We start from the raw sequence: 72,089 nt of genomic DNA, 5'->3' as shown, positions 1-72,089 counted from the left end.
TGCAGAACCATGGTTTATTTTGTCTAACTGGTTCATTTTCTATGTCTGTGCCAGCAAACAACCCTTGGTTTATTCCAGGCATTCAAGCCATGATCAGAACCTAGGATTTGAAGTTGGTTGGTTTGCTCTCTAACCATTGTTTCGTGTGAGGTTTGAACCAACAATCCTGGTTTAAACTTGGTTTGTTCCAGGAGTTCTGACCTCACAGGGTTCACATGACTATTAAGGAGGCTTGTTCATGCCATTAGTGCTAGGTAGGGTGATGCCATCAGAGCTTGTGCCTGCCTCCCACACAATCACTTTCACTTCCTCCGACCTAGCTTTTAACTCCTACACAATCAAAAACCGGGAGCCTGCAGAACTCCCGAAGGTGGATAGGCAGGGAGTGCGATCTTCTGCTAAGTGTGAGCTGAGTGGGACAGTTTTTCCTTCAACTTTGTCCAACAGCTGGGGACAGGATCTTGGTAGGGTTTGCTCATCCTAGCTAGCTGAGGCTTAGCGGACAGGGCTGTTACCCCGAATCTCCTCCGGAAGAGAATGTGTACATTCACACACCAGCAATACTTACCCTGAAGTCCATTCGAGATCCTTGGAAGCACTCCACACACAAATTGGGCTTTGGCCTCCGAATTCTAGCTTATCTTGAGGTATTTTCAGATTTTTAAAATGCTGGTTTTAAGCTACTTTTTCTGAAAACGCCAGAGCAAATCGGGAGAGGCACTGACGTAGAAACATTAACATGATGAGGGGATACACTCTTTTAGGAATGCAGATATAGGTTTTATAACTCTCTCTCCTTCCACATTAAATTTAAAATTAAGTTTAAACCAGGATTGTTGGTTCAGACATCACATGAAACAATGCTTAGAACAAACAAACAAGAATACTTTTAAAATCCCTAAAATTCCCAAAGCTGCATAGGATGCTTATCCCAAGATCAAATCCCCATTCAGCCATGAAAGTCGCTGAGTGATTCTGGGCCAGTCATGTATCTCTCAGCTTAACCTACCTCACAGGGTTGTTGTGAGGATAAACATAACCATGTACACCAAGCTGGGCTCTTTGGCGAGAGAGTGGAATATAAATGTGATAGATAGATAGATAGATAGATAGATAGATAGATAGATAGATAGATAGATAGATAGATAGATGCGTGCAAGTGTAGACAAGCCTATTATTAGCAGCTGGATGTACAAACTCTTCTGCAAGGCACCCAGAGTCACATATTGGAATGTGCATCACCTTGAATGAAAATAAGGGCACCCCCAAACCACCTAATGGTGCAGTGGGAAAATGACTTGATTAGCAAGCCAGAGGTTGCCAGTTCGAATACCCGCTGATATGTTTCCCATATTGCGCAGCAGCGATTTAGGAAAGATGCTGAAAGGCATCATCTCACACTGCACGGGAGGAGGTAATGGTCAACCCCTCCTGTATTCTGCCAAAGCCAACCACAGGGCTCTGTGGACGCCACGAGTTGACACCGACTCGACGGCACACTTTACCTTTACCATTTTGGTGCACATTCCGGTGCACGTCCATTTTGTGCACGCAGATCTTAAAAGCAAGATTGTCTGTGATGCTCTGCAGAGTTTCTGTGAAGAGCTGAGGCTGTGGGATGGAGAAACAAAGAACCCTGCAGAAATGAAGAGAGAAGTTTGCCACATCTCTGAAGCAGCAAGGGAGATGGAAAGAGAGATTTGGGAGAGGAATGGAAAAAGAAGCCCAGAGATTGGTCTGAGAGCACATGACACAGTTTTATAGCTGAAGCTACACAGACCCTGAAAGCTGCCAGATGACAGACTGCTTAAGGGCCATATGGAAGCCACTTTGAGCTTCCCTGGGCAAAATTAGGATATCATCGTTAAAAAAGCGCAGAAGGATGCCATAAGCAATTAGGTCACCGCTCATCAGGGATGCAGAATTAGGTGTGCAAAGGTGAACAAGGACATTTATGATATGAAAAATGGTCTGAGCAATGGGGCAGGTGCCCAAGGCGAAAGCCCACCACCGATTATTTGGACAATGGCATAGACGTCAATTAGGATAAGGGAAATGGTTCATCAATGCAAGGGGCTTAAGGACCCCGCCCCAGCTTTATATCCCTTCAGGCCCTGCTTTCTAACCCATCTTCTCATCCTTCACAAATTTGGTCCTCCATAGGAACATAGGAAGCTGCCTTATACTGAGTCAGACCATTGGTCTAACTAGCTCAGTATTGTCTACCCAGACTGGCAGCGGCTTCTCCGAGGCTGCAGGCGGGAGTCTCTCTCAGCCCTGTCTTGGAGAGGCTGCCAGGGAGGGAACATGGAACCTAGATGATCTTCCCAGAGCGGCTCCATCCCCTGAGGGGAATATCTTGCAGTGCTCACACTTCTACTCTCCCATTCAAATGCAACCAGGGCAGACCCTGTTTAGCTAAGGGAACAAGTCATGCTTGCTACTACAAGACCAGGTCTCCTCTGTTGCTGTTGCTCCTATCATCCCCGACTATTGGCCACTGTGGCTGGGGATGATGGGAGTTATAGTCCAACAGCGGTTCTGGTCCCCGTATCACAAAAAGGACATTATAGAACTGGGACAGGTACAGAAGAAGGCAACCCAGATGATCAGGGGCCTGGAGCACCTATTTTCTTTATTATTTCCCTCACTCCTCCGCTGGAGAGAGAGTTGAACACGGGCCCCCCACTCCCCTAGCTCCCTGGTGATGGCCACTAGCTTGAATGGATTTAAAGGGGGCTTAGGGGAATTCATGGAGGAGAGGTCTATCATTGGCTACTAATCGAAGGGCTCTAAGCTACCTCCAGACTCAGAGGCAGGATGTCTCTGAATACCAGCTGCAGGGGAGCAATATCAGGAGAGAGGACATGCCTTCATCTCTTGCCATGGGCTTCCCAGAAGCATCTGATGGGCCAAATTGTGGGAACAGAATGCCGTGGGTCTTATCCAGCAGGGCTGTCCTTAAGTGGCAGCAGTGTGTGTGTGTGTGTGTGTGTGTAGTGCAGTCCTGCTCTAACCACTAGGTACCACTTCTCCTTAGAGTCAGAAATAGATCCCAGGAATCCTGACTCCCCCTTTGATACCCCAGGCCAGATTTATTCTTGGCTGCTGGCGGAAAATCCCAGCCGGCTTGCTTTGCTGTCTCATATGCACACGCACCCCCCCTCTCCAACACACCCTCTGCAATATTGGTTAACGAGCTGTAAATCTTTAATGGATTCTCTGAGAAGAGCCAGCCGCCTCGACCTTATCAACTCTAAAATCATCTTGGGTGACACATGATAATAGAGCTATTCTCATCTGCCGTTTGGCGGCGGGTCGCTGTGGGCTGAGCATGAAGAAGAAAGGACTCCGAAACCCACAGCGGGTTTTGTTAGCAGCCGAGGAGGCGCTGTGACGGGACCGAGCCCTCGAGTGGGCCACCGAAATGGCCCCTGTGGTTCAGGCTTTGGTATTCTACCAGCAAGCGCTGGCAGCATGGGATCAAAAGCTGGACCTGGGCAGCCGGGCTGTCTCCCCCTCTTAAGCAAAGGGGATCAGTCGTTCCTTGTCAGCTGCGCTGTGGTGAGCCACACCAGACCACGGCGTGTTTTCTTTTCATGAACTGTTGATTTTATTTAGCCCATGAAAATCTACCTTAAAAGCAACATAGGGCGGGTGGGGGAAGTATCAATTAATCCCATACACTGGACTGAAGAAACTGCAAAAGCACGGTGGTAAATAGGAACAGAAGCAGCTGCCTTCTACGGAGTCAGACTACTGGTCCATCTTGCTCAGTAGGGCCTGCACGGACCGGCAGCAGTCCTCCAAGGCAGGAGTCTCTCCCAGCCTGATCTGGAGATGCTGCCGGGGGGGTGGAGCCTGGGATTGTTTGCCTGCAAAGCAGATGCTCTATTGCTGAGCAATGGCCTCATCCTTTAAGGCAGGGGTCCCCAACTTTTAATAAACAAGTGTATCCCTTCTGTCACAAACCTTCAACTCAGAGACAGAAGTTTTGGGCGGTATTAAATATGTAAAATAAATAAATAAATACCACAGAGAGATTGTGAGGTCATTCACACAGTCAAAAACGGTGCACTACCCGGGTTTGTGAGGAACATAGGAACATAGGCAGCTGCCATATACTGAGTCAGACCATAGGTCCATCTAGCTCAGTATTGTCTACCCAGACTGGCAGCAGCTTCTCCAAGGTTGCAGGAAGGAATCTCTCTCAGCCCTATCTTGGGAGTTGTGTGTGCTCCCAATTTTTGCTTGTGTGGAAGCAAAGTAATAGAAGTGATTGAGTCCTTTCTCGTGACCAGTGAGAAAGGGCTACCCGAATTGCGGGGAGAAAGCCCAAAAGTGCTTACTTCCCTGTGCACAAGCAGGCTGCCTTCCTTGGACGGGTGGATTGCCCGCCTAGATGAACTCCTGCCGGGAGCTCTGAGGTTTGGGGTGCCAGGACCCACCCATTGGATCTCCAACAATGCATCATGCGAATGCGCAGTGCATTATGGAGATCTCCTTTCCCTCCCCGAATCTGTCAGCCATGGCTGCAAGCAAATAAATAAATCATCTGGGCGGGCGATCCGCCCACCTAGGGAAGATGGCATGACCATCTGCGGGGAGGCCAGCTCTTTAGGGTTTCCTCTCCACAATCCCTGCTCGTGAGAAAAGGCTCTGTGTGTCTATACTTAGATGTTACAAGACTGGCTCGCATTCGCATTACGTTACTCATAAGCAGTCATTAGACAGCCAACCAATTCCCAGGCTCCCTCTTTACCTTCAGTGCAGAACTGAAACGAGGGCATGGATGAATCCATGTGCTAATATTCTACTTTCAAGGAGGTTTAAATAAAAAGGCAGTTTGGAACAGTCCAAACTATGATTTCCCCACCTGCCTGCTGAAATGGTACACCCCACCCTACTGCCCCAGGATCCCACCAACCTATTCCCACCTCATTCTGCTGTATCCACAGATCCATCCCAGGCCTCTCAACACTGTCAAATCACGACAGCCGTTGGGTATTGTGATAGAAATGAAAGAGGCATTGGCTGAAGCTGTGTTTTCTAATTAAAGGGTAATGGACACTTAATAATTGTCCCTTGCAGCCTCTCCACAGAAGCTCCTATTCTCCCATGCCTATATAAACCCTGTCTTAGGAAAAGCCTTTCTTCGGGATGTTGGTTTCCTTGTTCAGCATCACCAGCAACGATGCATTTTACATCTTCCCATCATGAGGTGGCGCTCAAGAGCAGATCCCACAAGGTCCCCTTTGGATTCTTTCGACACCTGTGAAAATGTTTCCTAAGCTGGAGACAGATTTTTTTTTGGGGGGGGGGAGAAAATAGAAAGAGGTATATGGCAGAGTCAATATTTCCTCGAACAGGGATTGCCAGATGTTGTTCACTACAACTCCCAGTATCCCCAGGTGCAATGGCCTTTGTCTGGGGATTATGGGAGTTGTATTCCACAACATCTGGGAATTCCTGTAAGAGGGAAAACAGGACAGACAGATTCCCCCTCCTCCCATAGTATTTCCATCCATCCATCCATCCATCCTTCCTTCCTTCCTTCCTCCCTTCCTTCCCTCCCAGCTTTCAATTCCCCAAATTCATTTTATAAAATAAATATATTCCTGTTTCATTATCATCTGGAATGGTACCATTTAAAACATCCCAAAAGATCTCTAAACAACACCAATCAATCTGCATTCTATTTATTTTTAGTTATTTTTTACATTCTTATACCACCCCGTCTAGTAACCCTGGGCAGTTTACAACTCTGAGTAGACTATTAAACATAACTCTATGTTTTCTATCTTTATTCCACCCTGAATAAAGTAGCCCAGCATGGCATATGTGGTTATCCTTCTGTTATCCTCATACTCGCAAACCTGAAGCTGCCATCTACTGAGTCAGACCATTGGTTCAGCTAGCTTAGTATCATCTACTCTGACTGGCAGCACCTCTCCAAGGTTTCAGGCAGAGGTATTTTCCCAGCTCTGCTTCCCAAAAGCCTTTTAAGTGGAGATGTGGGGGGCTTCTGCTTGCTAGCAGGCATGCTAGCAATGAGTTATAGCTCTTTCCCAAGAGAGGTGCCATCTCGAATCAGAATGCAGGAATTCAATATGTGTACATTCATTCTTCTCAAATTTGTAAGGCAAGCTGGTTGTCCTGAATATTTGGTTGCTTTCTTTTAAGTTTAGTGCCAGTTATATTGGCTAGTTTTGGAAGTGCAGTACAAGCACCTTCATAAAGGAACATGGTCCAGGAGGCCTCTATATTGGGATGGTAGAAAGCCAGTCTTGTGGTAGCAAACTGTCCCCTTTGCTAAGCAGGGCCTGCCTTGGTTTTCATGTGAAACGGTGAATACGGAAATGAATACGACAAATATTTAAATATGTATATACCGCTTTTCAACAAAAGTTCCCAAAGCAGTTTACATAGATATAATATTTATTTATTTATTTATTTATCTAACACATTCCGACACCGCCCAAACCTCATGTCTCTAGGCAGTTTACAACAAATAAAATAAATAAATAAACCAAAAAAAAAAAAAAAGCCTCCCTGTCCCCAAAGGGCTCACAGTCTAAAAAAAAACATAAGATAGATACCAGCAACAGCCACTGGAGGGATGCTGTGCTGGGGATGGATAGGGCCAGTGGCTCTCCTCCTGCTAAATAAAAAGAATCCGCACTTTTAAAAGGTGCCTCTTTGCCTGCTGCAAGAGATTCCCCTTAGGGGATGGGCTGTCGCCCAATGGCCGAGCCTCTGTTTGCATGCAGAAGGTCCCAGGTTCAACCTCTGGCAGCCTCTCCAGGTAGGGCTGGGAGAGACTCCTGCCTGAAACTTTGGAGAGCCACTCAGAGTAAGTGTGGACAATACTGAGCAAGATGGACCAATGGTCTGACTCTGTTTAAGGCAGCTTCCTATGGATTGATGGTTCCTCAAACAATTTCAGTACTGTTGCTGCAGATCTAACAGCAGGGCAAAAAAGACCATGGCATGCAGGTGGGGGGGAAGAAGTGATCCCCCCCCTTCTATCATCTCCAAATGCAATCAATACTTTAAACTGTGAAGAGCCTCCAATCCATGAAGATTTGCTTCTGTCTGGTTTTAAAAGCTAGTAATATGCTCGTTGGGACATCAATAAAACCATGCAGATGCTTTGCTACCAGACTGGTCAGGAAGAAGTATCACAGGAGACTCCTGCTAACTGAGCCAAGAGGCACCTTTCGAAGTGGCGATTCTCTTGTCTTTAGCAGGGGGAGAGCAACTGGCCCTATCCATCCCCAGCACAGCATCCCTCCACTGGCTGGTGTCTACCTTATGTTTCTTTTGGATCTCTTTGAGGACAGGGAGACACAGTAATCTATCTATCTATCTATCTATCTATCTATCTATCTATCTATCTATCTATCTAAACTGCTTTGAGAACTTTTATTGAAAAGGGTATATAGGCTTTTTATTCCAACGCCCTCATCTGAAATTTGCTTTGCCTTCCAGTTTTCTGGCCAAAGAGTTTAAGGGTACACAGACAATAGACAAGCCCTAGTTACTTAGTTATCAATTTTTGTAATAATAAAATGACATTTTATTTTATTAATATATAATCTGATTAAATGCCTTGGAATAGATCTGGTCTGTAATTAGATTCTGGACGTTCTGCATTGACTCACTTCTTTAGTCCTGCTCATCACACAAATTCTGGCTACAGGCCTGCTGATAAACCCCAAATTGTGACCCGCAATCGCAAAGGCTAGAGAAAAGGCAGAGGATTTGGTAGAAAATACTCTTGGCAGCTTTTTGAGTCATGAAATCTGGGTGGGGTCTCAATTGAATCCAGTCTATGCCTGTGGCCATAAATCCAGCTCCTTCTAATTTTGTTCTACTGAAGAGTTTTCCAAAACTACATGGAAACATTTGACACTTAAAAAATAGAGAACGGGCTGAAAGCTGTTTGGAAATGTGGTCAGTATTGATAGTGTGTTTAGAGATATTTATATTTCTTTTCTCTCCCTAGGAATTCTTGCAATCATCTGAGTGCTTTAAATAAGCCCATCCTTCTTGGAATTTGAGGCCGCGTACAGATGGTAAGTTTTAAGGAACAAATACCAGTTCCTTTTGCAGCCCTGTAGCTCAGGAGTTGATCCTGCACCTAGAGCACCCGGGCATTTTTAAAGGGATATTCAGAACCTCTCAATGTTATGTGAGCTGCTACAACAATAGCTACAACAAACAAATAGCTTCTTCCTTTTAGGATCAACCGTCAACAGTAAAGGATCCAGCAGTTAAGAAATACACCGCAGACTAGCACTTGGGAGGGTTGCAATGAAGACCTTGGAAAGGATATTTAGATGCCGTGACGTGTCTATACCTACAAAGATTAGAATCATTCAGACCATGGTTTTCCCCATGACACTCTATGGATGTGAGAGCTGGACTTTGAAGAAGCAAGATAGAAAAGGTTTTGAATTTTGGTGCTGAGAAGACATTTGAGGATATCATGGACAGCCAGGAAAACAAACGAATGGATTGTAGAATGAATCAATCCAGGATTTTCACTCAAGGCACAAACGACCAGACTCAAACTATCATACTTCGGACACATTATGCGAAGACCCAGCTCCCTTGAGAAGTCCATAATACTGGGGAAAGTGGAAAGAAAGAGAAGCAGAGGACGACCAGCAGCAAGGTGGATGGACTCAATTATGACAGCAATGAATGCACCACTGAGAGGGACTTAAAAGGCCAAGTTGAAGACAGATCATCCTGGAGAGGATCTATCTATGTGGTCGCTAAGAGTCGACACCCACTTGACGGCACTTAATCAATCAATCAACCAATCACATTAACAGAACATTAACAGAACATAGGAACCTGCCTTACAGTCAGACTATTACAGCAAACCATGCTCAAAGTCACCCATCCAAATGGGAATCAGGGTGAACCCTGCCTAACAAAGGGGACCATTCATGCTTGCTACCACAAGATCAATTCTTCTTCATGTTCCATGATATTTAGAAGCCGACATAGAGTGGGAGAAAGTTCTCAGAACTGGGAATTTGATGGAAATATTGGAGAAGAGTCTTATATTCCTTGGTGTGGACTCTGTTGGGAGCTGTGGAGTCTGTGGGAAGCAACTGGAAGAGAGCTGGTCTAGTTGGAAGAGAGCTGGTCTTGTGGTAGCAAGCATGACTTGTCTCCTTAGCTAAGCAGGGTCTGCCCTGTTTGCATATGAAAGGGAGACTAGAAGTGTGAGCTACTTCAGGCTTGCTTGCACCCAAATGCGGGTCACAGAAAAATTGCCCAAGATGTAGTGTCTAAAAATGTGGGGCAGGGGACATGGCCACTGGAGTACCTTCTACCCTCCACTCAGCTGACAGCCCACCCACCCCTAGCCCCAAGTTCTCGGGTGCCATTTTGCATGTACCCCCCAACCCCGACCCCATTGCCATCTCGAAGTGCCTCTTGCCATTCTGGGGTGTCAATAATTCTGCTTGTGCATGACCGTGTGGCCAAGGCAGTGGTGCAGGTGGTGTGAGGAAGGGATTAAAATGTCTTTGCCCTGCTGAAGGTGGCTGTCAGGGCAGAAGAGGCCTGATCGCACTGGGCATGCCAGCCCAAAGATTTACTTGTGTCATGATGACCTGCCCACAGTCTGGCGATGTAAGTGGCCCAAAGCTGGCTGGGATTTGGCCTTGGCAGACCAGGAAGAGGGAGGGGTAGTTGGTGGATCATCTGCGGGGCAATTCCCAGCTTTGGAAATTAACCTCCAGTTTGTCATTGAAATAGCTCGGCCATGTCCAAAGGCAGCCAGAGTCTCTCCTGTGTTTGTGAGCCTTGGGGGTCAGACACTCATTTTTTCATTCAATTGCTCTTTTTCCTTTTTATATCTAAGCTTTTATTGTATGAGCCCAAAAGCCATGACAAAAAGAAAAAAAATGAAAAAAGTTGCAGAACAAAACCAACAGCCAAGCGTATGAAGATTTAAAGATAATACCAATGTATTAAATTTATCCCCAAAGTACCAACAAATTTAGCTCTAGTTTTCCTTGCTATTAAAGCAAACATATATACATCATCCCCCCAGTGTGACCCAACAGCGAGAAACTAACTGCTTCAGCATTGGATCCAGATTTATACATTCCCAGAAGTTCTGCCGAACATTTATCTCTGACGGTGCTGAAAAAGGGTGTCTTATGAGATAACACTCTAACTCCCCGACATGTTGCAGACATTTGGACATATCTGTTGCTATGCAAATTGATTTAAGAGCTGTTTTGTTAAACAGCAGAATAACAATGACAACAATGGAATGTCTGCTGAAGAGCACATTAAGAACCTAAGAAAAAGCCCTGCTGGATCAGGCCAAAGGTGCACCCAGTCCAGCATCTTGCTACATGCAGTGGTCAGTAGGGGTGTTCCCTTAAGGGTGGGGGAAGGTGCACTTACCCCACCCGCCGCATTTCCCCTGCTGGCACTCAGTTGTAGCAAAGCCCCTCGGCGCAGCTGTGTACCTCCCTGCCAACCCATTACCCTCATTGGCTGGAAGTGGCCAGAAGTACTGGGCACGCATGCGCCCGTCGCATGCACACGCGTGCCCATCTGCCCCCATATCTGGGTATCTTCATTTGCATATTGTACAGATTATTATATACAGCATTATGCAAACTGTGTGTTGTGATCGCTGTTATACAACTCAAGCATGTTAATTGTGCATTTCTGCCATTTCTTTTGTTTGCTACTAGCAGGCTTAAAAAATAATCAAAAGCAGTGGAATACACTGCTTTTTTATTATTATTGGTGGTGGTGGTGGTGGTGGTGAATTTATATACCACTTTTCATTATAAACTCAAAGCTGTTTACAGTATAATGTCAACTGATGTACCCTTGCCAGGAAAGAGCAAGGGTTGTTGCAGTGTTTGCATCTCCCCCTACCTCAGCTATGTTACTGATGCACAAATGTGCATTGATAAAACTCAGAGAAAAAGCAAATTGGGAACCCCGTGCAGATCATAAGGACAGAGCCTCCATGTGTACACTTACCTGCATGCCACTTAACAAACAGAGGTCAGGATGCAGCCAGTAGGCATATTCCCCCCTCCCCTCCACTCATTTAGTGAACTGGGAAAAGAAGGTGAGGCTAGGGCTACAGAGAGACAGAAAATCAACAAAAGGAGGTGGAGAGGGGAATTGGCCTGAGAAACGGACTGTTAAACTCAGTTGTTTGCCAATCAACACTGCTGGAGCAACGTCCCCTTTTCTTGCAGTGCCAGCCTTGCGATCAACTGTAACCTAGGTCCTCACCTGTTGCCGTGGGAGCTGTCCAAGGTCCTAGCATCATCTTCTTGGAGGAGCTTCCCTCCTAGAGATGAGGTGGTGGTGAGTGTGAGTGGGAGATTAACTACTTCTCTCTATCTACTCCCCACACTTCTGCTGTTGGCTGACCAGCAAGGTCTCTACTCAGTGTTCCTTCTAACAGAGATTCCCAGAAGTTGTTGACTACAACTCCCATCAGCCCCAGCCAAAGGCCATTGCAGCTAGGGATGCTGGGAGCTGTAGTCAAAAACATCTGGGAACCCCCATTGTAGGGGTTTGCTGTGCCCCACTGCACAGTCACTCTGCTCTAGATATCATCTCGATTTCACTTTTGACCCTAATCAATATACCACCTGTGCTAACTGAGCAAAGAGGCACATTTTAAAGTAGCGATTCTCTTATACTTAGCAAGGGGAGAGCAACTGGCCCTATCCAACCCCAGCACAGCATCCCACCAGTGGCTGTTGCTGGTATCTGCCTTATGTTTCTTTTTGGATTGTGAGTCCTTTGGGGTCAGGGGACCATCTTATTTATGTATTATTTTTCTATATAAGCCACTTTGAGAACTTTGGTTGAAGAGCGGTATATAAATAGTTATAGAACTAAGGGGCATCTTTGTGTAGGAAAGCTGTCCTAGACATTAATATTTTTATTTCAGTTTTGGGTAATGTGAGGTTTTACTGACAGGGGGGGGAAATCTTAGAAAAAACCATGCCATATTCAGCTCCAGTTGTGATTGTTAAATCTGAAAATCTGTTCCTGATTTCATCACTGCTGTCCTCCTTAGTTTCAGTTGGGTTCATCACCTGCCCCACAGGAGCATGTGGCCCCATCCCTGCCCCCAAACGTTCGGCATCCATGTGCTCTGCCTAATAACGGACAGCCCCGGATATCTGCACACTCTTTCTTTCTCTCTCTATCTGCTGTGCACCGAGGTTTTCTGTCTCGCAAGTGTGCCTAAATAAGAAGAGAGTTGTTGTTTCTCAGTGGTGCATGGAGCAGTTATTTATAGGCCTAAAAACAACAAACCCCAGATTGTTATTTATTGCACAAAGACAGTGGAAAATTCTTTCGCTGGGGTGATACCGCAAAAGGTTTTTAAAATTAGCCTCCTTGGGTTTTCTTCATCAAACACTTAATTTTAATTTATGTTAAAAATAAGAGGGGAGAGGGCAGTTTTTCCTCTCCCTCCTCCCGGTGCAATTCCACTGGCACCTCCTCTCCTTAAAGATTGATTTTTAATCAATTAGGGTTGTAGCTTTGGATGCAACGAGCCTTCGGCTGCAGACTCCAGTTGACGTTAAATCAAAGGCAGGAGCTGTTGTGTGTTTGTGGGTGGGTTAATTACAGAGTGGCATGAATATTGTATGATGGAAAGAAGTGGTATTTCCATTTAATTGAACAGCCACTCTGCACGGTACCTTCCCAGCCACAGAATCTCACACGAGAGAAGATTGATGTGGTCACTGGATGCTTGTTTGTTAAATATGAGTGTGTGTGTGTGTGTGTGTGTGTGTGTGTGTGTGTGTGAGAGAGAGAGAGAGAGAGAGAGAGAGAGAGAGAGAGAGAGAGAGAGAGAGAGAGAGATGATGTCCTCCAGATCATTCACTTGCAGGGGTGTCATTAGGGCATGGACCCCAGTGAATGGCTCAGAGCCCCAAATCTCATCAGCCCCCCCCCTTACATTACCTCCTCCAGGTGCAGCAATGGAGACACCTGCACAAAGTCTGGGAGGGAACTCCTAGCTTCACGTACCTCTTTGCTGCTTCCATCATCATAATCAATGCTGTATTATAATATTAGAGACTTTAAAAAACATACATAATTATTCTTGGGGGAGTTTAATTGACTTTAATGATGAAAAGCAGGGCTGTGGACCTGGGCCTCTGATCTTTTAAGTGCAATGCCCCTGTTCATTTGAATCTGAAGGGGTGGTTTGCTTTTCTTTAATGCTCAGGTGGGTCATTTGGAGTTGAAAGCCTATGCACATTTAAAGGTAAAGTGTGCCGTCGAATCCGTGTCGGCTCCTAGCAACCACAGAGCCCTGTGGTTTTCTTTTTGGTAGAACACAGGAGTGGTTTACCATTGCCTCCTCCCATGCAGTATGAGATGATGCCTTTCAGCACCTTCCTCTATCGCTGCTGCCCGATATAGGTGTTTCCCATAGTCTGGAAAACATACCAGCGGGGATTCGAACCGGCAACCTCATGCTTGCTAGGCAAGTCATTTCCATTAGGTGGCTCTTATGCACATTCACAGGAGGTTACGTCCCATTGAACACAGTGGGACATGCCTTTGAGTAAAGAAGGACAGGATTGGGTCACACACCTTTCTCCTGGAAATTGTGACTTCATGCATCAAGGTTCTGCTGGCCTTGGAGGGGTTAACTGGCTCAGCGCCACCTACTCCCAGAGGATAGTTAAGGGCGGGGCGGGGAAGTATAAGGGTATGTTTTAAGCACAATAGGCAACAACATTACAGATGAGATTTTGTACCAAAGAATTAGAAGGTAGCCAATATGGTTTCTAATGAAGGCCTGTCGCTTCTGAGATTCCATCAGCGTTACCTTTCATAGGTAAATTGCTGGAAAGCATTATTAAAGCTAGGATCAGGAGTGTAGCTATAATTGAGCAGATGGGTTCAAAGAACTCAGGCCGCCAGCTCCTGAGGGCCCCCCAGCTCCACCCCTCCCTATTTCCTTCATTATCTCCAAGGGGCTGCCAAGAAGAAGGGTGAACACGGGCTCCTTCTCCCCAAGCTATGCCCCTGGCTAGAATGCTTATGCAAAGACAATTTGTGCCTTTAGAGTGTCAGTGCCAACACACCTGTCGATGGGGTGATTTGGGGTGATTTGAGGATGTTAAGGGTATTCACACGTCTGACCTACTGGACAGGTGAGCAGGTGGGCGGGGAAGGCAGGATTTCACCTATTCCCCCCTCCCAGACAATTAAACAAAGGTTGCCTGGAGCTCAAGACGGCTCTCCCAGATGATCCGTGCTGTGCCAAGCAGGGCGGATCTCTGGAGGGTGGGATGATGCATCTCAGACTCCAGATATCCCACAATGCACTGTGCAGTGAGTGTGGTGCTTTGTGGGAGGGGGAAATCCTCCTGGAGAGAGGCACTCTAGACGCCTGTCTCTGTCTGCACTCAGGCCAAGCTTGCACATAATCCTGGCAGCTGGGTTAAGGGCATACTAAAGGCCAGGCTTAGGAGTTGGGTTCAGCTGGGTGGGAGTGCTGGGACCCATGGGCTATTTTAAGTATACTGGAACTACAGAATTTACAAGACAACTGTACATAGTCTCAAAGGCCGGGCTAGGCTGCTTATGAGAACAGTCTTATTATCTCCTTCAACTTCAAAAATATTTCGAAGTCACTTGTCCAAAGCTCCTAAGAAAACGTGGTCGCCCTGGGATAGAAGGACAGGTTCACTTATGAACGTGTGAAACTGGTTAAAAAACAGAAAGGAGAGCACAGAAAATAAACGGACCATTTTCACAATGGCTGGGAGGAAGAAGCGTTTTGCAAGAAGAATGAGTGCTGTACAAATTGTGAATAGCAGCAGAGCTAGGATATGGAGCTTTACGGTGGTTGTGATGTGGTTGTTTACTTGGGCATTTTAATGGGATGCAGTTTAACTTTGATGTTCATGTTTTAAAGCTGAAGTTGTTTTACTTTATCACCGTGAGCTGCTATGGAGAGATATAATCTCTCTGCTATAGAGAGATTTGGGATAAGACAGGATAAAAATCAAAGGTATGAAACTGAGCAAGAAGGTAAGTGTGCTTTGCAGCATTGTGGAGACTTTTTAACAACCAACCAACCAATCAATCATTGGGTTAGCAGTATCCTCATTATCCTTGCTTCCTTGTCATTTTAACCCCTTGGTTCTGGTCCAGCCCTCAGGAGAAGCATAAAAGGAGCCCACCCCTTCCACATAACAACCCCTCAGACAACCACATCTCCCCTTAGTTTTCTCTTCTCCATGTAAACATATGCAACCCTAATCCTGTCCTCCATATATTCCAGAAAGCTGTAGTGATAAAGCCTACTCTTGTGCAAGGTGTGTGTGTGTGTGTGTGTTTGTTTGTTTTTCTTTATTTCTGTGTGATAGAGACCTCTTCAAAAGACAAGATCACAGTTGTGCATAGGTAGGCTTTCTTCCATCTTAAATGTGTGGAAGTGGAGAGGGCGGAGCAGTGGGCGTGGCCCATTTCCTCCCTCCATGCATATGGTGAGTGATGATATGCCATCCATAAAGGGTCTTCGTCAGTGATTTAGGAACATAGGAAATTGCTTCTACCGAGTCAGCCATTGGTCCATCTCGCTCAGTATTGTCTACCCAGACTGGCAGTGGCTTCTCCAGAGCTGCAGGCAGGAGTCTCTCTCAGCCCTATCTGGAGATGTCAGCCAGGGAGTTTGGAACCTGCATGCAGATACCGTGAGAGGAGCAGACCTGGTGCTCTGTTCCCGTCTTGCTGAGGAGGAGGGGGGAATGTAGAGTCATGTAAGGCATGACAAGAGGGGTGGAGAGGGAATCAGAGCAGGACACACTCTGCACACCCCAAGTGTTGGCTCACAACTAAGAGCAAGAGCACACACAGCTCCCAACGATGGGCAGGATAATTGCCCTACCCAATTAACAAAAGTAAATCTTCAGAGGAGTAGGAGGAGGCAGGGGAGGGAAAGTAGGAACATAGGAACATAAGAAACTGCCATATATTGATTTGGACCATTGGTCCATCTAGCTCAGTACTGTCTACCCAGACTGGCAGCGGCTTCGCCAAGGTTGCAGGCAGGAGTCTCTCTCAGCCCTCTCTTGGAGATGCCACAGAGGGAACTTGGAACCTTGTGCAGACAGATGCTCTTCCCAGAGTGGTCCCACCCTCTGAGGGGAATTTCTTCCAGTGCTTATATATGTAGTCTCCCTTTGAAATGCAAACCAGGGTGGACCCTGCTTAGCAAAGGGGCCAATTCATGCTTGCTACCACAAGACCAGCTCTCCTTATGGGCCACTTGCCAGGGACGTAGCTAGATGCCCCAAAGCTCCAGAGCCCAGGCCCTAGTTCCCAGGCCCCACTTTTGATAATTCAACTCAACCATGTGCTCCCCAAGAATAATGACATCTGACTCATCTCCAAAGGGAAACTGGAGGAGACAAGTGCTGTATTGGAGACTAAAGAGTCTGTTTTATCACCTCTAGGAGATAGAGAGGAGAAGTGACCATTGCTTCTGGAGCAGCAGCAGCAGCAGAGGTGGCTGCCTGCCCACCCCCATTTGAGAAGGAAGTGGCTGATGAGATTTAGGGCTCTGAGCCATTCATTGGGGCCCAGGCCTCATAGGCCATCCCTTAACAATGCCCTGGCCATGTGCTGTGGTGACAGTGAAGATGTGTCTATCTCCAGGCCTGCTCAACTCTGGCCCTCCTGCAGATAATGGCCGACAACTCCCATAATTCCTCGCTATTGGCCATTGTGGCTGGGGATTATGGGAGTTGTAGTCCAAAAACAGATGGGGGGGCCTAAGTTGAGCAGGCTTGATCTAGCCGCTACCAATGAGAAATAAAGGGTTCCCAAGAAGGCTGGGTGTTGGAGAGGGGCATCTGCACATCCCAAAATCACGCCTTCTGGGTTCTATGACAGCCTCTAAGTGAGGGAATGTGGCCAAACCATCTCAAATGTTGGCATGATGACTAAACAGTAGTCATCAGTGGCTTGGGAGGCTCACGGACAAGGGGCCGGAGTTTTCTCAAGACTTGGCCCATAATTAGCTAGCGTGTTATGATTAAGTCTTTCCCCTTCCTGACATTGAAATGAAAAGCCAGAAGGTTGCACATTTGATTTCATTTCTGGGTCCCCTGGGCTTGGTTTCATATTTGTCTCCTGTTTCCTTTCACGGCAGGCCTGAAGAGGAGGGAGAGGCTCTCCATGGAGAATTCAATTCGGCACAATTACGTCCATTTCAAAGCTCTCTCCCACGCACTAACTGCATTGCCGGTAGCTTCCAGCCCAATCTCTGTGCAGCCCTAGTTTTGTGTTGGCTTCGATAAGCAGCCCTGTGTAATCAGCAAAACCGCCGCTCGCCAGCTCCGATGCTGTATTATTTCCCCTTGTGGCTTCTTCAATCCTGGCTATAATTAAAGTAAGGCTCCTTGCTATGCCAAGGGCTATAGAGGGAGAAAAGGAAGTTAATAAGTAATAAGGGGATGGCCAGCTTCCAAGATCTCACTGCTTCTTCTGGTTCTTGTAACCTGGCTAATGTATGGTGGTGGATTTTAGTATCAAGCCTTGGAGACTGGATCAGCCTGGGTGGATTTTAGCAGTTTGGGGAAGAAACTTGCAAAAGATACAGTGAGCTCCAGACCTCTCTGCCAAAGAGAGGTCTCCTCATGTTCCCCTCCTCATTTACACCATCTTCCCCCTCTTTCCTTTTTTAAAAAAGTGTGTGTGTTGGCGGGGCAGGGCGGGGAGATATCCTGCTACCTTGGTGGCATCTCAACAGGGGTGGATCTATAACTTAGTGGCTGTGTTCCAAGAACATGGGCTGCCCCAGACCCCATGGGATGGAAGCCACCACAGACCCCACCATTTGCTGCTGCTGCAGTGGGACCCCACCACCCACCCCAAAATTTGCAGCCTGCCTGTTGTGTCAGGTCTGTCAGACCTTTTCGCCTCCCTCCCACTCACCTGCCTGCCTTCCACCCACCTGTTGGTCACTGGCCCCCATGGGCCCACCCATCGTGGTCATGGCAGCACTTTATGATTTGCTGATGGCTACAGACATTGAAACACTGGTAACATGCCCGATTCCGTTACCCTTGGAATTGCCCTCTGTAGACTCCAAGGGAAAGAGTTGTGGTATGCAAGGGCAAGGCAGTGGAGTGGAATCAGGAATATGAATGGAATAGATAGTGAGGTCCTTCACGCACTCAAAAACTGTGTCCTTCCAAGGTTTGGGAGCTGTGTGTGCTCCCAATATTTGGTTGTGTGGAAGCAAGGTAGGAGGAAAACCTGGGTAGAAGAGATTGGGGCTATTCTCATGATTAGCAAAAATCGGGCTAGGAAAGCCTAGCCAGATTTTTGCTGATTGTGAGAACCACTGAGCTCAGCTGCGAGCCCAGTAGTTCTAGAACAGGTAACCCGCTCAAGTACCCCTCCCCCTAGCCCGGGTTTGCAGAGCGAGCGCTCTGCAAACCCAGGCTTTCTGATTGTGAGTAGCTGTGGCACGGCTCTGCAGCATGGCTACTCGTGAGTAGACACCTGGAGAGGAGGCGAAAAGCCACCTCCCGGCTCCAGGGGTCTCCCCAGTATGCCCTGCGCACTTGTGCAGGGCATACTGGAGCTTCCGGGGACCACGTGGCCCCCAAGCTCCCCAGCCCCCACTGGCTCCATCACGGAGCCGGCAATTGTGTGGGCGGCCAATCTGGTCACCCAGGGCTCCCTCCCCGCACATTCTCAAGAACCTGGTCTCACTGATCGTGAGACCCGGCTCATCGTGTGGAAGCAAGGTAGGAGGAAAACCTGGGTAACCTCCACTCAATCATTTCTGCCCAGGTTTTCCTCTTACCTTGCTTCCACACAAACAAAACTGGAAAGCACACATTGCTCCCAAACCTGGGTAGAACACAGTTTTTGATTGTATGAATTGCCTCAGTATATACAGAGAGGCAAGTACAGATTACTTTTCCATGCTCTTGCTGCTGGCTGTTTGTTAGCCCCGCCTCTACTCCAGGACCAGTCTACAAGTAACTAAAGCCCCTTTCAAAAGCTGGCCTGGCTCAAGAAAGGGATTAACAAAAAACACCACAGCTTCGTGTGGGCTCAGTTCACAGGTTCAAGGCATGTTGGCTGTCAGCTACAATCCTGCTTCTCCTTCATGCATTCACTTTGACATGGATGCACACACACACATGGACATGCTGTATCCCATAAGCCCTGCCACACTTCCTAGCCTGACCCTTGGATTTGGTATAGTACATTTAGAACCAAAGACTAGCCTCACCTGTCTTGGATAAGGTTACAACTCAATGGGTTCTGAATTTCAGGGAATTTCAGTGGAGTGCAAGATGAAAGGTTAATATATGAGCCAGCTGGGGTGGTTGGTACTCTCTGCAGGGACAAATGCTCATAGTGATTTTGGACAAGGTCTCTACCCCTAGAGATGGAAAACTGGTGATAGCATTGCAATGCTTTCAGCTTGCAGCCACTGTTCCCTCTAACAGGGATTCCCTGTTCGTTCATTTGTTAGTTGTTGTTCACTACAACTCCCAGCATCCCTAGTTGCAACGGCCTTTGGCTGGAGATTATGGGAGTTGTAGTCAACAACATCTGGGAATCCCTGTTAGAGGGAACACTGCTGGCAGCCTGTTCTCATGCTTTGATTGTCCTGACCATCGGGTCTGCAGTGGCCACATTTGCAATGATGTTTCAAAAGCTTTGAAAAGTTTTAACAAGATGAGAACGACTATACAGTTTCATTGATGTTGTCAGAGGAATGGAAAGGCGAATTGGCAGTCCTCCAAAGATTACACTATGGAAAGAGTGTAAATTGTTGATTGTTACCCTAACCCTGTCTCTAGCCCTTACAGTAACTTTTTTTTGCAAAAATGACTGTACTTTTACCCTAATCATTTAGGGGTAGGAATAAAGAAGAGGTGATCACACACAGCAAGCTGAAAGAGCAACAATACTATCACCTATTCTTCTTCTCTTGGGGAGTAGAGTAGATGTTGCCAAAAATCACTATGAGCATTCATCCCCTGAAATTGTATTGATGGCCAAAATCTGTGGGCCTGGCTCAGGAACCATATTGAAGAGACAGCTACTAGCTGCCCAACAGATGAGGCCCCAATTCTTCCCAGTCCTTTCCCTAATGGTTAATCCAGCATAGTTTAGCCAGGTGGCTAGTTAGAAGCAGCTGGAATGGCAATGTATCCATTTTGATTGTTTATGTGTGTCCTGGGAATTTTTTATGTAGTGTCCACATTCCTTTAAGTGCCGGTGTCAAAATAGTAACTGATTTCAATGAGAAAACAACACTTTATCGAGAATTATATCAGTGTTTTCTATGATTTACAGGGTATCATGTATCATCCCTTATAGGCAGGAGTGACTGTAAAAACTGAAACCAATTGCTTTTATTTATTGAGCAATGTCCCATTGATTTCCAGATTCTCCCCAGACAGCTCATAAACAAGGCCTCCAGTGCAAAATCTATCTATCTATCTATCTATCTATCTATCTATCTATTATATTTATATACCACCTGATATGTGCACCTCAGGTGGTGGACACAATTTAAGACACAACAAATATAAAACAAAACAATTCCAGGGAATAAGAAGTTAAAACAATTTCATGGGGTAAAAAAGAATTAAGTTTACAATTAATTTCAATTAAAAGCCTGAGAAAACATGTGTATCTTGAGGGTCTTCCTAAAAACAAAGAAGGAGATGCTCTTATTTTGACAGGAAGCATATTCCAAAGCCCCAGGGCAGCCACAGAGAAGGCCTGGTCCTGAGTCGCTACCAAACGAGTCAGTGGCAACTGTAATCGGACCTCTCCAAATGATCTCAATAGGCAACAGGATTCATGATTCTCTCTTGGGTCTCCCTGGACCCAAGCCATTGAGGGTTTTTATAGATACTAACCAGCACTTTGTATTTCACTTGGAAACATATCGGCAGCCAGTGCAGTTCTCTAAAAACTGGTATTATATGATCCCTTCGGGTTGTTACAGAGACCTGTCTGGCTGCTGCATTCTGTATCAATTGTAGTTTCTGGACTACACACAAGGCAGACCCATGTAGAGTACATTACATTAGTCAAGCATGGAGATTACCAGCATATGCACCACAGTTTTAAAATAATTTACCTCCAGAAATGGGCGTAGCTGACATATCAGCTGAAGGTGATAAAAAGCACTCCTGACCACTGCCTAAACCTGAGGAACCAGAGAGAGTTTTGGATCTACGTAGTTTAGAGCTATGTACCTGCTCATTCCTGGGGAGTGTGTAACCCCATCCAGAACAGGCAGATCTAAACCAACCATTGGGTACCTCTGTCTTATTAGGTTTCAATTTCAGTTTGTTATCCTTCATCCAGCCGATTACCACCTCCAGGCAGGCATTTAGGGAAGTTATACCATTTTCTGTTGAGGTCAATATGGAGAAATCAATCTGGATGCCATCAGCATATTGATATTACCCTGTACCAGACCTCCTGATGATCTCTTCCAGTGGTTTCATGTTGATGTTGAAGAGCACTGGAGACAGTATGGAGCCTTGTGGAACTCCATCCTTTAATTCTTGCTTTGCAGAGCAGCAGTCCAAGTTACACCATCTGGAATCTACCAGAGAGGTAGGAATGGAAACAGTGCCACCCAATTCCACCTGCCTCAGGTGACCGAGAAGGATACTATAGTCGATGATCCGAGAGGTCCAAAAGGATCAGCAGAGTCACACTCCCTCTGTTGATAGCCAATTGGAGATCATCCGTCAGACTGACCAAAGCCGTCTCAACCCCATAACCCATTTGAAAGCTGGTTTGAATTGAATCTAGATAATTTGTGTCATCCAAACCTGCCTAGAGCTGAGAGGTCACCATCCACTCAATAACCTTGTCCAACCATGGAAGATTGGAAATGGGTCTGTAATTAGCTACTTCTGAGGGATCCAATGCAGGTTTCTTCAAATGTCTAATAGCCTCCATGAGATAAGGAGGCATCCTGCCCCCCTCAGAGAAGCATTTATAATATTTACTGGACCCTCTCTGAAAATACAACTACCAGATGAAAGAAGACAAGTTTAGAAAGGACAAGGATTTTTGAACTCTTATGTTTAACACAAGGGTCTCTTCTGAGTCACACAGGAAAGAATAGATCATACTGGAATTCATAAGGGGGACATGAAGGCTGCCTTTCTCACTTGCACCCCCGCCCTGTCCCCGCCCCCCCACCTCAGAGTGAACAATAAAAATAACAGCGATCCTTTTTCTACATGAATTTCCTCTTTGACACCTTCTTCAGCATTCTGGCTAAAGAGTTGTACCCCACACTGAAATGTTTGACATACAGTCATTTGAAAACTGCAAAACAGGACGCTCAGTTTCTTGTTTAAAACATAAAATTAATCAAAAGGTACTCTGAGCATTTTGAGTTACAATGCTCCCCTCCCTAACTAACTTGGATTATCACAGCCAAACAAATCCCAGAGAATTTCCACCTGGAAATCTCATGGACATCAATGAAAGTTATGCAAGGGCATCGTTGTGGATTGTTACATCAGTTTGTTTGAAATTTGGAATATGAACAATGCTAGGGAAAAGTTATTTCCATTAAAGACCATAGCAGGGATCAGTTACAAGCTGATTGCTTTATAACAAAGGTATTTTAAATGTGTAGACAGTTTTAGTTACTGCTTTCTGTACTTTCCCCAGATTCATGGTACCCTTTTGGAGAATGGGATTTCTGAAGCGATGAACATGTTAGGGAAGACATTTATATCAATGCATATAAGTAAGGTAAAGTTGTGCCGTTGAGTCCTTGTCGACTCCTGGAGGCTTTACAGACAGGGCTGTTACCCTGTATCTCCTCCGGAAGAGAAGGTGTGCATTCACAAATCAGCCAAACATACCCCCAAAGTCCATTTGAGATCCTTGGAAGCACTCCACACACAAATCGGGCTTTGTCTTCCAAATTCTAGCTTATCTCGATGTATTTCTGGGTTTTAAAAATGCTGGTTTTAAGCAAGTTTTTCTGAAAATGCCGGAGGAATTAGGGAGAGGCGCTGACGTAGAATCACTAACATGATAAGAGAGATACGCTCTTTTAGATATGCAGATATAGGCTTTAGAAATCTCTCTCCCCTGCCCCATTGGCTAGGAGGAAAACACGAAGGCAAGCAATGTGAACCTGCACCAAAAGAAAACCCGAGAGCAGAGGGGAGGGGCTGCTTCCCTCAATGCCACGGATGTAATTTGAAGTGGCTTCGCTCAACATTTACCCCGCTGCATGAAGCCACGTGTGAATAACTCCCTGGCGACCACAGAGCCATGTGGTTTTCTTTGGAAGAAAACAGGAGTGGTTTACCATTGCCATTAATGATGTACATGAGTCAATTTTTTGATTCATTTGTACCTGAATCGAATCACCCCCAATTTGTTTTGGGTCTTTGTTCTCACTGAACTCCAGTTCCTCTGTTTTGCACAATTTGTATTCAGTAAGAAAGTTGCAAACAAAGCCTTGGCTGCCTTCCACAGCTTTGCAATAATTGTCTAAGCCCTCCCCAGGATTTTCTGTATTCCCAGGAAGTCTAATTCAAAGTAGGAGGAGTCATTCTGCCTAGTAGTCTAGACGTTTTAGGTCATTTTCGAGCAAATAACAGGGAAAAATCCCAAAGTTTTAAAAACACGTACAGATGTCAAGGACACTGTTGTAAGTAACATACTAAAAGTCCGGATCGTTATGAATTGAGTTTTGGCTGCCATCTTGGAAAAATGGTTGCCAAAGAAGCATTTTTTGCATATATCCCAAAAACTGTTGCTCCAACTGGAAAATGTTAAATACACAAATTGTAGAGCATCAAATTCTCTACAAAATGTGTTATTCAATGTTGATTTAAATCAACTGACCTAAATTGACTATACTAGGGAGTTGGAGACTCAACAAACAGTAATTTTCTACTCCGGGAATAAACCATAAGAAAGAAACTGGAAGGTTAGTGTCTTTACAACTTTTGGGCTGTGTGGTGTTGTTAACCTCTCTTTCCCCCTCACTCCTCATAAATCTAGGCCCTAATCCCTTTATTCAAATAAACCTTCCTTCTATTTGGTAATTGTTGGTTTGTGTCTAGTTTGCCTAAGGCCGCATTCGGACATCACGGGAAACCTGAAGCAAACTCACCTCAGTTTGATTTCCCTGTGACGTTCCCTGACTCAACCACAGCTCTGATTCACACCCCTAGCCTCTGATTGAACTTTTGGTTGTAAGGTTCACTTACCAAACTGAGTGTCTGGAAGCTGGAGTCTGTCATCTAGTTTGGGCAACTCACCCAAACCAGAATTAAAGGAGGGAGTTCCTCCCACTATTCAAAGTCCATTGGCTGGCATGGCTTTCCTTCCAGGGTACTAGTAAGCTCAAACAGCCAGTTTCTGCTCCCTTGCAGGCTCTGAGACTGCAGCGTCAGCTTGTCCGGAAACACGTCAGGGGATGGGCAAGAGATGTGAGCCCACAGTTCTTAACAACGACCAAAGGCGGCCAATTTCTAAAACTCCCCATGGCCTAGCAGCTTGCGGGCACGTGGTTGTAAGGAAGGAACAGCCCTCTACCAGGAGGGCTGTTACAGAGAGAAAGAAATTTCTCTTTCTCTCCACTCTGTCCACACCATGCATAATTTAATAGGCTTCTGTCATGTGTCCCCTTTGTTGCCTTTTCTGCTAAAGTAAAAACCCTAGATGTTGTAGCCTCACCTCCTCTTTAGGTAAAGTAATCTCTTTTATTGAATAATTCAATTTGTACTAGGCTCTTTTCTTTTCTTCTCTTTTCTTTTCTTCTTTTCTTCCTTTTCTTCTTCTCTACTCTTTGCTCTTTGCTCCTTTCTTCTCTTTCTTCTCTCCCTTACCTAAAGGTATCCTATCCCCCTGATCTTTTTGGTTGCCCTCTTCTGCACCTTTCCCAGTTCTACAATGTCCCTTTTGAGATACAGTGATCCAAACTGTACGTGGTACTCCAAATTCGGTTGCACCATAGATTTGTACAAGGGCATTATGAAAGTAGCAGTTTTATTTTTAGTCCCCTTTCTAGCATGGAATTTGATGACCACCTGTACTGTCCACTAATGCATCTACCCTTGTTCCTCTCTGTGTCAATAGCCCTCAAGGTAAGGTTAGAGGTACATTTTGCTTGCCCACTTGAAACACATCTGCTGACACAGCAGTTCATGTGAGTGGGTCACACAATTTGCTTTATTGGCAATGGGCAGCTGAAATGGAAGAGTTTCATTCCGAGCAAAACTAAAACTTCTAGACTCTTAGTTTTTAGCCATCAGCAGGGTTAATTCTTCGGGTCCTTATTTAGCACAAGCCAATGTAGTGGTTTTGGATTTCCCTTGCAACAGAAAATCCCTCTGCTTGAATGTCTCTCCAATATATACCATCTGATGGATCTAGCTCTTTAAAACACTAGGCTCAATTGGGTGGAACATAAAGCAGAAAGGGACGAAGAGACGTTTTCCGTTTAATGAAAACCTTTAATAAGGGCAATCTCTTGCTGCTGGCTGTGGTTACCATATAAAGCAAATTCATTTCCCATTAAATCGAAATGGTTTCTTCTCCCTAAAGAATCAATTTGGCACTTGCTGTATTTCTCCCTGGGAGGGAAAAGAAAAGCGGGGGGAGGGGAGAGAAAAGAAAAGAACCATGACAAATCAAGTTCTCTTACTTAAAGAGCATGAATAGGCTCAAATCTTATTCCTGAAATTAGTTTCTTGTTGTTCTCTACAGACTGCAATTCCAATGGGCCCAGCCTAGCCCTAGGGCTTTTAGCACCCTAGGCAAAGTTTGATTTGGGTGCCCCCACAGCTGAGAAGTGCCGAACTCTGGCGGCTTTAATGTGAGCGATGCATGCTGCTTGTTTGCGAGGGTGAATGACCAGCCCACGCAGATTACCAGCAAATGTCTGATGCGTACTTGTTTGGGGACACAGTGGGAGAGAGTCCCCAGCCTATTAGGAAGGAAAAACTCTAATACTTCAGAGATGAACAGATGCTGCAGTTAATTTCAAATTCCAGTCTGAGACCATTTCTTTTTGGAAACGAATGCTGAGGCAGGCAATTCCCATTCAAGAGAGGGAGTGTAGCTTATGAGACTAGCTATTTATTGAGGACTGATGAGCAAAGAAGACTATATTCTCTCCCCCCCCCATATTTTGGGGGGCAGAATGCTCCTTTCGGGAGCAGGGTGCAGTGTTACATCTTACATGCTTACACCACTGTGCAGTACTTCAGGGGTACAAGAGGGAAAGAAAGAATAACTGGCAGTGCTATATTCTGGCATTGTTTATACAACCCCCCCCCCCAAGAATTGGTGCCCTAGACGACTGCCTAGATCTGCCTACTGAATAGACCAGCACTGGCAGTTCCAATAGGGCATGGCTGAAATAAGTGGATTGAGGATTAGGACCTCTCGCATCAGTGAGACTCTGAAAGACATCATTGGAGCCAGAATAAAAATGTATTTTATGGGCCCCTAAATCCTCAGAAAGATCTGCCATAAAAACTTCAGGGTCACCATGTTTTATTCTAGATGATAATCCCATGATACAAACATTTCTGGAAGCAAACCCACTCTCTCTCACCCTTTTGGATAGAATTGCTCCTTTTATTTATTGTCATGGCAGGTGCTTTTACTTTATGGCATCTGAAAGAGTTTCAGTTCCCATCCCTAAAAGTTGCACCACCACCCCCTTCCGCCCCAGTACATTGAAGTTTTTGAATTTTATTCTTGGCTTGGATTCAGTCCTGAAAAAATGTTTCTGTTTCCAATGTTTTCATAACTGAAAGGCATTATCTAGAACTTCTGTGTTCAGCGATACAAGAGCTGGGGGGTTTTGGTTTTTAAAAAATTAAATGTGATTACTGAACGAAGAGAAGAAGAGGGCAGAAAGCAAGAAGATCAAGGTTTCTAACACAATCATAATATGATCTCTGGACTAGTATTCCCTCTAACTGGGGTTCCCAGATGTTGTTGACTACAACTCCCAGAATCCCCAGCTATAATGGCTTTTGCTTGGGGATTCTGGGAATTGTAGTCAACAACATCTGGGAATCCCTGTTAGAGGGAACACTGCTCTGGACCACTGTGAATTTGATTTTTCTCTGATCCGGCCCATTGCATGCAGAGGAATGAATTTGCATAGCTCTACTCAGCTCACCAGGCATATCATCCCCTCATATACACATGAGGACAGAATGTCAGAATACTACCGGATCACATTGATGTACTAATTTAAGGTAAAGAAATAAGTAGCACTCAGAGGTTAACTGAAAGGATTCTAAGATGGTTCGCATCCCCGCTGGTATGTTTCCCAGACTATGGGAAACACCTATATCGGGCAGCAGAGATATAGGATAATGCTGAAAGGCATCATCTCATACTGAGAAGAGGCAATGGTCAACTCCTCCTGTATCCTACCAAGGACAACCACTGGGCTCTGTGGGCGCCAGGTGTCGAAATCGACTTGACGGCACACTTTATTTTACTTTATACTATTTGAGTGGTATCTTTAAAGTAATATAGTTTTATGGTTCCATAATTTGTTTCTATTATTTTGAACCATGCTCTACTGTTCTATCTTATGCTTGTCTTGCATAAAGATTACTGATTACTAAAGTGGACAGATCCTTATTGGAATTTATACCAACCAAAGAGTTATCCACAGCAGCATTCTGCTACAATAACAGTAGACACTCCCAATTTGATTTTAGAGCTGTTCCAAGATTTGATTCAGTCCTTACAGTCCTTTGATTCAGTCCTTTCCCCTAATGTGTAAAAAAATCAGTCAGCACTCAAATGGCTTGGTCAGGAGTGTATTGCTGCGAAGAACTCTTTAATCGAGAATTATAAGCTTTATAGAGGACTTAATCTGCCAGCTTTTCCTTGTGCATGACTCTGTCAGAACAGCTAAGGTTTACTGGCCATGCTGCAGTATAATGACAGAAATTCTGGGCTGCAACATCATTTGACTGTGCCGCAGCCAGCACACCTTCGCAAACCAGTCCTGGAGTGGGGACTGTGGGTTTACTGGGGCCGCTTTGGAGGTGGCAGGTGAGTGGCCCTGGCAGGGGCCGGGGATAGCCTGTTTTCTTAGAACACCTCCATCCAATTACAGTGTCAGGGCATGGATGGTGAGGGGTGGGAGAAAGAGACAGCACTCACCCAGGGCCTGGGAGGACCCAACCCAAGCCATGTATTCCTCCTGCATTGGCCCCAACTAAGGGCAGCAGCAGGGACATAACAGCCTGATCAGGGGCTCACCAATACGTGTGACCCAGCCAGAATCAGTGGCAGATGATGCGAGAGTTCCCAGAACTCTCAGAAGACTTCCCGGAACTCTCGCCAGACCTCGGGGCCCGATCTTGTGATAGCCCTGAATCTCACGAGAGTGGCATAGGATGTGGAGGGCTATTTAAAGGAGGGCTGGCTGATGATGAAGGTCCAGCAATCCAAGAGGGCGGCTGGCCCAGGACCCGTGAATTATCGGGCTAGAAGGCAGGGAAGGGGGTAAAGGTGGCGAAACCTCCCCTTCCTGCCTGCATATCACTCGGAGGCCTCCTGTCTACCTCAAGGGCATTCAGGGCAGGAGAGCCAACTGGGAAAGCTCACATACTGATATGCACCTGAGACTATCCATGACTACTGGCCATGATGGCTATATCAAAACTCCAGGTTCAGAGGCAACATGGATCCCAGTTGCTGGGGAGCAAATGGGGTGGTGTGGGGAAGGCGATGGTCTTATTGTCTTGCACCTGGTCTTCCCAGAGGCATCTGGCTGGCCACTGTGGGAACCGTGTTGGGCTAGATGGAGCTGTGGATGTTTAGCACTTCTTGGTCTCTATGGGAGGAGAGCTGGTCTTGTAGTAGGAAGCATGGATTGTCCCCTTTACTAAGCAGGGTCCACCCTGGTTTGCATTTGAATGGGAGACGTGTGTGAGCAACACAAGATATTCCTTTTAGGAGATGGGGCCACTCTGGGAAGAGCATCTGTATGCTTGCATGCAGAAGCTTTCAAGTTCCCTCCCTGGTAGCATCTCCAAGATAGGGCTAAGAGAGACTCCTGCCTGCAACCTTGGAGAAGCCACTGCCAGTCTGTGTAGACAATATTGGGCTTGATGGGCCAAGGGCCTGTCCCGGTAGAAGGCAGCTTCCTATGTTCCGATGGGAAATGCCAAAAACATCACGGCAGTTCCATCAAGAGAAAGTGGTGTGTGACAGAACTCAAGTCCATACATGCCCATTTTTGTCTGAGATGTCTTAGCATAACTGCAGATGATTGCACAGCTGTGGGTGAGTGTGTTGTTGTTGAACTACATAATTTTGCTAACTAGAGTGGGTCCCTCTTTAAAACATGGATTACGGGGTGCGGAAAATAATAGACATCAATGTGATTTATTAGGAGCATTTGGAGAGAGGCAGGAAATCAATTTTATTGCTGTAATTATCCAACCAGGGCCAGAGGCTCTTACAATATAAATAGCAGCTTAAGCTAATACAGGTTATGTCCTCAGCGGCTATATAAATCTATGGCTTACGTGTAGGTTGTACACAACTGAAGAACAGAACAAGAGCATACAGGAACAAGGAGGAGGCAACTCGAAATGCTTGCCCCAACTTGTCCGAGAAAGAAAGAGGCTGGTGTGGATGTCACGGCATGCAATCTAAGCATGCTTATTCAGAAGTCAGTTGCAGCAACTTCCGTAAGATTTTCCGGGGCTGTTCTCACGATCCTAAGCAGGGTTAGGGTTAGGAGCAGGCAGCCAGGGTAGGAGAGGCCGTGTATGCTCCTGATTGACAGTTGCATGCTTGCAAAGATCAAGATAGGAACAGGAGAAAGAATGATGGTGTGGGACCCAGATAGGAGCTGGGTAGGATGGCTTTTCCTCCATCCTCAATAAAATGCTGGGATGGAATGGAGGTTGGCCACTCCCTCCCTACCCAGCTCCTGACTCCCACATAATCACTCTAAATTTGTGGCTGGGGATGGTGAGAGTTGTAGTTCAACAAGGTTTGGAAAGGCAAGATCGCCTACCTCTGTTCTTAGAGACTGGTTGAACTCACCTCCTCCTCCACCAGATGAGCACTTGTCCTTGCTGGGGGATCATGGACCATGCTCCCAGATGATCCACGCTGCGTGGTACAGCCCAGAGCTCCGGAGGGCGGGACGATGTGTCCGGATATCCTACAATGCACTGCCATATGCCAATGACATATGTGATGCATTGGGGGATTCCCCCAGGAGATGGGTGCTCCAGTTGCCCATCTGTGTGTCCTTTGGGGCTGAACATAGCCCCAGCAAACACATGATCCAGGAGCCTGGGTTGAGGGCTCTCTTGAGCCCTCAATCCAAGCTGAGAGTCGGGTTTCAAAGTGGAGTTAGGCAGCACTGCCTTGGCGGGATCGGGACCAATTCCAGTGCTTCTCATCAGTTCTCACACGCAGCCTAACCCCAGCTGGGTTTCCCTGAGCCATTTTTTGAAGGGTGGTATAGAAATCAAATAAATAAATAATAATAAATAATAAATAGGGCGTGCGTGAGAATAGCACCTCTGTTTATAACGTACACTCTGTCTATCCACATTTTCAGTTTTTGCTTACCCTTTCAGATTTCTCCCCCCAGAGATATTATCTACATGAAGACATTCAGGAGATACACCTTAAACAATAGCCCTCTAGTGTACATGCTTCCTGATATTTGCACACATGTACATCTCTTTGTGTGAATGGCTGTCCCTGTATTCATTTTTAAAAGTGATCCTGGGTACCGAGCCTCTCAAATGCAGGCTACAAGTAGGAAGTATAATTATTCACACAATGCTGTATGTGCATTGTGTGAATAACTGTGTCTGCATACATATCGGTATCTGCATACACTATACAACAGATTGTACATGCTTTGAATGTATCATGTGAATAGGGCTAATCAGTTCCTATCCATCTTGGCCTTGAATATCTGATCATCACGATGTTCAAGCTGTATCTCATGAAAGTATTCCAGCTACAATGATTATTTGCACATTTTAAATCCATCGATGTAAGCTTAGATTGGAGATGATGCTAGAGTGGGTTGTAATCTTCCGTTCCTTCCGTCTTGGCTCTGCAATACCGGGCAGCAGCAGAATTCAATTGTGGGACTGCTAAAGCTGTCTCTTGGCTTCTTTAATGTTATATGGCTGACAATCACCTCAGCCCTGCAGCGAAGGATGGAGGGCTGGAGACTTCACTACACTGAAGACTTCGAGCACAGTGGACAGGGTACGATGGGCAGAGTGATTGTAGCAGCTCTCCCCTCCCTCCAAAAGTTCTTCCTAGGAACATAGGAACATTGGCAGCTTCCTATGTTCCATTGACTTTAGGCATGATGTCAGGATAGGGCTGGCAAATTGTTCCTAGTTCCTCACAGCAGGTTTTTTAAACAGCAAGTTTTTTCTAGCGATTGGGCAAACATCTCTACAAAATTGCCGCCACGGTTCTATTCTTGCTTCATCATTTCTTGTATGTTTGTTTTTTAAAAAATCTTAATTGTACAATATTTTCAAGATTGTGCTTCAGCCCAAAAGTGACAGGACATCTAAATTTAAATAAAATTTAAAATAAAATAAAATAAAATAATAAAAGGCCAGATCATATTAGAACTACAGGCTAGAAAGGTTTATCAAATAGTACAGGGTTTCTCAGCCTTGGGTCTGCAGATGTTGTTGAACTACAACTCCCATCATCCCTATCCACAAGTGGCCTTTGGCCATTTGGTCGTTGTGGCTGGGTCATTGCGATCTGGGGGTGATGGAAGTAGTGACATCTGTAGACCCAAGGCAAGGCAAGACCCAAGAACTCCACGGAGCCAGGAAGTTATCAAAGCTCTATCATTAGATCTGATGGTCGCCTTAAGCATTTGCAGGCAATGTAAGTAGACAGAGGAGGCTGTGATTGCTGCCAGACATATTTGCATAAGCAGAGAAGCGATGGAAATCTCCCAAAACAGGTGAGCATGGAGCAGGGCTTTAATTTTGTAGAGCCAGCAATCAGCACCGAAGCGATAGGTAGGAAATATCATCTTGAAACCTTAATCTGCTAAACATATGCCCATGGATGTTTCCTGTGAGAACTATGAAAGCCTTTGTTATGCCTAGGTTTCAGGTGTCTGTGTGTGGTCTCCCCTCCCCCCCGGCGTCCCATTCATTAATATGACATTTGAGACCCTTAAACAATCTGCTGCTAGTATAGTTAAAATTGGGTCTTCCTGGGGCTACTTCAGTGCTTTGACAAATGGCATCATTATCCTTTTTCCACGTGGCAAGTTCACAATCAAAGGTATATGTTGCAGCTACAGCAGCAATATATGATCTGGGGCCAAAATGTATCTTGAATTATTAAGCCATTGTGTCCCAGTATTAAGCCCCCTTGGAGTGAGGAAGATCTGGTGCAACTCTGATCCTTTGTCTCTTAGAGGGGCAATGACCTCATCATGCCAAGGGAGGAAATATGAACCGGTATTCCCTGATGCGGCCAATGCTACAGCTGACAGATGTGGAAGAAAGCTCTGGCTAAAGTTGCATCTTCAGAGCTGGCCCATCTACCAGGCAGAGCGAGATGGTCACCTAAGGAACCAGTTCTTGGGGTGGGGGTGCCACACCCTTTCCAAGCCACCACTGACATGTCTGAGTTCCTGGGGGTGCTCATTTGCTCTCCTCCCCAGAAGTGGAGTGTCTGCCACTTCCATTTCTAGGAGGGGGAAAACAGTGAGAGAGCAAAGTCAACCTTCTCTTGCTTTACTCTGTCTCCTGTCCCAAGCTCTCTCCTGTACGGAGACTGTATAGTGACTGAGAATAGCCAGGGCACCAAAATCCCTTAGACCCTTTTGAAAGTGGGATTCTCTTTCCTTTAGCAAGAGAAGAGCAGCTGTCCCTGCTCATCCCAGCACAGCAGCGTCCCTCCAGTGCTGTTGCTGATGTCTCTCTTGTGGTTCTCTTTAGCCTGTAAGCCCTTTAGGGACTGGGGACCATCTTCTCATTCCTTTTGTCATGGAAACCACTTTTTGTTGAAAAGTAGAGATGTGCACAGAACACATTTTTTGATTTGCTTCGAATTTGAATTGAATTCCAAAAATTCATTTCAAATTTGAATCAAATTCGAATCTGGTTTGAAAATTTGATTCAAATCTGAATTGAATTCAAATAGATTTGACTCTGTTTTGGTGCCTTTTGAAACCAATCGGGGGCCTGAATGGGTTTTAAAGGGTGCCAAATGGCTCTCAAATTGAATTTGATTTGAATTTCAAAAAAATGTTTATTCACAAGCGGCCAACTTTAGTGATTTCCATGATTTCTCCTGAGATTCTCAGATTTCTCCTGAGATTCCCTGAGGCATCACTTCCCCTTAGATTATCTGATGGTACATCACTTTCCCTGCAACTCCAGTTGCAACAGTACCTCCAGTGACTGTTGCTGGTGTCTATCTTGTGTTTCTTTTTAGATTGTAAGCCCTTTGGGGACAGGGATCCATCTTATTTATTTGTTATTTCTCTGTGTAAACCGCCCTGAGGCATTTTTGGAAGGGCGGCATAGAAATCAAAATAACAACAACAACTCTCTTTTACTAGGTTAATTTTCTTCTGTGTTTCAGTGAGTATCCATGGTTACTTCTAAAACCTTTCATCAGATTTGCCTGACCCCCAAATTAACAAGAGTCCAAAGTACCCCGAACATAATTTGTGGGGTTGGATTGGGTCAGGCTGAACCTTATACCGACTTCTGTTTTCATGCATAAAGTGGTGAGTCTATTTATCAGGGGGAGAACAACTGACCCTATCCCTCCATCCCTCCCTCTCTCCTGTGGCAGTTGCAGGTGTCTATCTTATGTTTCTTTTTTTATTGTGAGCCCTTTGGGGGACAGGGAGCCATTTTATTTATTTATTTATATTTATGTAAACCACTTTGTGAATTTTTTGTTGCATAGTGGATAAAAATATTTGTCGTATTTGTATTTGTATGCTCAGGCCTACCATGTACAAGCATGTCCATATTTCCATCTGCAGAAACGTTGGGGGGTATGCAGTCTCTTAGAAAAACATAGCACACAATCTTTATGTAACACAGAGAACAATTTCCGTGAAACTCGACAACCTTTAAATCCTGCTCTTGAAAGCCCTGCTTCATAAACGGATCCTTGGCTGATCTGGGTGAAGATGTGAATGATCTGGACTTCTCTTGCGTCCTTTCCCGCTTTTAATTGCCTTTGTTTGTCTTAACTTCTTTGCAAGAAAAGTTTCCTTAGCAACTGCCTTTTCCTCTTGGAAGTCTTTCTCAAGACTACCCAGTGACGTCCACGCTGCATAAGGATGCTGAAAAGGACAGCACCCAATAAAAAACAAATATTGGAGGCAGTCTTGTTTTCTTAAGTAAACATCACAATATCCCACAGGAACAGCTTGGAAAGACCTTTCAGTAGAGAAAGCACTAATGTATGCAGGCTTTCACATTTATCAGGGAGAGGCTATTTTAAAAAAAAAATCTCCATTGTTTTCTGCTCTTCTTTTCCAGTTTTCAAAGGTCACCAAGAAAATACCTTGGCATTCTTTGCACTCTGGGGGCGTCGGCCGTGCCCACACATGTCTGCATGGATTAGGCCACAAAGGAGTGATGGTTGGTTATTGGAAGGTTTGACTGTTGAAGTACAGGACCATGTCTGGTGCTGGAGTTGGAGGCATTTGCATTGTATGTGCATCATGGATGGAAAAGTGGTTTCTACATTTTAATGAGACATCAAGATAAAATGAACTTAATGGTTTCCATAACTGGAGTGGAAGAGCAGGTTTGAGGGTGTGCCTGACTGAACCTGCCAAGTTTGGTTTGGGTCAGGTTCGGACTCGAACCGAACTGGATCAGCCGGTTCTGTGCATACCCCTAATGCAGAGGAGGGTTATGGTCTCCTGGGGAGGAGCCAGGCCCAGTTCTTTGGGGGTAAAGGACCCTACTGCCAAGGAGGAAGACTAGGGTGTTGTTAACCCCTTCCCCTTTTTCTGAGGCTGAGCCTAAAGTGCTTCCGCGATGATGATGATGATGATGATGATGATGATGATGATGATGAAATAAATAATAAAAACCACTTTATTTGCCAGCCATAAGAAATTGTTCTCTGGGCGGCTCCCAACACAGCACTAAAACATCAAGTAAAAACTTATAACACATGACATCGCTAGACACACAAATGCAAAATACAAAGCAATTAAAAAACTAAACAACTCAGTTTTTAAAGTCAGCCTGGGCTGCACGACTCTGGCCTTCTTGCAGATGTTATACAACTACCACAACCCTTGAATACTGGAAATTGTGGCTGGGAGTTCTACTCCTCCTCCTCCTGCTACTACCATCAGTGGTGGAGCCAGACTGCAAATGGTCCATGCCCGACCACCGTGGTGGCCCCGCTCACCTCACCCCCCACGTCTGACATCAGACATGGGGGCTAGTCACACCCCCGCATCAGATGTCAAATGCTAGGGCCGCGGCCTGGCTCCCAAACAGGGCTGCACGGCCCCATTCGGGAGTTAGAGCCAGGCCAGCGCTGCATTCGCAGCACAGAGTGGCTCTTCCCTGCAGTCCAACTCCCGAATGGGGCTGCCCAGCCCAGTTTGGGAACTAGATTGGGGCCAGTGCTGCACGACCCCCGCTCAGGAGCGAAACCACCCCCCGCATCTGACATCAGACTCGGGGGGCATGTTGGGGCTGTGAGGCATGGCCCCTGAGGGGCGGTGGCCTGGGTTCTTTGAACCTGTTTGCCCAGTGGTGGCTCTGCCCCTGACTAGTACGACAACAAATATTTATATATTTGGCCAAGTTCTCAAAGCTGTTTACATAGCAAAATAAACATTCTAGTCCAAAAACAGCCGGCCGGCGGGAGTTGTGAAGTCCTGGTGCAGAGCTAGATGGACCAATGATCTGGGCCGGTAGAAGGCAGCATTTCACTCAACCACTGCTATGGACCACCATATCACTACAGCTTCAACGACTCCTGCGTAGCATAATCATCTAGTGCCAGCTGAAAGGCCACGAAGGGAAGCAGATTGCGGGACTTGATGGTCTTTTGCTGGGGTGGGGCCCTAGCTCAGTGAGATGGCAGGTTCCATCCCTAGCATTCCATCCTTTGAGAGCAGCTGCCAGTCAGTGCTCAGAAAGTGGGCTGCTGAGGATTGCATTTGGGAGGGGGGCCACTTGGGGGAGCTGATGCAGGCCCCCCCATTCTCTACCATCATCATGCACCCCCATCCCACCATTCACCACCTGCCATTTTCACCCCCACCACATGCCCATCTTTCACTGACCTCCATGGCCCCACTAAGCACTGCAGTTGCGATGGCCAGCAAAGGGAAGAAAGCTTGCTATGGCATGGTCTAATGATATCCCCACCCATTGCCTGTTATCCCAGGTGAGAGGGGCTGGGGGAACAAAAGTTCCCAAAGCGGTTAACATAGACATAAATAAATTTTAAAAATGGGCTCATGATCTAACAAAGAAACAGAAGGTCATTGGCCAGATGACAGTGGAAGTAGTTGTTTGTTTTTTAAAATGGCTCCCACTATTTATTACTAATAAATAGTAATATTTATTATTAATGGATATGTATATTCTGCTTTTCAACCAAAGTTCCCAAAGCAGTTTACATACAGGAAAAAAATAAAAGGGCCCCCTGTCCCCAAAGGCCCCACAATTTAACAAAGAAACATAAGATAGACACCAGCAACAGCCATTCTCCTTAGCTAAGCAGGGTCCACCTTGGTTGCATATGAATGGGAGACTAGAAGTGTGAGCACTGGAAGATATTCCCCTCAGGGGATGGATCCGCTCTGGGAAGAGCAGAAGGTTCCAAGTTCTCTCCCTGGTGGCATCTCCAAGAGAAGGCTGAGAGAGATTCCTGCCTGCAACCTTGGAGAAGCCGCTGCCGGTCTGTGAAGACAATACTGAGCTAGATGGAACAATGGTCTGACTCAGTATAAGGTAGCTTCCTATGCACTTGAATTTGTATCCCTCTTTGATGCTTAAAGAATTAGTGATGAATATCATCTATCGAATTCAGGAAGAATCTGTTCCAAATCTCTCCTCTGCCACAAACTCCCTGGATGGCCTTAGGTAAGTCAAACTTTTAGCTAGTGGTGTGCACGGAACCGTCTGGCCTGGTTTGGTTTGAGGCCGGATCGGCCTCAAACAGAACTGGGCCAGTTTAATCCGGCCCCCATTGAACTCCCCCAGTCCGGTCCAGTCTGGTAGGTCCACGGACTTAAATTTTTTTTAAAAAAATGAAAACAGTAACTACCTGTAGCCCCATTGGGGGGCTTGCTGTAGCTACGGGTGTGTGTGTGTGTGTCCGTGTGGGTTCCTTCTCCCCTCGCTGGCCTCCCTCATCACTGCCGCAGCTGTGTAAACGTAGTCCTTTTGGCACTTTTGGGCCTCCGTAAATGCAAGGGGCCGCCATCTTGACCGCCGCCAAATGCCCTCTGCAAGGATGTAGGCCATGCCAGGCCTCGCAGAGGGCATTTGTGCATGCGCGGCGGCAGCTAAGATGGCGGCCACTCGCTTTTATGGAGGCCCAAAAGGGCCAAAAAGACTGCATTTACCCGGCTGTGGCAGTGATGAGGGAGGCTGATGGGGGGAAAGGGAAACACACACCCCCACGGCTACAGCAAGCCCCCCAAAGGGGCTACAGGTAGTTACTGTTTTCATTTTCTTTCTTTCTTTTTAAGTTCGCAAACTTGCTGGACCAGACCCGGCAGTCCGGTTCCGGTCTGGTCCCAGTCCAGATGGAACTGGGGGGAGTCAGTTAGATCACGAACCCACGAACCCCTGGACCGAACCGTCGGACTGCAGACCGCTGGACCGGTTCTGCACATCCCTACTTTTAGCCTCAGCCCCCTTAACTGCACTGCCAGACATGTACAACTGATCTACCTACAAGATGATTGTAAGAATGACAACAGAATAATGCATGTGAGGCGTTCTGAGTCCCGAAAGCACTCTTTTATTTGTAAACTGCTTTCCCCAAACTCAAAGTGGTTAAGAAGTCATGCAGAAATGCTCAGTATGATTATTGTTTGGGAGTGTCCATATTTTTTTTAAAAAAGAAGGATTTGTTGCTGCCCCTCAAGTCCTGACGTGTGTTGGAGGGCAGGGCAGGGCAGGACACTTCCTTCCACAGGAAATGACACCTCTGATGCAGCTGACCTGGTTTTGTGCAGAGTGGAATAGCAGCATTTTACCCAGTCATCTCCTTATTACTAATAGGATGATGCTGTCAGGTGGAAGTCGCTGGAGAGGGAAGGGAAGAAAATTTTGTTTCCCATCTTTAGATCAGAGGAAACAGCATGTTAATCACTATAGAAGACTGGCCGCCTCTGATAGACCCTGCCTTAGGTTGTTCACGGGTTTTGCTTTGTATTCCCAGACGACCAGAGCTTCCTTTGGTGAAGATCTGCTTTCTGCTGCTTTTTAAAATATTAGACCTGCAGGCTTGAGTCACCTTAAGACTCTAGAGCAGAGGGGTTTTATGCATCTACAGACCCCCAGATCCTCAAATATTACCCATGGGCACCCATCACTTTTATATAACACAGGGAATCAAAACTTTGAGTCCCCAGATGCTGCTGGACAACAATCCCCATCACGGATATGGATCTGGGCTACCCAGGTCCAGAGTTCCTGGGTCGGGAGGCCCCCTGGCTGCCCAGATGGCCATGGATTCTTGGGTTAAGCCCATCCCACCCAGGGATCTGTGGTCGTGAGAACAGGCTGTCAGTCCACACGACTGTAAATGGGGTAGGACAAGCATCCTACCCAGCTTTGAGAGCTGTGTGTGCTCCTTATTTTCGGTTGTGAGCCAACACGTGGGGTGTGAAGCGTTTGCCTTGCACTGATTCCTTCCCCAATACTCTTCTCCTGCCTTACATGATGTTAGTCACCATCAAGACCTTTTACGCACAGCAGATTTTACCATGAGTTTTCAGGGAGGCTTTACTGGGAACTCAAAGTTGTCCCCCAAAACCAACACAAATAGTGGATTTTTTAACCCCAGATTTAATTGGGTTACACTCTAATTCACAGTGGAAAACCCAAATTGTGTGTGAACCACCCCAATAACTCGCAGGGACTTGGCGGGTAAATTTAGCCGATATGTGAATGCTCCCCTCCATTCCGGAGGAGATGCAAATTAAAGAGCTTCAAAAGCCACATGTGAAAAGCATCCAGGAGAACTGGTCTTGTGGTAGCAAGCATGTCTTGTCCCCTTGGCTAAGCAGGGTCCATGCTGGTTTGCATTTGAATGGGAGACTACATGTGTGAGATTCCCCTCAGGGGATGGGGCTGCTCTGGGAAGAGCAGCTGCATGCAGAAGCTGCATGCGGAGGAGGAGGAGGAGGAGGAGGGAGGGAGGAGGAAATGTGATGATGGTGCTAACATCATGTAAGGTAGGAACCTTACATGATGTTAGCACCATCATCACATTTCCTCCTCCCCCCCCTCCTCCTCCGCCTCAGCAAGATGGGAACAGAACATCAGGTCTGCTCCCTCCTTCTCAGGGCCGGCCCTTTCATGAGGCAAGGCGGGGTGCTTGCCTCAGGCAGCCGATTACAGAGATGGCAGCGTAGCAGCGAAATGCTGCCTGTCATTGTCCTGGGAGCAGCATGTTATGGTATGGGAGGGTACCGCCTCTCCCATACCTAAGGAGAAGCAGTCCTTGCAAAACTGGCAAAATCAGAAGGAGAGAAGAGCAGGCTGCTGGCAACCTCCCTCCCTCCCTGCCCCTTTAGAGCTTGCAAGGGTTCATTCTCAAAGGGGCCTGGCCCCTACACAGGACATGCGGCAAGGCTGCCTCGGTCAGTGTCCCCCGCCGCTGCTTTCCCAGCTTCTTCGGGGTGGCTGCTTCTGGCCGCCCAAGATGGCCGCCGGGTGCTGGCTGTCATGTCTCCCTGGCTCTGTTCTGGGCATGCGCTTCACAGGCCAGGCACGAACGCCTTTTCAAAACCATCTAGGTGGGTGGCCATCACTACATCCAGCGGCAGCAAATTCCATAGCTTGACTACATGTTGGCTCCATTTCCACGTAATTTGCTCCCCACCCCCTCGCTCTCCTGTCTGAACCACAGTTGCTCGCATTCAGATGCCACAATAAAACAACCTCTGCCCCTTTAAAACTCCAGTTCCATGTTACGTGAGAATGCGGACGTTGTGTAAAGGAGAACTTCCTTTTGCCAGTCCCGAATCTTCCCCCATTTAGTGTCAACAGAAGATGCCGTGTTCAGGGGCGTAGCCACAGTTGGGCAACTGGGTTCAAAGAACCCGGGCCGCAGCCCCTCGAGGGTCATGCCTCGCGGCCCAGACACCCCCACCCCGTGTCAGACGTCAGATGCAGGGGGGGCTGGTTTAGCTCCCGAGAGGGGCTGTGGGGCCCTGTTCAGGAGTTAAATCACCAGCGCTGAATTCGCAGCATGGCCAGGAGCATCTCTCCCTCAGGGAGAGCGCTTCTGGCCATGCTGTGAACGCAACGCTGGCCCCTATCTAGCTCCTGAATGGGGCTGTGCAGCGCTGGCCTGGATCTAACTCCTGAATAGGGCCGTGCGGCCCCACTCGGGAGCCAGACCACACACACCATGTCTGATGTCAGACGTAGGGGGAGGGGCGAGCGGGGCGGCGGCCGGACATGAGCCACAGCTGCCCTGACTTTGCTACTGGCCACGTTCTAATATTATGAGAGCGGTAGTGTCTCTCTTCCCATGATGTACGGAATCTGAAATCCTACAGAAAACACAGACACACTATATCTCCAAGTTATCATTTTCAAAGGAAATTACCCCCAGCCCTTTGAGAACAGAACCTTTGTTCCTTTGGGGACCTTCCCTCCCTCCATCGTGTCTTTCTCAGTTCAGAAAGTCTTTTCTCTGCAATTTTTTTTGAAAGGGCAGAAGTAATTTTTAGTGGGGAAAGGTTGTGACTTTCTAAGCATTTTGATAATGGAAAGTTCTCTTTCAACCAGGTCGAACTTCTGTTCGCGAAGTCTTTATACATGCCTACTTTAGGGTCTAGACTAGTGCTGTAGCAGGGATTCCCAGATGGTGTTGACTACTACTCCCATAATCCTCAGCCAAAGGCTACTGCAGCTGGGCATTATGGGAGTTGTAGTCAACGTCTGGGAATCCCTGTTACAGGAAACACTGGTTTAGACCTCTGTGATGGCAAAAGATAAGCGAATGAAGGACAAGTGAGCTATTTTCTATTTCTCCTCAGAAGGAAATGGTTTCAAGAATGATTTCTTCAAGAAAGGAAGAGAGTAGCTGAGTTATGGCCCCATCCCCTAAGGGGAATACCGTACAGTGCTCACATGAAGTCAGCCATCCAAAAGCAAACTGGGGCAGGCCCTGCTTAGCAAAGGGGACAATTAATGTTTGTTACCACAAGGCCAAGCCACCTAATGGCACAGAGGGGAAATGACTTGACTAGCAAGCCAGAGGTTGCTGGTTCGAATCCCTGCTGGTGTGTTTCCCAGAATATGGAAATTCCTATAGCAGGCAGCAGCAATATAGGAAGATACTGGAAGGCATCATCACATACTGTGAGGGAGGGGACTATGGTCAACCCCTCCTGTTGACCAAAGACAACCACAGGGCTCTGAGGGGGCCAGGAGTCGAAATCAACTTGACAGCACATTTTACCTTTCACACAAGACCAGCAGTGAAAAATGCCAGCCATCAGGGGGAGAAATCTCAAGGTTTTGCTCCCCACCACACAATTTGGCTCCCTGAAGAACATTTCAGCCCCCTTTGTCTTCTGCCCCATAGTTTGAAGGGGAAATTCTCAGCTGGGAGCTATTGCTTCAACCCTAGTTCTTTCCTCTTACCCTAGGGGAGATGTGCTGAATCAAAGCTTGCCGTGTGATTGGGCACTGTGTATGTTAGTCTTGAAGCCTTTCTTTCTTTCTTTTTTTAAAGGGAATTGGCACACACCATATCCATTTTAGTAGCTTGCTTTTCAAAAGCTTGAGTAAACACCAACTGTGAGTGAAATGCGTGGGCAGTCAACTCCAGTGAATCACAGGAAGTGATATGGGGCTTATCGCGTTCTGGAGTGCGCCTGAAATGCTGAGCAATTCTCTGCCAGTGTCCATTTGGAGAAGTGAGAAAAGAATAATTCCTCTGGGGAAAGGGCTCATGTAAATCTGATAATTTTTGCACCATCTCTTTGGATATCTTCCCAAGAATGCCATTTCAGGCTTTACTCAGGTGGGCGGGATGAAATTTTAAGAGCGTCAGCAGAGTTCTGCTGGATCGGAACAAAGGCTAGGGACATAGGAAGCTGACTTTACAGAGTCAGACCCTCAATCCAAATCGCTCAGTAGTGTCCACATTAACTGGCAGCAGAGGTGGTTTTGGAGCCTGGACCTAAAGGCCTTTGGAGACCTCTCCTCCCCTGCAAATTAACCATCATCATGCTCTGCCAGGTGACCACACCACCTGGGACAAACTAAAGAGGATTTGTGGGCCCCCAGGGGCTGTGGAGGCCCTGGACTTCGGCCCCAAAGTCCAGGGGTACTCTGACTGGCACCGACTTTCCAACCTTACCTAGAGATGTTGCCAGAAAGCGAACCTGCACTCTTTCCAACCTTACCTAGAGATGTTGCCAGAAAGCGAACCTGCACTCTTTCTTCTATGCAAGGCGCATGCTCTATCACTGAAGCTACAGAAGGTCCTAGATTCACATGAAGCTGCCTTCTACTGAGTCAGACAATTGGTCTATCTAGTTCAGTATTATCTACACTGACTGGCAGTGGCTTCCCCACAATTTCAGGCAGTAGTCTCTCCCAGCCCTACCTGGAGATGCTGCCAAGGATTGAACCTGGGACCATGCATGCAAAACAAACACTCTTCCACTGAGCTATAGCCCTATTCCCTAAGGGGAATATCTTAGAGCAGACAATGCTCTCATAGGAACATAGGAAGCTGCCATATACTGAGTCAGACCATAGGTCCATCTTGCTCAGTATTGTCTACACAGGCTGGCAGCGGCTTCTTCAAGGTTGCAGGCAGGAATCTCTCTCAGCTCTATCTTGGAGAAGCCGCCAGGGAGGGAACTTGGAATCTAGATGTTCTTCCGTCCCCCCAGGGGAATATTTTACCGTGCTCACACATCGTCTCCCATTCATATGCAACCAGGGTGGACCCTGCTTAGCTAAGGGGACAAGTCATGCTTGCTACCACAAGACCAGCTCTCTTCCTGTAGTCATCCTGCCAACTAGAGTGCAGGATGACTACAAATGCAAACTAGGGTGGACCCTGCTTCGCAAAAGGGACAATTCATGCTCGCCACTTCAAAACCCGCCTTCGATTCCAAGGTTAATCCAGTCGGGCACCCTGTTTCCCACAGTGGCCAATCAGATGCCTCCAGGATGCCCACAAGAAGGGCATGGAAGCAACAGCCCTCTTTTACTTTTGCCAACCCAACAACTTGTATTCATAGAGATACTGTTTCTGAATTTGGAGGTGCCATTGGGCTTGTATGGTGCGTTTTCTCCGTAACAGCACTTCCCAGATGTTGTTGACTATGGGTTGCTATATTCAAGCTCTCCAAATCCAGGCCCCCTAATGCGCATATCATGCAAATTAGCCTGCAAATAATTTGCATATTATTTGCATATTTGCATATGATTTTATGCAAAAACAACTGATGCACTGTCCAGTTGACTTGTATTTGCTCTGGATATCTACCAACATTCGTTGGGGAGGCTCTCTTTACTTGACCATTTACCTGAGCATTAAAGACCCAGACTTTATATCTCAACACTTCCTAATATACAGACTCAGTTTTTAACCTTGGCTAATGAGCTGCGTGTAGTGCTGTCATGGATTCCTCGCCAACCACAGACAACCACCCCACTCCATTTCCCAATACCTGAATAAGCTGTTTATTGGTGAATAAATATGCTATTTATTGATTTAAATATGCCAATTTAAATAAGCTATTTATTGGTGAACTAGTATCTTTAAGCCCGTTAAATTAACGGGCACTAGTAGACCTTTGGGGCCAGCCTCCTCCTCCTCCATACCTCCTCCGCCGCCTCCACCTGGCCGTGCCCACTGCCTCCTCTGGCCGAGGTGGCGGCTCTGCCGCCGCCTCAGCTGTACCGCTTCCTCCTCCACCTGGCCGGGCCCCGCACCTCCTCTGGCCGAGGCGGTGGCTCCGCCGCCGCCTCGCCCGGCTTCCCCTGCAGCCTCCTCACCCGCACCTTGCTCTTTGGGGCTGGCTGGTCCCTTCTCTCTCCTGCCCCACTCTCCCTCCCTCCCTCCCTTCTGCCCCACACTCTTGCCTTCCCTTCCCTCCCACCCCGCTTTCTTGCCCTCCCTCCCCCTCCCACCCCTCTCTCTCACCCTCCCCTCCCTCTCAGCCTCCTGCCCCAGTCCCTCTTGCCCTCCCCCAGCCCCACTCCCTGTTGCCCTCCCCCCTCCCCCTTGCCCTCCCCCTCCCCCACTCCCTCCTGCCCTCCCCCTCCCCCTGCCCCACTCCCTCTTGCCCCCCCACTCCCTCTTGCCCCTCCCACTCCCCCCGCCCCACTCCCTCTTGCCCCTCCCCCTCCCCCCTGCCCCACTCCCTCTTGCCCTTCCCCCTCCTCCTCCATTTTGAAAGTTCTACTTACCTGGCTGCGGCCGCTCCTCCTCCATGCTACTGGGCCGCCCCCGCCCCGCCGCTGCCGCACCACCACAGAGACCACCCGCCGGCTTGCCTTCCCCGCTGCGGCCGCGGCCGTCAGCTCGCCTTCCCCGCTACGGCCGCTGGCTCGCCTTCCCTGCTGTGGCCGCAGCCGCCGGCTCACCTCCGCCGCCGGCTCGCCTCTGCGGCCCGATCCGGGCCACCGCCTCGTCTCCATGGCCCAGCCCGGCCGGGCCCGCCGCCTCGCCTCCACGGCCCGGCCGGTCCCGCCGCTGCCGCCTCCGGCCTTCCCGCGGCCGGACCCTCCCGGTCCGTTCTCGGCCCGCCACTCTCTTCATCATGGCCGCCTGGTGCCTGCAGCCGTATCTTCCTCGGACGTTCTGGGCATGCGCTCCAGAACGGCTGAGGAAGACACGGGCGCAGAGACACGGGCGCACACACATGCTCTTTATTATAGAGGATGTGAAGATACCAGAAAAGATTGGTGAAAATACCAAACCAAAGCTCATGTTAAGAAGCAGGGGCATAGCTCTTCCACTCAGCTCCTCCGCTCAGCTGGCGGAGGCCATTTGCTGCGAAGAGCTTTCAGGTGCGACTATATGGGACATAAGTACTTACTAATTTACACTTAAAAGTGCCTCCCGCTGCCTCCTGGCAGCGCCCACACCAGCTGCCACTGGACCCTACTGTCTCACAAAAGCATCTGAATCTCGGTTTAATGTGGGTTACAGCCATTATCGTGATTGTGTGAACCCACACCAAGGAGAGAAGCGCTGATTCATCTCAGGCCATACACCGCAATGGCATGGGTCCACAAAATCACGCTAATGGACCCACATTAAACCTAGATTCAAATGACTGTCTTAGCAAAACAAATCGCGGATTCACATTCTGTCTGAACCCAGCTTGAAAAGAAGGAAAGGGAAGTATAATGCCGGAGGGCTCAGCACCCCTGTTTCTTGTGCACCTTCTACTGTTCAAGTGTGATCTTCATCCCCAAGTGAGGTGGACAGACACATGAAAAGATATACATGTCCCCCCTTGTTGCTTCTGGTTTTGCCCTAAGAGGTGTGCAAAAATTTCAGGGATTTGTCCTACGTCAATAGAGGACTTAAGTCTCCAGTGCTGTCAGAAGTGGTGCACTATTATTATTTTGGAGTAGGATACAGTTTCTGCCAAATTGACTCAGATGTCCGTGGGCCAGAACCATTCCTGGAGGAGGAAAAGGGCGAAATGTCTTGGCCCATATTCCTCATTGCATAACTCTCAAAATATGATCCAGAAAGCCCAAAGTGGAGAGAGACTGGCTGTGTGTGCCCTGGATGGGATTTTCCCTCTGTCTGTAGTCACTGACCAGATGTGGCACCATCTGGATCACACGACATGCGAAGAGAGCAAAGAGTCATTTCATGTTTAGGGGTTTAAAAATAACTTGAGTTCCACCAGGAATCTTTGAAGCCAGGAAGCTTTTCTGCCCGCCAACCTCCCATTGAGTTCAGTGGGTATTTTGTAATTACTCCGGGATGGCTCTTGTGAATGTCAGCGTTGGTCACCATTGCCATGGCATCAGGTCAGTCAAAACACTTGGCGCCAAAGCTGAGAGGAGCCCAAACGAAGCAGCACAATTAGCATTCTGTTTCTCCAGTCCACATCTTCTCCACTTCTTACTTTGATTCACATCAAAACCAAAAGGTACAAAGTGAAGGCAGAGTTCCCAGAACTCTTATTCCAGGGTGTTTCCCATCTAAAACCACTCGCGCCATCTGTGGTGGACGGTGCCATCTGGGAGATGAATGCTCATTATGAGTTTTGACAAGGTCTGCACTCCTAGAGATGGAAAATAGGTGATAACACTGCAAAACATGCAGCTTCCAGTGAGCGCTTGTACACAATCCGAAGGGGGTAGTTTGGAGCTCGGAAGAGTCCTTACCCCATCCTGGATGGACGAGCAGAGCTTCTGTTGGGCTCTGCACCCCCTGCTCCCAGATGAGTGCTGGAGTGGTGAGCTTGGAGTTGGGAAGGCCTCCAAGAATGCCACATGGTGCATTGTGGGATACCTGGAGGCCAGGATGTGTCGTCCTGGCCTCCGGAGTTCCATGCCACATCACACAGGGTGGCTCATCTGGGGGGAAGGTGAGTTGGACCACCCATCCCCGTTGCCTGCTCCCTGCCCATGTGAATGGCCCCAAAGAGGACTATAAAACTTTAGCAATGTTGTCAGAAGAGTGGAAATGAAAATGGTCAGGCTTTCATGCAACCTCCATCAGCAGCTGGATACAGTTGCTGGATAGGATGGAAACTTTTACTCAGAACCACAATACTAGAAGCCCAATTAGATTGTATACCCCAAAGGAGGAAAGGTACCACTAAGTCCTGGAGGATGCCAGCATGGCTAACAGGTAATGTCAAGGAAGCCATAAAAGGGAAGAAGACTTCCTTCCAAAATTGCAGGTGATTAGCAAATGGGAGAGCTCTCAGTTCCCGATTTAGAGTAGGAGACTTCTCCTACCCTCATCCTGGTTGTGTGAATCATTAATTTTATTTACTTTCACATTTATATCCCGCTCTTCCTCCAAGGAGCGCAAAGCAATGTTCCTGGTTATTTTTATCCTTTAGGCTGAGAGCTAAGTGATTGGCCTAGGGGTGTGCACAAAACTGGGTTGCTCGGTTCGTTTCAAGTCCAGACCGGACTTGAACCAGACCAGGCATGTTCAGTTTTGTGCATCCCCTGAACACACACATCCCCGGTTTGGTTTGGGTTCAGGGGGTTTGCAATTTAATTTTAAAAAAAAAAACCTTTAAAAAGAAAGAAATATAACTCGCTGCTGCTGCTCTGGGGGCTTGTCCATGGCCATCGGGGGGGGGGTGTCTCCAGAGGTCCCCTTCCCCCCACTGGCCTCCATTAAGTTCCAAAGAGCCTGGTTCGGGAGGTCTTTGGTCCATTCCGGCCCTCACCTCCATGGTGGCAGCCATTTTGGAGGCCGCCACACATGCCAATGGGCCACTGCCAAGAGCAGTGGCAGCAAGTTATATTTATTTCTTTTTTTAAAGTAATAATATTTTTTTTTAAACGACCCCCTGAACCTGAACCAGGGGTTGTTCGGTCTGTGATTGGGCCAAACAGGGACCGGTTTGGTTCGGGGGTGGTTCGATATCGAATCACTGAACTGGCCCTGTTCAGTGTCGAATGGGTTCAATACCAAACCCGTTTGCACATTCCCTAGACTGGCCCAGAGTCACCCAGTGAATTCCATGGCTGAATGGGGATTTGAACTCCTATCTCCCCAATCCTAGTCCAGCACTCTAACCACTACACTACACTGGCCCCGGTTAGTTTTGCTTTTTTTAAAAAAGAAATAACCCCCACACACTTTAACTCTGTCATTTCCAGCCATTTCAATATGCATTTTAAATGTTCCTATGGAAACAAGGATCCTCAAGAACATGTCTCTTTGCCTTTTTTCACCCAGCTTGGCAGCTGCTGTCAACCTCAGCTGAATTCTCTCCTTTGATTGCAAAACGCCTCTTTCAAATACAAGATCCATGTAGCAGTTTGGCTGAGACAGACAGACATCTCCTGTGTCATCATGAGAGTAAAGTGAAGGAAATTGTCTTTGGGTTGTATAGAATAATACAGCCGGGAAATGTGGTTCTCCCGTTAATGGACTCTTCAAAGCACTTCTACAGAATACTCCCTTTGTAGAAAGTATGTCTGTTATACAGGGCTCCTTGAGATTCAATCTAGGCATGCTATGGGAGATTTGAGCTAGATGGGCAGTCTGGCTCAAAAGATGGCAGCTTCCTTTGGGGAGAGGACCATAGCTCAATGGACCAACCGCAGTTTCCAAACTACATAGGCAGCCCCACATAGAGCACATTGCAGTAACCCAGCCTAGAGGTTAGCAGCATATGTACTACTGTTCTGAGGATGTTCATCTCAAGAAACAGATGCAGCTGGTGTATCAGCTGAAGCTGAGAAAAAGGACCTCTGGCCACCACCTCAACCTGGGACACCAGGGAGAGCTTTGGATCCAGAAGCACCCCCAGACTGCGTACTGGTTCCTTCTGGGGAAGCATGATCCCATCCAGAACTGGCAGATCCAAATAATCTCCCGGGTTCTGACCCCCGCACTCCATCTTATCTGGATTCAGCCTCAGTTTCATCCAGCCCATTACTGCCTCCAGGCAGGCATTTAGGTAGAGTATACCTTCTCCCAATGATGCTGACATGGAGAAATAGATTAGGGTGTCATCAGCATATTGATAATACCCTGCACCAAATCTCCTGATGGTCTCTCCCAGTGGTTTTATGTAGATGTTAAACTACATCAGAGACAATATGGAGCCCTGAGGGACACCATAGGAAAGTTCAGATTTTGAAGAACAACAGTCTCCAAGGGACACCATCTGGACTCCGCCGGTGAGGTAGGAGCGGAACCACTGCAAAGCAGTGCCTCCCACCCCCAACCCCCTCAGACATTCCAGAAGGATCCTATGGCCAATAGTATCAAAAGCTCCCAAGAGATCCAAAAGGACCAACAGAGTCACACTCCCTCTGTCAATTCCCAGTTGGAGATCATCCATCAGAAAAAATTGTTTTGCGCACATCTTTATACATGTAGATGGTGGTGATGTGTCAGTTTGAAAGTGAACCTGAGTAGTGACCCCCTCAAATGCAGAGAATGGACAGGAAGTATACTATTGTATGTGTGTTGACCATAATGTGTGCATAACTGTGCACACATGACACTATGCTCAGATTGTACATGTGATGAGCACAACATAGGAATAGGGCGAAAGTATCATTTCCTAATTGTTGAAGTATCACACACAGCTCTGAACTAGGGGGAGTTGCCACCAGTTCAGTTATAAGGAAATAAAGAAGTCAAATATGCCTGGAATGTGTGTGTGTGTGTGTGTGTGTGTTTTTAAAGCAATAACTGCAACAGTGATGGATAAGTTGTGGAGCAAAAGGCCACTCAAGTGACTGGATAGAAATATGTGGAGAAAGAACATAGCAAAACCTCTGTGGTTTTTGGAGCTCAATGGCTCTCAGTAGAGCCAAGTTGGACTGTGTAGAAATTGGAGAGCTTTGGGGGTAGTTATTGCCAATTTACAATTTTCCAATGCAAAATCGAAATAAAAGTAGAAGCACGAGGGAGGGTTAGGAAGGTGGTTTTCTCTCTCTTTTGGACTGTAGTCAGCAGGGGTTAGCGCTTTTAGTACATAAGAACATAAGAACAGCCCTGCTGGATCAGGCCCAAGGCCCATCTAGTCCAGCATCCTGTTTCGCACAGCAGCCCACCAGATGCTGCTGGAAGCCACAGGCAGGAGTTGAGGGCATGCCCTCTCTCCTGCTGTTACTCCCTTGCAACTGGTACTCTGAGGCACCCTGCACTTTAGATTTGAACATGTTGGCACTGGGCTCGGGAATGCTTTGACACCTGTCTGAATCACTTCGGACAGGTGTCAAAGTGTTCACAAGGCGACGTGTCTGGGATTCAAGCCACTTTTAGAAGCTTGTTCATAACGGTGCGGCCAACAGTTGCAAATCCAACAAAATGTCAATTCATGCTACGTTGCCCTGGGGAAAAACATGGATCCGGACTTATGGGAAGTGGAGAGTGACTGTAGCTTAGTGCAGAAGAGATGGCTGATGTACAGAATCCCCCAGGTTCTGTTCAGAAGAAATGGTGGAAGCAAAGTTGAGAAAGACCTGCGTCTGAGGACCGGGAAAGCCACTCCCAACTGAAGCAGGCAGAACTAGTCTCAATGGGAATCATTTGCTGAAAGCCATAGGAGCCTGTTTTGAACAAGTTTCTGCCTTCCTGCTGCACCCTTTAAAAAGACACGTGGGTATACACACACACACACACACACACACACACGTAATGCTGGAGAGAGAGAAAAGGCAGTAATGGCCTAAGACACATTGAAACTTAGGGACAGGATGCTGCTTTCTATTGAGTCATACCATCTAGCTCAGTATTGTCAACACAGACTGGCAGTGGCTTCTCCAAGGCTGAAGGCAGGAAGCTTTCTTGGCCCTGTCTTGGAGATGCCAGGGAGGGAACTTTGAGCCTTCTTCATGTGAACATGCAGATGCACTTCCTAGAATGTCCCCATCCCCTAAGGGGAATATCTTACAGTGCTCACATGTAGTATCCCATTCAAATGCAAGCCAGGGCAGACTAGGACTGGAGGGACCTGAGTTCAAATCCCCATTCAGCCATGAAGCTCAGTGAATGACTCTGAGCAAATCACTCCTCTCTCAGCCTAATCTACCTCACAAGGTTATTGTGCAGATAAATGTAAACAATCTACACTGCTCTGGGCTCCTCGGAGGAAGAGCAGGATATAAATGTGAAAATAAATAGCAAAATAAGCTCTCATCAACGGAGGAGACTTCAAATTAACCAGTGAGGAATTTTCTTAACAGGAATGAGTGGATAGGGGATACTAACTGACCCCTCTAAAGGCTTCTGAGTGAGGCTTGGTCAATGGCACGAACCACTTTGGAACACTTTTCTGGCTTGCAATTTCACATTTCCTCTGTCAGGTTTTTGCCCATAGCTGAAGGTCCAGTTCTAGTGCAGACAAAGGCCAAAGCGGGGCAGTGATGATGTATTTGAGGCTGCAGCTTGGGTACCTGATCAAGTAGACAAGGATGAAAAGGGTCTTGAGTCTGAATTCAAGTAGTATAGTATGCATGCTTTGGTTTGTCATGTATAGTTAGCATGGGTATTATTATTTTTTTAACATATTTTGGAACATATCTGCTTAGATTTAAGTTTGTTATAGTGATATTTAATTAAGATTTTTGACCCACCTCCACTCCCTGTCGGTGTTTTTGGTTAATCCATTCCTTGATCTGGACCTGCTTTTGAATGGGGCTTTAGTTACTTAAATTCCAGTTCTGGAGTAGAGGCAGGGCTAAAAAACAGCCAGCTGCAAGGAAAAGCAGGAAAAAGCAGTCTGCACATGCCTCTCTGTACATAATCTCTCTCTCATTAAACCGTTAATATTCCTGATTCCACTTCACTGTCTTGGCATTGCTTACCACAACTCTTTCCCTTAGATTCTACACTACCCACCCCCTGCTTCAAAGAAAGAAAGAAAGAAAGAAAGAAAGAAAGAAAGAAAGAAAGAAAGAAAGAAAGAAAGGGGACCAGAGGCAGAAACGATTTAGGATAGGCCAGTGGTCAGGGGTAAGGTGCTCTGTGTTGCTTGTTGAGTAAAGTAAAGTGTGCCATCAAGTCCATTTTGACTCCTGGCACCCACAGAGCCCTTTGGTTGTCTTTGGTAGAATACAGGAGGGGTTGACCATTGCCTCATCCCGTGCAGTTTGAGATGATGCCTTTCAGCATCTTCCTATATCGCTACTGCCCCATATAGTACAGGCTGGGATTTGAACCGGCAACCTTCTGCTTGTTAGTCAAGCATTTCCCCACTGCACCACTTAAGGTGCTCTGTGTTGCTTGTTACTTAGGACAAATTTTTCAGACAGTGTAACCAAGCCTGGAGCAACTGTTATATAGAGCCAGCCAGGCTTCTATTGTTTCTGTGGGTCATCTGGGTGGAAGAGCTGCAATACCACCTCTGGCCATTATATGGGTGGTGCTGCAGTGCAGCAGAGATCAAAGTAATAATTCCTTCAGCTTGGGAACTGCCTTGGTGGCTCAGGGGAGTGAAGTCCCAGTTTTAGGTTTGGGATCCCTGGCACCTTACATCTTGTTACTTTTGTTGCCTGGCCTTTCTTCCTTTCCTTTCCTTCTGCCTTCTCTTCCCTCTTTTCCAACTGGACTGAAGCCATGTCTGAAATCCAGCCACCTACATGGCATGCTGGCTTACAAGCCAAGCTCATCCAACAGGTTTAAGTGCTTTTCCTTCACCCATAAAGCAGGAGATTCACTCAGCTTTCTAATAAGGAATTGGTTTTCAGTCAATGGCAGTAAATGTCATCTCCATCCTGAGGACTCAATGGCTTAATTCCATAGTCCCCCTACTATACTCATATTTTATAGATCGATGCCAGTGTGTCACAGAGATTCAATAAGCGCACTGTGATGCAAGAGCTCTGTGTTCCCATCCCAAATTTAGGATGGCTAAATCTGGTTATCCTGAATCTTTCGAAAGGGTGAATTACTCAGACCATACCTCTTTCAGATGAAAATGTGCCTTTAGTGGGTTTTAATTTAATCACTGCAGCATTTGTGACTGATTATCAGAGCCAGCTGCTGTGCAGAGAAGACCTCTGTTGAGGGCAAGCCAACAAAGTATATAGCCACCGAGAGCAGCTATATATTATGAGAGCATAATAATGATGAGGAGGAGGAGGAGGATGAAACAGCTTGAAGAGCACCTCAACACCATAGGGGCCACAGAAATCACTTTACCTGGAACAGCCTATATTTTGGGACGATATCTATAATAATAACAACAATATGGATAATAAAATTCAGCCATCCCAGGTCCTTGGGAAGGACTCGATGTCTGTATAAAACAAACCATTCAATAACACCTGTCTGACTGTGTAAACAAGAAATAATAATAATAATAAAAGATATCATTGTAGTATACATGCTGTTGTTGTGCTTCATCCCGAGTAGTGTGAACACATCAACTACAAGAAGATCACGCTACTCGGGACAGCACGAATACTACAACAACATCTTTATTTTTTCTTTAGTTAGCCTAGACCTGTGGAAAGGGCCCGATTATTTTATATATATATATATATATATATATATATATATATATATATATATGCAATAAGGTGGCATATTAATAAAATTTCTATGCTCCCTTACTGCTGAGATCAAGGCAATGTACAACAATTTTATTTATTTATTTATTTATTTATTTATTTGATTTATATACCCCCCTTCCAAAAATGGCTTAGGGCGGTTTACATCAAAATAAAAACAAAGCAGTTAAAATCAGAACTAAATCAATTAAATGGTTAAAATCATTTAAACATTAAAATCATTAACATTAAAATATTTTAAAACCAACATTAAAAATTTAAAACCATAATTCTAACTCAAAGCCTGGGTGAACAAAAGTGTCTTTAGTGCCTTTTAAAAAGTTTACAGAAATAGGGAGGCTCTTATTTCAACAGGGAGCACATTCCAAAGTCCAGGAGCATATTTATTTTATTTTATTTTATTTTATTTTATTTTATTTTATTTATATACCGCCCTTCCAAAATGGCTCAGGGTGGTTTACAACAGAAAAAAAAACAATTAAATCCAGTTAACAATTAAAAACAAAACTATAAAAACAGAATAAAACCAATTAAACATTCATACAGCTAAAAACCCTGGAAAACCAGGGCAACCATTTAAAACAATTGAAAACAGTTTACTGCAGTTTAAAAACCCTGGAGGGCCAGGCCAAACAGGGCTATCCTGAAAGACAGTAATGAACTCAAATTACGGATTTCTGCTGGGAGTTCATTCCACAGCCCAGGAGCAGCTACAGAGAAGGCCATGTCTCTGAGTTGCCACCAGACGAACCAGTGATAACAGGATATGGACCTCCTCAGATGACCTTAACATGCGGTGGAGATCATGTGGAAGAAGGCGCTCTCTAAGATACATCAGACCCAAGCTGTTCAGGGCTTTAAAGGTAATAACCAGCACTTTGTATTTTGCCCTGAAACATATCATCAGCCAGTGTAACTGTTTCAAGACAGGCATAATATAGTCTCTCCGGGTTGCCCCAGACTGCCACATTCTGAACTAACTGAAGTTTCCAGACTACGTACAAAGGCAGCCCCACCTAGAGCACATTGCAGTAGTCAAGCCTGGAGGTTACCAACTGATGCACCACTGTTTTGAGGTCATCCTCTTCAAGGAATGGGTGCAACTGTCGAATCAGATAGAAAGCACTCCTGGCCATGGCCTCCACTTGAGATACCAGGGTGAGGCCTGGGTCCAGGAGTACTCCCAAGCTGTGCACCTGCTCCTTAAAGAATCACAAAAACAAAAAAAGACTAGTCAGTGTAGACAATACTGCACTGTCTTGCATGTAGGCCAGAACTGCACTGCCACCATGTAGGCCATGCTGCCGCGGAGCTGGTACCAGTCAGCAGCTCGCTCTCTCTGCCCCCCAGCTGCCCTTAGAAGCCTTTTAAAGGCAGGATCCCCCTTTGCTTGTAAAGAGGAATCTTCACTGGATTCCCCTTTACAAGCATAGCCCCTCAGACCGTTGAACCAGGTCAAACGGGTTCGACCCAGTTCGATCAAACGGATCAGTCTGCCGGTCGGTTCGACTGAACCTCCAAACAGACTGGCGGTTCTGTTCAAATTTGGTCCTAATTTGAACTGTACCACTAGAAACGGTTCCATGCACACTCCTACCTTGGGCCCTTAGATCATGGTCTGGGACCCACTAGCGGACATCCAGACTATTGCTCTGCTTAAGCATGACATGCCTCCCCAGCTAGTCGGGAGCTTGCACTCCAGATGAGTGTGGTGCCCAAGCAGAAGAGTGTGCTTGTTCAGCAAGCTGCAGAACATGTGGCACATCTCCTAGCGGTGAAACACACCCACATCCTGTTCCATGTCCTGTTATGCAAATGCAGCTCTTGTCCAGGCAGACCAAGGCACAAAAGCTTGGGCAATTTTGAGCATCCGAGCAGCTTCATGGACAATCTGAGCACCCAGGCAGCAATGGGATCTTCTTGCTTTGGTGTAGTGTTAGTTTGGTTGTCAGCCAATGAAAACAATCCCTCCCTCACATTCCTCAGGTCCCCAGTTCAAGACCCAACTACGAAGTCCGGAGTATGGGCTATTTTTGGTAAATCCAGACAGACAAATAAGCAGCTGTCACAGCCCTCAATGTCCAAGCAAGCTATCCAGGAACAACCCCCGCAATGTGGTCAAGACAAGCCTCAGAGGTTTAAAACATCACGGGTACAGCAACCAGCCTCTGAATTGATAATGAAGACATTGAAGTGGTGGATAGCTTCTGCCTTTTAGGATTGACTATTGACAGTAAAGGATCCAGCAGTCAAGAAATATGCCGCACACTAGCACTTGGTAGGGTTGCAATGAAAGCCTTGGAAAGGATATTTAGATGCTGTGACATGTCTATATCTACAAAAATTAGAGTTGTTCGGACCATGGTTTTTCCCTGTGACACTCTATGGATGTGAAAGCTGGACTCTGAAGAAGCAAGCTAGAAAAAGTATTGATGCTTTTGAACTTTGGTGCTGGAGAAGACTTTTGAGAATACCATGGACAGCCAGGAAAACAAACAAATCGATCATAGAACATATCAATCCAGAATTTTCACTCGAGGCAAAAATGACCAGGCTCAAACTACCATACTTCAGACACATTATGCGAAGACCCAGCTCCCTTGAGAAGTCCATAATGCTGGGGAACGTGGAAGGAAAGAGAAGAAGAGGACGACCAGCAGCAAGGTGGATGGACTCAATTATGACAGCAATGAATGCACCACTGAGAGGGACTTAAAAGGCCAAGTTGAAGACAGATCATCCTGGAGAGAATTTATCTATGTGGTCACTAAGAGTTGACACCCATTTGACGGTACTCACTCACACAAAATGGCACAGCTAATTATTACTCCAAACAGCCCTCCTGGTGGGGTCTTTACACGGAGTCATAAGGCACTCGCCAGCATAGGTCCTCCTCAGTAACTGTCCCCTCATCTCATCATCAGCCAGTCCAGCTCTAAATAATCCACAACAGTCCTATCAAATCTTGCAAGATTTTGGCTCCAAATGAGATCTCGTTCTGAGATCTCACAAGAATTCCAGCAGACTATTTAAACTCTCAACCTCATCACCATGGTTGGACCCTCTTCCCTGCTGGGGCCATTTTATCCTACAATCATCTCTATTAAGCTCATCATTGGCCACAAGGCAGGGCAGCGGGCGGGGCACATGACAGGCAGGCCGAGCTCTCCCAGTATTTGGGTTAAGTTTCCCTACTTTCTCCTGCCCTGCAACGGGCATTCACCGACACCAGGTTTTCCAGATTATTTCCAGAAGGCACCCAGTTCAAGACCCAACTTTGAAGTCTGGAGTATGGACTCTTTTTGGTAAATCCAGACAGACAAATATTCAGGTTTTCCAGATTATTTCCAGAAGGCCCTTGGAAACCTTTACCCATCTCTACTGCCCTGGTAGGAATGGGAATACAGGCAAATACTGCAATTTCAATGAAGTGAAGTTCATGAGAACCCCAATAGTTTCTCCTCCCATAACGATCCAGCATCTTCCTGTGACCTGCATGTAGCTGATGTCTTTGCCTTTGGGAGTGTTCCTTAGAAAGGGCAGGTTGTCTCTAGTGAGCCCTCCCCTCTTCCCCATCTCTGATGGCTGCTTTTGATTAGCATGGATATGTGAGTTGCATGCAGGATTTTTGCCCATTAACCAACTCATGGAGCAAATTCAAAGCTGTTTTGCTTCCAGAGAAAGCCATAAAAATTAGTGGCATTTATAAACTTTTAAGCTGCCTGGAGAACACAACATGCCCTCTGGCCTAAAGGGAAAATGTTGCTCTTTGCAAAGTGCAGAGACGGGGTAAACATATTTTGCCTTCACAATCTGTGAAGAGGCTTCTGAAATTAGTTTTATTTATTTTATTATTTTATTCATTTATTCAATTTTGCAGGTATTTGGGATGTCCAATAGTACCAAAGGAGTTGAAAATAATCAAAGATAAATAACAATGAAATTCAAATTGACTAAGCCCTTTCACACGATCATTTGGGGATGGTTTGGAGGGTAAAGAGCTCCTATCCTGCTAGCCACAGATGAGCAGAATCTCTATCTGGTTCTGTAAGCACACACACAGCCTAGGCAGCCATGATCACCAATGCAGAAATCAGGAACTGGGTCCTTTGATCACTGAGAGAGCTATCCCAGCCTGCATTGTGGTGGTGATTTTTCACACTTCTTTTGTACACACGTGTTTTTTCTGGTCTGTGACTGTAATAAAGGTTACTTACTAAACACATTTTCCTGAGAGAAGCTGGAACACAGTCACCTTAAGTGGCACAGTGGGGAAATGCTTGACTAACAAGCAGAAGGTTGCTGGTTTGAATCCCCATTGGTACTATATCGGGCAGCAATACAGGAAGATGCTGAAAGGCATCATCTCCTACTGCACAGGAGGAGGCAAAGGTCAACTCCTCCTGTAGTTTACCAAAGAAAACTACAGGGCTCTGTGGGTGCTAGGAGTCGAAATCGACTTGACGGCACACTTTACTTTTACTTTTAAGCTGGAACACAGGAAGGAGCTGACTTAAACTGAGTCAGACAATTGATGCATCTAGCACAGTAGGGTCTACACCCGGGATTCTCAACGCTGGGTCCCCAGATGTTGTTGGACTTCAACTCCCATAATCCCCAACCAAAGATCATTGAGGCTGAGGATTATGGGAGTTGAAATCCAACAACATCTGGGGACCTAACATTGAAAATTCCTGGTCTACACTTCCTTTCAGCAGCTCTCTAGGGTTTCAGTCTATCTCAGCCCTACCTGGAGATGCTGCCAGGGATTGAACCTGGGATATTCTGCATGCAAAGCAGATGCTCCACCACTGAGCTATGGCCCCATCAAGTGGGACTGAGCACAATGTGACTTACTTCCAAGTAAACAAAGGGATTGAAGTAAAGGGATTGAGTAGCAAAGGGATTGAAAAGTAAACTGTTAATATAGTAATGCCCTTATATGCATCTATGGTGCACCACACTGGACCTTAAAAAGCATAGGGCTATCAGTGGCTACTAGCATGGATAGCTGTATATTTCCATCTGATTCAGAGGGGACATGCCCTTGAATTCTAGGTGTTAGGGAACACCAACGCAAGAGAGGATGGTTGCCCTCTCTCCTCCACTTGCAGGCTTCCAGATGCACCCAATTAGCCCCTGCATGAAGCAAGATGCTGGATTTCCATAGATGGCCCTTTGGCCTGATCCAACAGGGCTTTTCTTATTTCCTTATGTTCTAATATCTGTTTAAGAGGCAAAGACCTGGTTCACACAATCCTTCAAATCTAGGTTTAATGTGGGTTACTGACTTTGGCAAGTTTGTGTGAACCCATACTATGGTGGGAATCTTAGATTCATGTCAGGCCATAAACCACCTTTGTGTGGGTTCACATAATCACTCTAATGTTGGTAACCCATATTAAACCTAGATTTGGACGATTGTGTGAACCAGGTCAAAGTGTTGCAAAGCACAGCTGAATGAAGTAGCTCATAAAGCCTTTGCAACAGAATCTGCCATCAAACTGATGAACGCTTCCTAGAATGGCTTAGTTTGGATCTAAGGGCAATTAAAAACAAACAAATCACCAATAGGAAAATATGCAATTTTAGTGGCACTCATCAGTTAATAAAAACTATTTTAGAGGGAGAAGCTGCAGGAACATTTTATTTCATCTGAGAACCGTTGCACTATGCAGCCTCCACACGCAACAGAATTCTCATTCTTGCTACTTATTTATCTTCTTTGGTGAAATATTATTGGCTTTGGAACCAACCATGTGAGGATCTAAGTGGTTTGTTCTTCTAGCTTATTCAAGCACAGGAGTGCATACACTCTTTTGGTTGGAATATGGAACATAAATATTCTTAATCTTAATCTGGAGCCAGTGTGGTGTAGTGGTTAGCGTGCTGGACTAGAGTGCTGGACTATGGGGCCATAGCTCAGTGGTGGAGCATCTGCTTTGCATGCAGAATATCCCAGGTTCAATCCCTGGCAGCATCTCCAGGTAGGGCTGAGATAGACTGAAACCCTAGAGAGCTGCTGAAAGGCAGTATAGACCAGGCGTTCTCAACGTTAGGTCCCCAGATGTTGTTGGACTTCAACTTCCATAATCTCCAGCCCCAATGGCCTTTGATTGAGGGTTATGGGAGTTGAAGTCCAACAACATCTGGGGACCCAACATTGAGAATCCTGGGTGTAGACTGCACTATGCTAGATGCATCAATTGTCTGACTCAGTATAAGTCAGCTCCTTCCTGTGTTCCAGCTTAAAGGTAAAGTGTGCCGTCAAGTCGATTTCAACTCCTGGCACCCACAGAGCCCTGTGGAGACTCGAGTTCACGCCGGGGAGACTTGAGTTCAGATCCCCATTCAGCCATGATACTTGCTGGGTGACTCTGGGCCAGTCACTTCTCTCTCAGCCTAGCCTACTTCACAGGGTTGTTGTGAGGAGAAACTTAAGTATGTAGTACAGCGCTCTGGGCTCTTTGGAGGAAAAGTGGGATATAAATGTAAATAAATAAATAAACAAACAAATAAAATCATAATATAAGCCACAGTCATCATTCCAAGAACAACCTCTTTTGGTGGAATTCTCTCTGGAGTGCAAAGGCGTAACGATAGGGGGGGCAGGGGGGGCACGTGCCCCCGGCGCCATCTTTGCTGGTCACGTGGGGGGCACTGCCATGACCCCTGCCAATCCCAAATTTTTTTAAAAAAAAAAATTTTAATGAAAAAAACGTGCCGCAGCACCCCTCACTCCCGGCTTCCATGCGACTTCCCCCCGCATACAGAGTGGCAGAATGCAGCAACTCTGTATGTGGGGGAAAGTCGCATGGAAGCCGGAAGTGAGGGTTGCATCACTTCCGGCTTCCATGCGACTCCCCCCCCCCCGCATACAGAGTGGCAGAATGCAGCCACTCTGTATGTGGCGGGAAGTCGCATGGAAGCCGGAAGTGAGGGTTGCCTGGGCGCGTTGGGAGACAAGACAAGGCGGCCGGAACGCTGAGAGCCCTCCAGCTGTGGCGTTCCCCACCAGTCCCCCATCCTCTCGCGGCGCGTGCCCCTCCTCAGCCGCGCTCTGCTCCTCGTTTGCTCTCCCGCCCGTTGCATGGCGGGCTGAGGGCGGCTCAGTGGTGGGCGCGCAGGGACAGCCTCCCGTAGGATGAAGAGCTCAGCTGGTGGCAGGAGAGAGAAGCTGCTCACTCAGAGGCAAAGCCCAGTCCAGGAGCAGTAAGTAAGGGAGCCCTGGTGGCGCCCCTATGTATTCTGCACAGGGGCTGGCGGAGGGAGCAACCTACCCGCTCCCCGCTGTCTAGATTCCCAAATCTTCTGCGAAAAGGCGGGAAAGGGGGCAGAAGCAGGGAGCCTGCCTGCTACAGAACCGTGTTTGCATTTGTTGGAGCAGCCATAAACAAACAAAAAAACCCAACACAACCCACCCACCCCCACACTAAAAATAAAAAGCCGGCAAAATAGATACGTTTTCAGAAGCTTCGTAAAGGACAGAAGGAAGGGAGCATTACACATTTTTGAGTTCCAGATCAAATGCACTCTGTGTATGCTCCAAGGCATTCTGTTTAATTTCATTTGTTCTTGGCTGAGCTTTGCCATGAAAAACAGGCACCGGGGCTAAGACCTCATGAGCAATGGTTAAAATAAGCTCAGCCAGTGATTTGTAAAAGCACTTAGAAACTCGAATAAATCTAAAGGGAGCACTCCAAACTTTACTGGCTTGCATGTTCTGGAACTTAAATGCTTGGAAAGCATTAAAAAAATAACACTTGTCTTGCTTTCTGTGGGCAGAAGATAGATGTTTATTCCACTGGCTTAGCTGAGTGTGGTAAGACTGTGGAGTAAGGGGGGGTGGGGGCGGCAATGTTTATGAGGGCTTCAGTTCATAGCCCACCATTAACTATAGTTAATAAGAGCTAAATATATCATTTTACTATAAGGCTTCATATTATTTTACTATATCAGTGTCCTTGTCATTGATATATTCAAGCAACTACATATGGAAACAAAGTGGTATGTGACCTGTATTAACAAATGTCTCTTTGTGGTTTAGTTATTGTGGGGCTTTAAGATTGTTCTTTAGCCATAACTGGCACAAGTTAATGCGCATACAAACCTGCAATCTATCCACTATAACCCAAAATGTGTCACTAAAAATTATGAAGGTGCTGCTCAGTATATCTTGGTTTTAATATGATGTGTACTGATTGCTGCTAGATGCATTTTCCCAGAAAGTGATTTTGTAGCTTTAAACACAGGCTGAAGTATTCATAAAGAGTACAGGGTTACACTTTGCAGTGATTGTATGGCAGTGAGTGGGGATTTAGTGCTACCAACACTGTGTTTATTAAAGACAGTAATTGCCATGAAATTTAATGGAATACTGCTGTCATCCAGATATCTGGCTACTTTAAAAGAACATAGGAACATAGGAAGCTGCCATATACTGAGTCAGACCATTGGTCTATCTAGCTCACTATTGTCTTCACAGACTGGCAGCGCCTTCTCCAAGAAGAATTTACAATGACTCCCAATACTACTCCTACACCTGCCTCCTACTTTCACTTACTGTAGCTTTTCTCATTACACTGTCACTTAGTGAAAGGCATACAAATGGAGGAAGCACTAAGTGACTACTATGAAGAAATACCTACACGTAGAGTGCTATCTAATGAATAATATAAAAAGCTAAAATAAAAACACATTCAAATCTCTTTTAGCAACAGTGGCTTCTAATTGTTGCTCAAACAGATTAACAGATTAACAAGCATAATTGTCAGATAAATTAATATTTGAATTTATGGTGTACCTTCAAAATTGCATGGCCTCCTGAATACACAGATATTTTGTAATAGCCCTAATCACAGGGGTGTGGCTTGAGGCCAGATAGCTGAGTTTGTGTTTATAGAGGATCACTTTCTGCACCAGGCAGAATGTGAGCATAGGCAGGCACTGGTGGAAGAGTAGATTGCGTGTCAATCAGATGTATGTTGGGGGGGCCGTGGGGGGGGCGCGGCGGGGGGGCGCAATTTCAGTGCTTGCCCTGGGCGCCGTTTTCCCTAGTTACGCCTCTGCTGGAGTGACATCATGATCTGTGTTTTAAATGTCTCAGGGTTTGTGGTTCTGATTGCATGTGTCTTGCTCTGTGTAACCTCAGTATACTACTAAAGAGTTGTTACTAGGGATGTGCACGAAATGGATTTTGCGTTTCGTTTCAAGCTTTAAAAAAAATGCAGACGGAAAAAGCATTTCGTTGAAATAGTGGTTGACCCGGTTGTTTTGGTGAAACAAAATTCAAAACGTTTGGAGTGTTCCGGCCATAGGGAACCAAACAATGGGGAAACTCAAAACACCCCATTGTTTTGAGGGCAAGCAGCACCGAGCCGCAGCACTGGCAGCCAGGCCGGGCTGCATAAGCGGCTTTCCCCCTCTCTTGCTGTCCTCACCCAGCCTCCCTTTATAGTCCCCCTCCGCTGTACTTGTAAATGTTTGGCCTGTTTGATGGGTCCAATTGGCACTCGAACCGGACCTGGCTGGGCAAGTTCCATACAGACCCGTAGTTGCCGGGGATAGGTGAATGGTGGAGAGGGTTGTGGTGCTCTCTGGGAGGGAAGGTTGTGGGGCCCATGATAGCCAGCCAGATGGTTCCCCCACCTAAAGAAAAAATAAGTTTAAAATATGTCTGTATAACCCGCCCTCACTTTGTTCCCCACACCCCTCCTTGTGGGAACCAAAATAATGTATAATCCATGGATTATACAAACAAAAATACAGTAATGAAGGACAGAAAGGGAAGAGGGCCATGTTTAAGATGCTCATGGTAAGCCATGGTAGGTCTAAACTTCTAATTAGGGATGTGGGAAATTCAATTACTGGTTTAAGCATCACATCTGAAAAAGGCCAAAGTAACACACAACAAGAGACGTATTTCTTCCCATGAGATCTGTTCGCCACGTTCCCTTAGGCACCCCTCAGCTCACACACAGGTCCCGTCTGTGAACAAGAGCTGTGTATACTAATTGCTTCAAGAACTCAAAGACCCTGAAGTTATCAACAACATCAGCTCTGTCACCTGCCCACCCAGCAGCTTTTTGCTAATAAGTGGCATTTCCACTATTGACAATGGCTATTTTTAGCATTCTGGGGTTATTTTTAGGCTTCATTTAAATGCCAATGGATAATCAGACAGGAAGTAAACATGGCAATGAAGGCCAGTGATTGAAAAATCAAATGTTGGGTCATGAATGGATGGAAACCATATATAACGCCCCCCCTCCCCCGCTTGGCAGGTTGCTCTTATTTTGCCTTTTAAAAAAACACAAAAGGGTTGCTTTATTTACATCTTTCAGTGCATGAATATTTTGGGAACAGACATTAAACCTATGCACAGAATATGAATGTTTCCTTATCCTGGGCTGAAAAAGTTTGAAAGGGTGTGTGAAAGTGTTTACAAAAATTTCCCAAATCTACCAAAACACTTTTCTATACTCCCTGCCCATTCACCAAAATGTTTTGTGAGTCCAGGGCTGAACAAGTTGAAAATCAAATGTATAGCTTCCCTTTCTCATAGGCTAAGTTGTATGAGCAACGTTGATACACTCGATCTGATGGAGCACAATGTTCCAGGATGTCTTCTGACATATTCCATGTGGACAATGGAGATATCAAGGATTTGTGGTTGCACCTTATATTCAAGGTCCATTGACAATGGGACAATTCCATCATGGACAAAGCGGCAAATTCCAAGGGTAATGGAATCGGGCATGTTACCATTTTTTGCAATGTCTGTAGCCATGAGCAAATTTTCAATTGCTTATGGCTACAGTTAATTGATTTTCAATTGCTTATGGATATAGTTCATTGATATTATATACACTCACTGGCAAGAGAACATCTACTGTAAGGTCATAATTTTACCCTTAAATTTTATTTATTTATTTATTTATTTACTTACTTACTTACTTACTTACTTACTTACTTACTTACTTACTTAGTACATTTTCATACCACCCCAATCCAAGGTCTCAGGGCCTTCATTGGGTCGATGTGACAAACTTGGGCTTCTTCTAGTTTATCGACCTCCTCGTTGTCCATCTGCTGCCCTTTCTGAGCTCCTGATTTGGTGTCAGGGCTGGTGATTACTACTCCCACTTATGGTTCTGGGGGATTTCAATCTTCCAGCTCCTGATAGGGGTCCGATGGTCTGGGAGTTCATGAGTTCTATGGCTACCATGGGCTTATCTCAGATCATTTCGGGCCCGACTCATATGGGTGGACATAGCTTGGACTTGGTTTATCTCTTGGCTTATCATCTAATGCCCTCATGGCCTCAATGCTCCAAGATTCCACAAGCTGCATCGGAGCAACGCCCACCAGATTGCGAGGAACGTTCCCAAGAGCCTCCTGGTATCCAACAGGATCCATAAGGAGCCTGGGGCGGACCATCCGTGTTGTAATGCTGAACCAGTGGAGACAGGGGGGTGCTACAATCTGCATATTAACCAGAAAATGATCAGACCATGGCAGGGGAGAGATGACAATGTCTCCCATGACCAGATCCACCTGCCATTGCCCTGAGATATAAACCAAGTTTATCTTCGTGGAATCCCCCCCCTGCGGCCTTTAGGAAGCCCCCTGAAGGGAGTAGAGGGAATTTAAGTGTGTGTGTGTGTGTGTGTGTGTGTGTGTGTGTGTGTGTGTGTGTGTGTATCACGGACTTCTGTGGGGTTCGGTTCCGTCCAGACGGAACTGGAGGGTGGTTCGGTTCGACCCCGAACCGAACTGCCAAACCGCCGACCCCCCGAACCAGTTCGCACATCCCTAATGACCACTAGGGGCATTGGGAGTAGAGGCAATGAGTAAGGGTCTCCCTAGCTGTCCCTACTCTATGACCTTGATCTGACTCTTCCACACTTCCTGTGCTGAGTCACAATCCTTCCTTTCCTTCTAGGGAGAAGATGGAAACATCTCTCGCCCTCCTTACCTATTCATTATGTAGTCCTTTAGATTAGGGTTAGGACTTTCCTATCCAAGTGCACTTCACCAATAAATCCTTAGTATTTAGTTCTACAATGATCTCCATGTGTTTATTTTAAATAGCTGCAACAAGGAAACCATCCTCTGCTACCTACTCTGTAACTGGAGTGTGTACTCTCTTCCTTAGTGCTCTGCTGATTTACCTACTGGGAGTAAAAATTAATAACCCCCAACGAAAGCTGGCCTGGGGACCCTGAGGTCTAATAACTGGGAACATGAACTCTTCCAGTAGCGGCCAGTTCAGGCACTGCTGGGCGGGACAGGTGGCAAGAGGCACCTTTAAGCACAAATGAGAATGTGCTTACCTCTACTCTAGAAGCATCCACAAGGTGGTCCGAGCTGCAGCGCTCCCTCCAGCGGAGATTGGCTCCGTGGAAGCCAGGTGAGTGGTGGAGCTGGTCCCCCACCACATCCTATCATTTTAGTGAGGCAAGTGAAGCTCCTTTCTCAGCAACAATGGCATCAGCCTCTGAGAGGAGAGCTGGTCTTGTGGTAGCAAGCATGACTTGTCCCCTTAGCTAAGCAGGATCCACGCTGGTTGCATTTGAATGGGAGACTAGATGTGTGAGCACTGTAAGATCTTCCCCTTAGGGGACGGAGCCACTCTGGGACGATCATCTAGGTTCCAAGTTCCCTCCCTGGCAGCATCTCCAAGACAGGGCCAAGAGAGATTCCTGCCTGCAACCTTGGAGAAGCCGCTGCCAGTCTGTGAAGACAATACTGAGATAGATGGACCGATGGTCTGACTCAGTATATGGCAGCTTCCCATCTTCCTCTTAATAACTGCTCAGTTCTTCTAGGCCAGGTTGCAACATTGCCAGCAGTGGCTGATGGGTGGGGTGACTCAGCCTCTCTGCTGTTCTTAGGTCTAATTATGGGCTCCAGGAGTGAAGGCTCCAGCTAATTCTGCCAGGCACTCACCCTTTTTTGATGAGATAATGGCACTATAATCCATGGGAATCTTTGAAAGGGCTGCATGGAGGCACAGTGTAGATGCTTGGCATCACTGGGCAGAGCTTGACTTCCTGTGCTAACCGCTCATCTCATCTGAGGCTAGAGAGGGATAACTCCAGAGAGCATCTCTTATCATCTTGGTGGACCTCTTCCAGATGCTCAGAGTGCTGCGTCAGAAGAATTGCAGAATGGCCGACTCATGGAATGTGGGCGTTGGAAGATATTTTGGAGGTCATCTAGTCCAGGGTTTCTTAACCTTGGGCCCCCAGATGTTCTTGGACTACAACTCCCATCTTCCCTATATATGGCCTTTGTGGCTGAGGATGATGGGAGTTGTAGTCCAAAAACATCTGGGGGTCCAAGGTTAAGAAACCCTGATCTAGTCCAACCTGCTTAGGGCTACCTCCAGCCTCAAAGGCACGATGGCTCTCAATACCAGCTGTAGGGGAGCAACAGCAAGACAGAGGACATGCCCTGACATCTTGCCTGTTGGCTCCCCAGAGGCATCTGGTGGGCCACTGTGGGAAACAGGATGCTGGACTAGATGGACTTCCTTGGGCCTGATCCAGCAGGGCTGTTCTTATGTCAACTGCTACAGACTCTGACAGATAAGAACATAAGCAAAGCCCTCCCAGATCTGGTCCAAGGCTTATCTACCCCAGAATTCTGTTTCCCACCATAGCCCACCAGTTACCTCTAGGAAGCCCCCAAGCAGGAGATGAGGACATGCCCTCTCTCCTGCTGTTGCTCCCCTGCAACTGGTATCCAGAGGTATTGTACCTCTGAATACCAGTAGCCTAGAGCCATCAAGGTATAGGTAGCCCATAGACATCAAGATCGGTAGCCATTGATAGACCTGTCCTCCATGGCTCTGTTTCGAAACCTCTAGAGAAGAAGAGCCTGCCGTTTTGTGATACAGACAATTATTATAACACATCAATATCTATTCAATCTAGAAAGAAACGGCAAGACAAAAAAGGTAGTATCTTTCTAAAAACAGGGATAAGCAGAAGCCTTGCAATGCTTTTGAAATGTCTGTAGGCTGATATACCAGCAGAGCCTGGAATTCCTTTGGGCTACAGTTAAGAAGATGCTGCTACATCACCCAGTGGGCTTTTCCTCACAACTGGCCATGGCCGCCTTCAGACATCATGCCAAACCAGAAGCAGCTATGCCCGGAGTTCGGGTCTGTGGTTGTCTAAAAAACGACCTGGTGTTTCTGACCACAAACCTGAATTTGTACTCTCAGTTGCTGTTCAGTTTCATCGCCAAAACCTCTGCTCAGAAAGCAGCATTGTGGCATCTGGAGGCTGCCGCTGTTTGAAACCGGAGTTGAGGGTTGGAAGTTCCTCCCTCTCTCCCTCTCTGATTGGCTGCCATGGCTGTTCTTCGTGAGCAGGAGGAAGCCCGCACAGCCAGATCCTCCCTGTTTTCAGGCTCTCGGACTCCAGATTGGGATCATCTGGGAGGGGGAGCAGGGAATGGGGTCAAACCATTATGTGCGAAAGCAGCTAGTGTGTTCAACAGGAATCAAGATAGGAGGAAGGGGGAGTGAATGTGTGCTAGCCGCAATCTGGATAGGACGACACGGGACGTGTGTTTCCTCCATCAGAGATACAGTGCGGATGTGGATTGGCCACTACTGCTCATGATCATTTCCCCTTCCTCAATTTTTGCTGCCACATGACTGTTTCTTGGTTTCTTGTTCCCAGGTCTTGGAGCCCAACTGGATTCTTCTCAAACCCAGCTGTTGGTTGTGAGAACCAGCCTACTATTTTTATTTCTTGAATAGAGGGGATTTGAAATGGTCTTTCTTGCAGATCTGAATGGGGAGGTGGACTCCTATGGGGAGAGAAGTATATTTATATGGATGGTATATTTATACCATTTGCTTTTTTAAAAGTATTTTAAATGCTCAACTTTTCATAAGGTCCTTGACAGTTGGCATCGTTGCGGTGACCACTGCATTTACAAAGTATGCTATAAAAAGGAAGAGAGACAATTTTTTAAAGCTTAACCTTAATGTTTTGCTGAAGGGAATGTACACGCTGTTGCTTAAAGTAAGGAAATGGGAGGAAAGAATCAAGAGCCTGGAAAATTAAAACAGGATTTTGAAAGCTACCCAACAATCAGATATACACAGTTAATTGATCTTCAGCATGTCTGGTTGCAATGCCAGAGTGTGACATTTGGGTCTCTTGTGTAACAAGGCCATCATGAAAACTGCCGTTACCGCAAACCAGAGTACCAGCCTTTACTGCAAAGGTTCTTTTATCTCCGTTTGTCATCTACTACTAGCATTGTTTCCCCCACTAAATGAATTTTATGACTCACAGCGAGAGGGTCACTGAGTCTGTCTATTTCCTGTTCGGAATCAAGGAATGGCACGTCTGTAATGGGGAGCTCTACATGGTCATGTCAAAGCTCTGTGCAATGTTGTGTTTTATTCATTTATATCCTGTCTTTCTTCCAGTGTGAAACTCAGAGTGGTGAGGTTTTCCCAGGCTGTCACCCATCCAGGCACTGGCCAGACCAAGACCTGCTTAGCTTCAGCAAGAACATGGTTGCATTCAGATGTAACGTGGAACCACAGGTCCAATGGAACCGTGGTTCCACCGCCCTTCCCGCCCCCACTCTCCCATCAACATCTGGACATTCAGGAGAGCTGTCTCTCTGCAGTCAGTGAGGCTGCAGAGAGATGGGGGAGCTGGTTCCACATGCTTCCTTCTTGACAGAAGGACTGCCTGCACAGCCAATTGGGCTGGAGCGAGGGAGGGACTTCCTCCTTCAACTCTTGTTCCATGGGGCTGAAACTATGGTGCCAGTGTTCGGATGTAATGCTGGAATTGAAAATTGGAAATGAAGATTTTTAATTGAAACAAAGGTTCAGATTGGAGTTTGGGGAAGTAAACTTCAGGTCCCTTTTCATCTTTAACTGAGTTTGCTGAGTTCAGATGTTTGGCTGAGGAAACCGGAGGTGAAGGGACTTCTAGTTTCCTATTATTCAGCCCAAGTTTCATGTGCCCTCAGACCAATCCCTGGGACCATTTGGTTAATTTGGTGGCATTACTGGCTTAAGCTGTGTTGGTGTTTTGGTACTACAAGACACCTCAGGGTTCTATATGCACAGCAAAGTGGGTCAATGCTACTCACCAGCAACAGCAACTGTCACCAAATATAGATTTGCATGGAAGCACAGAAAGCTGTTACATGCTGAGAATGAGGTGGGATAAGGAACAAAATAGGCCCAAGTGTCTGCCCCAGTATATGTAGAAAATATAAAAACTAACAGTAGAGATGGGTGACTTTCCCTGAGCTTACCTTGGATTGGATTTGGAAAAGAAGCTTAGTTGCTTTCAAAGGAGCCAGAAATAGCTTGATTTATTTTCTGAGCCACTCTGACTTTGGGGGAAAGTCACCCACCCCTTAAGCTCCCTCTCGGTCCCCAAATCACCACCTCCTCCTTTTGAAGGAACATTTGGCACAGGAACATAGGAAGCCGCCTTCTGCTGAGTTAGGCTCAGTATCATCTTCGCTGCCTGTCAGTGTATCTCCAAGGTTTCAGGCAAGAGTCAGAGATGCAAAGGATTGAACCTGGGACCTTCAGAATGTCAGCAGCTACTCTATCGCTGAGCTATGATCCCATCCTTCAAGGCTGGGGCCATATCTTGCATCAGACAGTGCTTCCATGTAGCAAAGGGGCCAATTCATGCTCGCTGCCACTGGACCAGATCTCCTCCAGTTCCTTCCTTCCAACACCTGGTGTGCTGTGTTAGCAGCATTCACTCAAGGTCTTGGGGAACGGTGAACTTTCCAGGGACTGCAGTGGGCATCTCCAACTGAGAGGAACCTGCCTGACCATAATCCTGTTTTGACCACATCCAAAACATGCTGCTCATTTTCCTCCCAAGTAAAGGATTTTTGGGGATATGCAGTTCGTGGAAAGGGCAGCGCCGCCTAAATTTGGGTGGCATGGGGCGGTGTGGCTGGCAGGGTCCAGCTCAGCATCCCTCCAGTGGTTGTTGCTGGCATCTGCCTTATGTTTTCTTTTAGATTGTGAGCCCTTTGGGGACAGGGAACCATCTTATTTATGTATTATTTATGTATTATTTATTTTTCCTATGTAAACCGCTTTGAGAACTTTGGTTGAAGAGTGGTATATAAGTAGCAGTAGTAGTAGTAGTAGACAATGACTACCACCCCAGCATCCCCAGCTGCAATGGCCTTTGGCTGGGGATTATGGGAGTTGTAGTCCACATCTGGGAATCTCTGTTACAGGGGATGCTGGTTGGCAGAGAACTACTGTGAAACAAGGCAAAATAAGAACTATGCAGTTATGCCTGTGGTTTTCTTGGTAAAATACTGCTCTGAGCCATTTTTTGAAGGGTGGTATAGAAATCATATAAATAATAATAATAAATACAGGAGTGGTTCACCATTGCCTTCTTCTGCGCAGTATGAAATGATGCCTTTGTCTTTGTCACTGAAGTGATCATCCACCGCCAGCACCTTCCTATATTGCTGCTGCCAAATATAGGTGCCTGCCTGCTTTAGCTGGGCAGCTGGGATAGAAAAAGCATTGACACTTTTGAACTTTGATGCTGGAGAAGACTTTTGAGGATACCATGAACAGACAGGAAAACCAACAAACGGATCATAGAAGAAATCAATCCAGATTTTTCACTCCAGGCACAAATGACCAGGCTCAAACTATCATCAAAGTATGACACAACATGCGAAAACCCTTGAGAAGTTCATAATGCTGGGGAAAGTTGAAGGAAAGAGAAGAAGAGGATGACCAGCAGCAAGGTGGATGGACTTGATTATGACAGCCATGAATGCACCACTGAGAGACCTTAAATGCCAAGTTGAAGACCGATCATCCTGGAAAGAATATATCTCTGTGGTCACTAAGAGTTGATGGCACTCACTCACTCACTCAATCAATCAATCCATCTATACCTGTACATGTGAGTCTAGGTCTTTCTACCAGAATGCACCCAACCTTATCCATACTCAATAGCCTCCAAAACATTAGTGTTTACATGCAAACTTGAAAATGTGAAACCATGCCTGGTGCTGCCAATTTCACACATGCAAGTAGTGCCTTCACTTAATCTTTTGCAGTTTCAAAGTTATTTCAAAATCTTTCCTTCAATAGATAGCACACCCTGTACAGTGCGCAAACAAGGGAATTTCCTGTCTGCATGCCATTTTCCCTGGGCAATTAATCTTTATAACCAAAAAAAATTAATTACATCTAGAATTGAAGCAGGAACATCAAAAGATTCCAACTGTGATTATAATGACCTGGAAATTAGTACGCAACACTCATTGGATGCAATATTCCAAACATTTGTGGTTTTCTAATCCTGCCTTTTATTGCCCTGATGTTGCACTAATGTGCCATATTGTATTAATTGATTCCACAAACAATGCCGGCTAGGATTGTTCGTGAGGCCCAGACTGGCTTGACATTGATCTAGGATCCTGGCCTTTAAAAAAGAAAAGAAAAGTCAACTCAGGTGTGTGAAGGAGGAACAGAGAATCACACCACTGAAGGAATGGTTCAGAGAAGCTGGA

Source organism: Hemicordylus capensis, chromosome 8 (genome assembly GCF_027244095.1).
Source record: "Hemicordylus capensis ecotype Gifberg chromosome 8, rHemCap1.1.pri, whole genome shotgun sequence".
In the NCBI taxonomy this organism is placed as follows: domain Eukaryota; kingdom Metazoa; phylum Chordata; class Lepidosauria; order Squamata; family Cordylidae; genus Hemicordylus; species Hemicordylus capensis.
This window is presented reverse-complemented; position numbering follows the sequence as displayed.